Below are 72089 nucleotides of genomic sequence, written 5' to 3'. Positions count from 1 at the left end.
TAGATTTTGTTGGCACTGACTGGCTCTACTTGCCTCCTTGGAGGGACGGATTGCTGCATATCAGCATAAATATCACTTTTCAACCAGTTGGAACCGGGTATTGGTGCTGGGCTGGTGCTGGTACCACTTGAGGGTTGAATCAAACTTGAAAAACTAATTATTTTTCATGTACAGTGTCCTTACAGAGTCGGATACAACATTACTGCATGTCTTGCGGTGAGGTTTGATCGGCTCTGTATTGGACTTTAATGGAAAACAGATCACAGCGATAATCTTGTTTTCCCTTGAAACCAATGACGTAACATTGCCCGTCTGTCTTGGTAAAGGTTGTCGTAAAAACAACAGTTGGCATTTGCAGATGTTCTTTCCTATGCCAACTGGCTTTTCTCAATGCTGACTGATATTTTTTGTGTCCAATACAAGCAAGATTTATACTCACTATTCTGATTTGTAAATGCCACCAAGTGACACTGAAGCAGCCAACACTGTTTATCAATGAAGATCCAAACACTGCTTCTAAGGTTATTTTAACGACTTGGGCATCAGACAATATTCAGTCTGACTGCCAAGTTTAAAACATTAAAAGTTGCTATTCCACTTTTGCATGCATTTTATGCACCATTTTTCTTTTCTTTTAATTCAGTGGCTCTATTTTTCTCTTAAATATGGTGTTTAAATGTTCTAGTCATTCTGGTTGTTGCATCGTCAAATGTGTTTTGCATTCTGGTCAACAATCATGATGCAAAGAGACTCCCTGGATTCATGGGTCACTGCTGCTTGACTTTGGTGTCCAAAGTTATTTCTTTTTCATGAGTTTCTTGTCTGCCAGATCCACACAGACGTGATTAACAACAGTGGTCAGCGTAAATCGGTTGACCACAAGAATCCTGCTCCCTTGACCCTCACATAAACAGCTATTGCATTGAGCCTGGAGGTTTTGGGGCCGGCATATCTGTTTTCCCGGCTCTGAGATTTTGTTTTCTTTACTGTTGGTTGTCAGAAATGAAGAGCTGATTTTGAGTTGGGCACCGGTTCTTAACCAGTGCTGGAAGCAGACCGGTGGAAAACTGACTTCTTGTGATTTGAGTAATTTATTCCAGAATGTCAAAGCCTGCATGGACAGAAAAACGAAGGTTTGATGAGTCAGAACTTGATTTTAATCATATACTATGGCCGGTGAGTCACCAGACCAAGTTCAACCCCTGTAGAAAAATCTTAGATGATAATCTCCACTACCATCATAGATTTAAGCATTGTGGCTTATTAACAGCGCTATAGCTGAAATTAAAACAGCTTTTGGCTCTCAGCTTCCTGATTTTAGGGGTGGTGCTGAAAGTAGGAGTAGGGGGAGTATTGGGACAGGGCCCTGCAAGATTTCAAGTGCCCTAAAATCTGTGGCTTCTTTTTTAGGGGTAGTGTTAGTGAGGGAGGGCTAGTGGTAGAAATTAGGGGGTGTATTGGGATTGGGCCCTAGTGAGCATCCGAAATCCCTCGATCCGTAGGGACAGATTCATAGCCACTACACTCGTTTTCTTCACTACCCCATAGGTGAAAAGAGGAATTGGGACACCACTACCCTCACGGGAACCAGAGGTGTCAAGTAACGAAGTACAAATACTTCGTTACCTTACTTAAGTAGAAATTTTGGTCATCTATACTTCACTGGAGTAATTATTTTTCAGACGACTTTTTACTTCTACTCCTTACATTTTCATGCAATTATCTGTACTTTTTACTCCTTACATTTTAAAAACAGCCTCGTTACTCTTTTTCATTTCGGCCTTTAAAAAAAAAACTATCCAGTTAAATTGCTCCATCCGGATAGAGTGAATTTGGTTGTGGTTGTTTCAGATGTTCTTGTCCAGTTTTGTTCTTACATCCGTTCCCTCAGATTCCTGCAACTAAACTTGGATGTACATTCCAATAAAGGTTAGGATAAATGATAACATGCCTCTGAAGTTTGACTTTTTGCACCATTACAATACTTATAGGCAACTAGTCATCATATCTCCTGCTCTCTGAAACACATGTTAATGCTCAATAGTACACATATATGGTTCTTTAATATATTTGCATTATACTAAGATGCATTCATTTTCAATGGCTTTTGTCCTTAATGGCTTTTTCCCCCCTTACATTACTTTTACTTTTATACTTTAAGTAGTTTTGAAACCCGTACTTTTTTACTTTTACTTGAGTAAAAAACTTGAGTTGATACTTCAACTTCTACAGGAGTATTTTTAAACTCTAGTATCTATACTTCTACCTGAGTAATGAATGTGAATACTTTTGACACCTCTGACGGGAACGCGCAAAATGTAGGGGTAGGGCTGAAAACTATGTGTAGTGGTAGTATAGGGACAGGGCCTTAAAATAAAGCCGTTCCTTCCCTCAAGTAGATGTTCAGAGACTTGTAGATTCATTTCAGAGACACTGAGATTGTCTTGGTGGCTACTTTGAGGTGTGATGATGGGTTTTCCTTTAAATTCCGTTAAAAATTATCAATAATAATAACCATCTACATTTATAAGATGATTTATGATTCCAAATACATTTTCAAGAGGAAAAGCCAAGAAGTCCTTCTTATCCCAGCTCCAAATGTTTGACTGCTCTATGTTTGTTAAAGTTACAGATTCTGGTTTTGAATTGTTATCATCACTTCATTGTGAGTTATCTGAGTGCAACAACAACAGAACAGCGATATTTTTCAACTAGTGTCTGCGTGGATGACATATTTGCACATTAAAAGGCTGTCAAAGACTCAACGGTTAAATATCACATTACCCCGACATGTTTTATATCAAATTATTCCTTCGCTGTTGTTGGGGAAATTCCTTAAAACCATTTCCACTGAATGCGTGCCCATATCTGTGTGCAGAAAACAATAAGGCCTTCTGTCTGAGCGTGCATGAGGCATGACCAGGGCCTGCTATAATGAGATAGCATGTGGTATGATGATATGTGAAAACAAGATGTGGGAAGTAAAAATGTTTTGGAAAGTAAATCGCCTCCAGGACCAGCTTGTCGGTCAGCCTAAGCTCTTGTAAGGTTTTGTAAAGTTTGCTGGTTTGATTCTCAACTGGGGCATATCTGTGTGACTTTTCCTTCCGCATGGGTTTTGTGCAGCTTCCTCTCGCAGTCCAAAAAAACCCTGCAAAAACAAACATTTGGTGGATTTGTGGTTCTCTAAATGAAGTATGTTGCTGATGGACTGACAACCTGTCTGGGCCGAACCTCGGCTTTTAGTCCGATGACATCTGGGACAGAATCCAGGACCTCTGCTGAGCAAGATTAAGCAGAACATTGATGACTGAATTAAGGATTTCATGATAAAATTTCACTTAATTCATTTTATATGTAGTGCATCAGATTACAGCAAAAATCGCAGTTTATAGGGCAAGTAATCAAGTTCATACAAGTCCAGTTGAATAAGCCCATGTCCGTGCCAGGCCTAGAAAATGCTGCAGTGTTTCTGGATCTTCTTTATGAAGCAGCTTCTTTCGGCGTTTTCCCTTTGGGGGTTTCAGTGGCTCATTAGGCGCTGCATATTGATCTGGCATAAGTTTTATGACACCCTTGCCCTATTTATCCAGGCAAAATATATTTAACCCCTTTATCTCTAACCAGAAGAATTTTATCATTATCATTTTATTTATTTATTCATTCATTTTTGCCTCTAAGAGAGGCCATTTTATAGGTGTCCCCAAGGCTATTCATTGATTTTTCAACATGGAATCCTTTCTGTTTTTAATTTGGTGCTCTCTAAGTGCCAGAAGATAATGAAATTAGAGGCTGTTCAGAAATGAAAGCACCCGCTGAATAGCCGCCTCCTGAGTGGGCAGGACTACGCGTGATCCAGCTCCGGAGGACAATAGTGGCAGGTCCTGAGACACTTCACTCCAATATAATCACACACTCCAATTATCTTTTTTTTCACCCAACATTTTCTGGACGAAATATGGAAACGCACTGACATAAGACACACATCTTCTGAACATTCTGCCACTACGTGTGGATTTTAAGGGCTAATGAATCAAGAAAGGATAAATTTGTTCAAGGCCTGGTTCTGTGGAGCACATGTGAAATCTGGCAACACGTATTTCTTGACAAAGGGAAATATAATATATGATGCAAAGACAACGCCAAATCAGAAGAAGAATGAGACGTGACAAAAAAACACAAGCATTGTTCTATGTAATTTAAGGATCCATTTTTGCATTTTCAGCCTGCAACATATTCTAGGACAGAGGTCGGCAACCCGCGGCTCTAGAGCCGCATCAGTGGCTCCTGGAGCTTTTTCAAAAATGTTTGACCTTTTTTTTCTTCTTTTTCCTCTTTTTTTTTCTTTTTTTCTTTTTTCTTCTTCTTTTTTTCTTTTCCTTCTTTTTTTCCTCTTTTTTCTTCCTTTTTCCTTTCCTTTTTAATCTCGACATTTCAACTTTTTTCTCGACATTTCGACTTTTTTTCTCAACATTTCGACTTTTTTCTCAACATTTCGACTTTTTTCTCGAGATTGTACTTCAACATTAATCTTGACATTTTGACTTTTTGCTCGACATTTTGAATTTTTTCTCGAAATTTTGCCTTTTTTCTCGAAATTTTGACTTTTTTCTCGACATTTCTACTTTTTTCTCGACATTTCGCCTTTCGCCATTTGCCTTCATTCTAAGGCTTATACAAGACTTTTCATTTTTTGCGGCTCCAGACATATTTGTTTTTTGTGTTTTTGGTCCAATATGGCTCTTTCAACATTTTGGGTTGCCGACCCCTGTTCTAGGAAATTAAGACTTACACTACTTTATAATGCTACTATTACTTCTTATAACAATACAATGACACTTTTCAGTTATTTTGTCCCTTTGTTCCTGCAGTCATGTATTTAGGTGTGCAGAGTGTTTTTTTTTTTTTCTTTTAAAGATCCTTTGTATGTTTTTTATTGGGAGAAAAATCTTACATTGAGGGCAGAATACTGAATATTGCTCGGAAATCTTAATGTAACTTGTGGATTAACACCATCACAAATGTGTAAATTACCTTTGCCGAAGGGAACTGACCCAACCATCACAGACCCTGGCAGTCTGGATGTTCCTCTTTGTCTTTGGTCTGATCAATTTGCTTCCAGAAAAGATCTGGAACCCTGACTGATCTGACCACAGGAGACGACACCACTGGTCTATCCTTGCTGCCTCCGAACCCAGACACGCCAGTGCCACCGCTGGACAAAGTTAACATTCAGCCTTCTTTTTCTTGCACACTGCAGTTTTAAGGAGCACATGTGAAAGTAGCTCTGTATTCTCGTACTTGACAAAAGCTGATAAATGCCGACTCTAGATGATGTCTCAGAGATCAGATACCAGGATGTATAGTTGGACTTGCACTCTTGCACCATGTGTACTGAAACTCCTCCAGATGACTTTAATTGTGTAATGGTTTTTTGTTGATAAAGTGAAGATTCTCTGTCCATCTTTGCTCCTGGAAGACTCATGCTTTTATTGATACTACATGAGCCAAACCAGCATTTCAATCGCTTAGTTAAGCTGCTGTAGGCCTAGACTGCTGGAGAAGCTCCCATGATACACCTCTCCTCATTCGGGTGAAGTAAACATCAGAAATGCTTTGCCACAAGCTGTAACTGCAGGAACTACACTAACTCTGGTGATGCAGATCTTCCGAGATGGTATTCCTATAAAAAAATAAAATAAATAAATAAATAAAATAAACGCTTTGCAAATAAAATAAACGCTGAAAATAAAAACAAACGCCGCTGCAAATAAAAGAAACGCTGCAAATATAAAGAAATGCCGCTGCAAATTTTAAAAAAAACGACGCAAATAAAAAAGCCACAATGGAAGTGAATTACCGGGGACTATTTTTGCTGATGCACCGGTGTTTTTTACGTGAGAGGAGAAGAAGAAGACGAAGAGGACGTAAGTGAAAAGGAAGAAATAAGGAATAAGAAGAACAACGAACGAGAAAATAAGTGAAAAGGTTAGTGTTCAACGTCGCTACGTGTAATTTTTAATGTGCAACACCGGTGCATCGGCAAAAATAGTCCCCGGTAATTCACTTCCGTTGTGGCTTTTTTATTTGCGTGGTTTTTTTATTTTATTTGCAGCGTTTCTTTTATTTGCAGCGGCGTTTCTTTTTGTTTATAGCGTTTATTTTATTTGCTAAGCGTTTATTTTATTTGCAGCTGCGTTTGTTTCTGTTTGCAGCGTTACTTTTATTTTCAGCAATTGCGGGTCTCGGCCACCGTAGTTTGGGCTCCAGCCCAACCCTCTGGAGAAAGTAGCGCACCGATTTTGCTGGGAATCCACCGCAGCTGTCTTCAATCGGGAAGATGGTTGCGTGCCAACCTTTTAAAACCGCTTCGTCGATTACGTCCTGGTATTTGGCTTTTTTCAGTTGATGGGACGTAGCTATCCTCTCTTCCCAGGGCAGCGTGAGCTCAGCAACTATGATGATTTTCGTGCTCCTGGATAGCAGGACCATGTCTGGTCGGAGCGGGGACACTGCCACGTCCTGTGGGAAGACAATCTTCCTCTTCAGGTCCACACTCAGCTCCCAGTCGGAGGTGCGTTGCAAGATAAAAGATGGGTTCTTTGCCGCCATGCTGGTCTTACGAACCTTGTCCCCTTCCCTTAGTTAAGCTGCTGTAGGCCTAGACTGCTGGAGAACCTCCCATGATACACCTCTCCTCATTCTGTTCTCTTGTACTCTAACTCTTTCCTGTCCTCTCAACCTCCAATCCTTCCTTCCTAAGATTGGTTCTGCCAGAGGTTTCTTCCTGGTAAAGGGGAGGTTTTCCTGTTCACAGCCGCCTGGTGCTTGCTTAGATCGGGGAAAGAAATGTTTTGATGGAATCTCTTGGTTTCCTTAGTGAAGCAATATTATTATTGTTATTGTACTGGCGTTGAATTGTTGAAATGAGTTGAAATGTATTGTTGAATTGCCTGGAAATTACATTTGTTGTGATTTGGCCCTATAAAAATACATATTTCTTTCACCTTTTCTTCTTGCCATTTTTATTTGGAATTCTTTATAGGCCTGAAATGAAATGTAGATATGAATATATATGAACCAATGAAATGATGAAGAGGAAGTCTGCAAGTCTGCAGTCTTTATTAATGTAAGAATGCCATTTGTCTTTTATTTCCTTTCCATATCCTCCTAACTCTTTCTGATTTAGGTCTGTTAACATTTCTTGAGAACTGTTCATCTTAAGCTGTCGAAACGACACTGTTGCCCATAAAGTTGTAATAATTTAGTTTTCAGAAACATTCCTCTTTTTTATTTACAGTCGTGAGAAGATGTAAGAAATGTGTTATTCTAACTTCATGGGCAACAGTTTATTTCCCATGCAGCTCTTTCCAAATTGATGACTACATCCACACTGACTGATTAGATCAGAACCTTAAAACGTCACAGATCTGGTCCTATGGAACTTATGTATTCATGGTGCAGAGAGGACAAAAACAAAAGGTTTGTTGGACAAGAATATTTGTTTTGTAGTGTATTTCAGTGCATGTACCTCTACCAACAGGTTTTGTAGTACAAAAGAATACATATATTATGTTATTGATCTTTTTTAATGATACAATGAAGTATGGTGTGCATAAGCATTTTGAAGTATGTTATATCAAAGGTCAACAGCAGAAACAGCAAGCATCGCCGTGTAAAAACAACAAAGTTCTCATAAGGAGGAAAGCGGGGGGTTTATTGACCCGTCACAACTGAATACTGTTTCCTTGCACTCTTTCCTGTTTCCCATTGCCCCGTTTCCTGGGACAGTGTCAGCATTCAGTAGATAAACAGGCTGATTCCAGATATAGGCTCACATAGATGGTGGTTAGATCACATTTTAAACATTAACTGTACCAATGACCAGACAGGCTAGTGATGTAGTTGGAGGACAGCTCAGACACAAAGGTCTAATGTAAACACAGCCTCTCATTTGGCCAGCGCTCACTTACCACTGTTGCATGAGTGTCTGGATTTGACGGTATTAGAGACCTCGCCAGCTTCTTGGTGGTTATTTTCAATTTTCTTGCACTATAATTAGTTGTGAAGTTGTTTTTGCATTGAACATAAAACTTTCCAGTCTTCCGTTGCCACCGTACTAACCTCACCGTTCGTTGGTGGTGTCTCCGGCATCAAATTCAAAATGAAAACATATTTTACAACACACAGCCGATAGAAAAACTAAGTACTATGAACAACATCAAAGATCTCTTTTCCAAACCTTTTTTTTTTTGCTTTTTTTTAACGGTAAGCCAAAGTCTGTTTTTATGTTTTTTATTTTGATTAAAAAGAGAGATTGGAAGAGCCCCACTGAAAGGTGAAAACCTGCATGCTAATCTTAGATGTGTTTGTGATGTGCAGGATCCACAGGGTCGCATTTGTTGAGCTAATTTGCCAAGAGAAACAAAGGATCTCTGAAATAAACTGTCAAAGTCTTGAAAAGATAACTTTTCCCAAAACCAGTGATCCGTGTGAGTGCCCAGATGGGCGGGGGCTGTTTTGTTACCTCAGCATTTCTTTACACTCTCAAGTCCTCTTGAAATAGTCAAGGAGCCAAAAAAGAAAATACCCCGCAGCTGTTCTTCCAAAGTGCCAAGTCATTTCATTTCTATGACATTTCTCTCAGCTGAGGTACAAATCCTCCACCTTAACCCAGACAAAATGCTTAAAATCCATCTTCCCTGTAGTGAATCTTTTTTCCCTTTTAAACTTTAGTCAAAAGTCCTTACCCCCTTAGCCCCTGGAAACTTCAAACTGTTCCTGAGGGCCAATGAGAAAGTGATCAGGAGAAAACACAAGGAGGCTGGGGGTTGGAAGTATCACATAGGCCAGAGAGAATGTCAGTGTCACGACCTCCGAGGAGAAGGCAAAAAGATCAGTCTCTGAAACACTTATCTCGCCCTCCATCTGTGGTAGATTTTGTGACACGAGGAGCGGAGAGGGAGAAAAAAAACAATCCAAGCCCCCTCCAAAAGTGGAACAAAATCACTCGCCTTGTCTTCTGGCTGAACGACAAGCACACAGCATGAATAATTAACAGCAGACAAACAATAACTAGTAGCCAAATCTGAACGTTGTTGCTTATCTGTTGGTGAAATCTGCAGAAACAGTGAAGCAATACTCTCGCACAGATTCTGTAATACCGGACGTCAGAACGATACTGAGTCATGTGTTTTGTGTTACAGAAGTTGTTTTGTTTTTTTTTGACACACCCCTCTTATAAGATATAAGAATGTCCTCTCATATTTGCATTTATTAGAAGCTGATCTGTAAAGGCTCATTGTAAATGTCCTGCTGTGCTTAATCAACTTTAAAATTATTTTCCCCCTTCAACCATAAGCTGCAACAAAAATGCAAAGCTGCAGCGAATAATTATGGTCATATTCCATTAATTTGGCAATTACTGTCATTAGATAATTGATAGACATCAAAAAGATCAAAAAGATTTTCCATGATTCCTTTGGCAGAGGGAAATTTGTCATGTCTTTCTTTGCAAATTGTCCAAGATCCTCATTAGCTCATTATCAAAGACAGTTATTAATATGAGGACATGTGGGGCATTTCCTGCACTTTTCCATTGGAGAGGATGCAAATGTCTCCATAAATCATCCATTACTGAAAAGTGGCATTCTAAGAAACAATATATTTGGATGCATACATACCAGTACTTATGCTGTCAGCTGACTTCTTTTAAAACATTAAAGGACTGCTAGTCAAAAACAATCTTAGGTCTATTATAAGGAGTGTAAACCTTTGTTAGGGACGTAAACAAAGCAGTTTTGTACTGGAACAAAATATGTGTTTTGTAGACATTTTTAGCACTTGAAGCCATGGAGACTCATCAGAATAAACTTATATTTTAAACCTCTGACAAGACCCAAACACGTCCTTCCAACTTAAGCTAAATGAATCAAGGAAAAGGATAAAAATAAGACACTATATTCTTTGAATCAGTGAAATCAGTTTAGTTCTCACCAAAGTCTCTATAGCTATAAATACAATCAAGCAGAGTTTCAATTCAATATGCCTAAAGATCAGATCAGAGCCCTAGAACCTGATATCAGTGGAGGTTTTGTCCGGTAATTATGCAGTCTTTGAGTGGACTATCTACAGGGTAGTTTTGAACACAGCCGCTGTGTCTATCTGTTGTTGTATCTTTCCCTTTCCCCTGGTAATCTGTTTTGATCTGCCACCGGTCACGTTCCATGTGTGATTCTGTCGTTCTTCACGTTGTTTTTTGAACTTGTGGCATTTGGACTTTCTGCTTATGGCAGCGCTTTTTGTTGAATAAAGGACTTTTGGTCCCGTCCACGCCTTCATGGTAGAACTTTATGTTGATAAAAATAATCTCATCCATCCTCATTTTATATATTTGGTATATAAAAATCCTGAAGACCTAGCTGGTAAAAAGGCTTGTGCATAGACCTGGCCAGTTTCACCTCCTAAACCAAAATGATGTGAAATGAAATCAGTGATTTGACAATTAAAACAATGTTTCCTACTTAGACCTATGCGTTGCTTTTGTAATACTGTATTTGACCCGGTCTTTACGTTTTGACCGTATAGAAACGTAATTCTTGCCATTTCAAGAATGAGATGTGTACCTGCTGTACTCTATTCCCCTTACTTTTTAACAACTTGTACTTTTTATTATTTTACCTCTTTTCTTATCATTTTATTTCATTTTATAGGGCTTGGTCGTCTTGATGTCAACACCTGGCGGAGCCGCCATATTGGAAGCTACGTTAGCTGCTCTTCGGACCACTGCCCACTGTGTACAGACCTGCTCCCTCTTCGTTTTGTCTTAACCTACCGGTACTTGTAATCGTTACTGTCCGTTATTCTGTAACCATGGTAACCTTTTGCTGTGTTGTAGCTGCAGCAGCTCCACACATAACAGACGTGGGGAAAAGATCGCTAATGGTTTAACTTTTCACTGCTTTCCTGCTCGGAGGCAGAACCACGGAGACCAAGTATCTGAGATAACAGAGTAAAAGAGTGAAAGAGTCGTCGGTTCGCTTGTATCGCGGCTGTAAGACGACCAAACATAACCTTCCACAGTAAACCACAAACAAACACTCACACGGACCGGGGTCGGATCATTCACACGGGTTTTATTCCCCACTTCTTGAGCTAAACGCAGTTGCTGGCCAGCTCTCTGCGGTGCGATTAACCCCAATCTTCAGATAAAACTAGTTTGTTGAGGAAAAAATATTAACTCTATTTTTAGCTGCAGAGGAAAAAAATAATCCCACGAGGAAAACAAAAATTTTGCTCATGCCTTTGAGGCTCTTCTGCATAATATAGCGGTCAAAAAAAAGAAAAGAAAAAAGTAAAAGAGTAAAACAAAACACGTACTGTATGTTGTACTATTATAGCCTACTAATTTATTGAAACACATGGCGAGTCAAACATTTACCAAAGCAGCTGCCAAACACTCGCAAACAAGGTAGCCGAAGACGTCGGTTGTGCAGAACTGCGGTAGTAAGTCCTCGTCGGAGCTCCACTCTTTAGAAGGGATTTCATATGGATCCAAACCGTTAATAATCATTATTTTCTCAAATATACCGCTCCCTGGCTTCCGTGTTTAAGGTATCCCGGTAAATTCCAGTTGCTTTGTTACCCTTGCTTTTTAACAACTTGTACTTTTTATTATTTTACCTCTTTTCTTATCATTTTATTTCATTTTATTTGTTATTTACTGCTTAATTGTGTCTTGCCGCTTTTAATGTTGATGTAAAGCACTTTGAATTACCTTGTGTTGAATTGTGCTATACAAATAAACTTGCCTTGCCTTGCCTTGCCTTGCCTTGCCTTGCCTTGCCTTGCCTTGCCTTGCCTTGCCTTGCCTTGCCTTGCCTTGCCTTTTAAAGCAGCACAATGTAACTTTCAGCTTTTGTTGAGTTTGGCGGCTCCTTTGGACAAAATCGGTAGTGCTTTACCAGAAAGAACACTACATTTCCCATGAGCACCAGCGCGTACTGCCGGAAAGATCCTGTCCCCGTTGCGTGCATTTGTTTTGATAGTGAATGAAATAAGACGGGACGGACTTTCAAAACTACTTTTCTGTTTTTAGCGGTCGTTTGCAGGATGGATAGCGAAGAGGTAATGTATCTATTTTTGGCTAAACAATATAATATGACGATGTTGAAAATCACTAAGTTCAACTTGGTTTTATTAGTGAAGTCACCCCGCCCCCCTGTCCTGTTTCAGCGACATAATGCGCCCCAAACTACAAACGCTCTGGTTTTGTTCTACTGCACCTTTTTCCTGTCACGTTTTTTAGAGGGACTTCGTCATAAATTAGTAGTCCAACATACTTACTGACAAAATAAAAAAATACTTTATAACCTGTGAATAACTGAATGCCCATTCCTTATATTTTGCAGATCAGCCCTGCACAATTTTACAGTTTTTACAAAATACTAGAATCCAAGACGAATGTGAAAAAATATGTAAAAACATTCTAATTTTGATTCTTATTGAACATAGAACTCTACATTTACATTGGTATCATAACAATTCTGTCTCTCTTGTCGGACATCCCTCCTCGTCTTTCATCTCACGCCAGCGAGTGAACGCCCGGGCCAATGTTTATTCTTGTCCGGGCATTTTTTTTATTTTTTTTGTCCGGGCATTTAGCTTGTTACTCTCCAGCTTTCTTTTTTTCGCCTCCTCCGATAAAACTTTTATTTTCTTCATTTTTTTCGCTGCTTCGGCCATGATACCAGCTTCTGCTGAGCTCTGCGCTCCACGCCCTGCCCAGCTTTGTATCGACTACAAATCGGGAAGGAGGGGGAAGTGACGTATGCCGTAAAGCAGTCAAGCCGTAAAAATGTGTAGTTTTTTAGTGTGGAAGGGTTCCTACCATGCTCCTCCAAGTTACATAGTGCCAGTGAAGGTGATACAGACAGTGGCGTCAATTCAATCAAAGCTAAGGTATGGCAAGGTTACGAGTCACAGAACTTAACTAGAGTATCAATCAACACGCCCAGCAAATACTCATCACAGAAGTCTATGTAGCTTATCTGTGTGGTCAAGAAAATTGGAACTTTTTCAAATGCAGTCTCGCTCACATCCTGCAAAAACTCAAAATCTTACTAGGAATATTTGTCTTATTTCTAGTTAAAATGTCTCATTTTTAGTCATTTTTAGTCTCATTACACTTAAAACAAGAATCATCGCCAGAAAAATAACTTATTTGACCATTTTCACCTGTTTCAAGTAAATTTTCAATTGAAATAAGTAGAAAAATCTGCCAGTGGGACAAGATTTATCTTCTCATTACAAGCAAAAAAAATGTTCTACTTATTTTAAGTGAAAATCTACTTGAAACATGTGAAGATTGTTGTTTTTTAAGTTTTTGAGTCTTGTCTTAAATGTAATGAGATTTTTTTTGACTAAAAATGTGACATTTTAACTAGAAATAACACAAATATTCTTGTTAAGATTTTGAGTTTTTGCAGTGTAATAACTAGTGAAATCGATCCTGTTGTTCTGATTTGCATTTGTAGTTATTTTATATGTATTAAATAATAGAATAATCAATACAAATAGACAGAATAATTCCATAAATGTATTTAAAAAACAAACATTTACATTTTCCCTTGAAGCCGAGGTGTGGCGGCTGCCATACCTTGCCATACCCAATTGACGCCCCTGGATACAGACCCCTCAGACCATGACAGAGGTGTCATTAAACCTGTTGTAAGTTGATGTACCATCACAATGACTCTGGAAATATGATATTAAGGTGGAAAAGTTACATAGTGCTGCTTTAATCCTAACAGTTTAAATGTGTTTAAGGGGTGACAGTGGGCCGGAGGTGACCGGGGGTGTGGACATGAGCGGAGGCTCCGCCTCCCCCTCTCGATCAGCCGCTCCGCTTTCAGCGAGTTCACCAAACTGTTTGCATACCAGTCTCCCCCCAACACCGCATGCTTGTCTAAACTGGGATCGCAGATCTCTGAACAGTGGATTGTATTAGTCGGACGCTGCAGGGAGCGATTCCCCCCCCTTCTCAGTGGACATCTCAGCTGATTTTTTTAAATCCATCCCCGCACACAAACATCCACCAGTTAGAGGCTTCTGTAAAGAGCGTTTACTGATATTTGGAAGAGAAAACAGCTCGTCACAGACGGAGATTTCGGGACTGTGCTGCGCCTTGAGGTAAGAAAAGAGTCTCTGCTCTGTGTTAGTCTCTAACTTAAATGTTGTTGTTTTTTTCTTTGGTTTCTTTAATTGAAGATAGATCATTTCAATGTGCTTATTCTCGTGACTGCCTCGTTGAACGGGCTCGTTATTTACAACAGCGATGGTCTCTATGGGGGTACAATGTTATGCGCAGTGTTTTGTTGCTGCTACTTTGTTGGAGAAACTTACATTTTCATCTAAAATAAACTGCTGTAACAAAATTTTCAGAGAGAACTACACCAATATAAGAAAATTGCTCCTTTATAATTGTTTATTCATTCTAATATTATACCGAATAGACTTATTAAAGCCGAAGGTCAGGTCATATCCCCCCTTTTTTTTTATTCCAACCCCTGATTACTACAAAAATAAAATATTAATCATCCTTACACAAAACTGCAATCTCTTTAAAGTCAAAGTTGCCTGCTTAGGTCTCAGATTTGTAAATAGTCTATGACATTATGGGAAACTTGGCATCAGGGGCAGTCCGTGCTCGGAGCGACGTGCGTCAAGGCTGATTTATGGTTCCGCGTTAGACCAACGCAGACGTCGTACGCCTACGGCGTAGGGTACGCGTCGATTTAACGCGGAACCATAATTCATGCGTCAGTCTCCAGGCTGGCAGCCTTCCCACGGAGCTGTCTGCAGAGATGTACTGTCACCAGATGGATGTCTCTGACCGGCCTACCTTTGCTGCAGGGCAGAAATTCGCTGTCAGACTGCATTAATCAGAGGCATGCATCGTCCCAAAACCATCCCATTCTTGTCTCTTGTCTTATCAGATCTCCACTGAAGCAGGCATGATGCATTCAGGGACTCCCAAAGAGGAGAAGTCAATACCCAGAGAACGCAGTCACATGCTTTATTACAAAGCACTTGACATGTGACTTTGTAAGTGTTCGGGCAAATTCAAGTTGATTTTATTACAGTGGCGTGTTTGTAGTTTAAATTGGATGAAAACCTTAGCAGAGAGTGCAGATTCTGTGTAAAAAAGTTATTATTTATGTATTTATTTGACCAAACTGTAAAAACAGCTGGGAGTCAATGTCTTTTTTTTTTGTTTTGGTAGCTGTTTCTCCCCCTAAACCAAATACATGGATGTCGGTGGAGTAAGATGTGCAAAAACGGGAAACAGAGGCTTATTTATTCACCGTGTTGTGGGAGAACATTTGCCTTGTCAAGAAAAAAAGAGAGGAGAAACAGTAGTATTGATGCTTTTGGAGCAGCTGCCAACGCAGATGACTAAACTCTGCCTGAAGGCTTTCTCTCCTCAGCCTGATTCACATGAGCGTTGGGAAGTTTTTTAGTTCAGTGATGCTTTCTGGATGAACACGAAAGCATCCAACAGGCTTTGTAAACCTGTGAAATTTGCACATGGAGTAAAGGTTATAGCAGCGACAAGGGGATGGTAATTAAATGTTTCTCTTGAATTTAATGAGTACTCTTCACACTTGCACACAGAACTCCTGAGTCTCTCTTATTTTAATAGTGTCTCTATTAGTTGCTCTTAATCTCACAATTTACTGTGGTGGCAATAAACACTTAAAAAGGGGAGACAGTGTGGTGAGTTCAGCGCTCCTGTGTCACCCGGCCCTTGGCAGAGATAGGGAGGTGTGAATTTCTGCGTATGGCAGCTCCTGCTGAGGGAGACGGGGTGACTGACTTGATGCTGCCCGGCCTGGCAGAGCATCGCTCATTAAAGGCCCTGAAATTAATCAGCGTGCGCTTCCTCCTGGTTGGACGCCTCTGGTTTCTGTCTCTCGCCTCAGTTTTCCTCTCACACTTTCACGCTTTCTTCCTTGATATCAGCTGACATACCTTCGAATAAGGTTTCATTTGAGGACCGGTCCTCAGTTTACATCCCCGAGCCATCCTGCCCTTAACTTATCCTCTCTCCAGCCTATACTTTGTTTCCCTCCACTTTGTCTCATCTGTTAGTCCTTCTTCCTCTCATCCCCATCCTTTTCCTCCTTCCCCAAATGCTTTCCTCCACCGTCCAATCTGCAGAGCCCATCTGTATCCATATCATTGGGTTCAGAGAAGCAAAGGCATGGGGAAAGCGAGGCTGGGTCATCCCTCCACACTAGCTTTACGCCGTATCAGCCCCGCTATGGCAGCAGCGGTCCGCAGAGAGCCCGGAACTAAATGGAGTATCTATTGGCTCAATGAGAAAATTGCTTTTTTCGATTGCAAGAGGACCTTTCATTTAATGTGTGTGATGCGAGCGCCTCCGCCTGTAATGGGTTCAGCATCTTTGTTGTCAGGAGACATTAGAAAATGAAATTTGCTTTTCAGCTGGCAGAAATAATTTAGTGTCTGAAAGGTGTGTTTTTCATCAGTGGTTGAAGAGCCATGAAGGTGTGTATTTCTTTATACGCCACAGGTCTGCACAGCATTTTGGCGAGTATGCCGAGTATCTGTCCACCCAGTGTGGTTACACGTCCACCGAACACAGTTTCTTTGCTTGGAATTGGCTCACATCAAAGCTCTGCTGCTGGACTTGGTGCCTGCCTCAAATTGGATGTTTTACTCTAATTGCAGTGCGACTACAAAACGCACACACACCACAACTACGTTTCGGGGCTTGATAATGAAATATTGCAAACAAGTATTATTACTCTTTGCCGAGGTGGAAAAAGTCAGCCGGGCGCAGTGGAAACAGGTTTGTGATGTGAATGATTGGGCTGGCCAGCATCGCATTTTATGGTGTCTGCTCTGCGTGCTCTATGCCTCTACCCAGCAGCTGCACACTCATGTGACCTGCCTTGTATCTGGTGCTTATACTTATCCATTGTTCCATTCACTCTTTCTGCACCGATGGCCAGTTGACAGAGCAGGTTCTTTTCTGCATTGCCGAGTTACTTTTAGTTTTTTTCCTCCTGTAGCTTCGCAGCAAGAGACGTACGTGTATGAGTTGTAACTGCTAAATCTTGACCAACAGTTAGTTTTACCAGAGGTGTCAAAAGTATTCACATTGATTACTCAGGTAGAAGTATAGATACTAGAGTTTAAAAATACTCCTGTAGAAGTTGAAGTATCAACTCAAGTTTTTTACTCAAGTAAAAGTATAAAAGTACTGGTTTCAAAACTACTTAAAGTATAAAAGTAAAAGTAATGTAAGGGGGAAAAAGCCATTAAGGACAAAACAAAAGCCATTGAAAATGAATGCATGTTAGTATAATGCAAATATATTAAAGAACCATATATGTGTACTATTGAGCATTAACATGTGTTTCACAGAGCAGACGCGTACAAACCAATAGGGTGTCGGAATGGTATTATATTTATACTTCTCATCCAACCACAACCAAATTCACTCTATCCGGATGGCGCAATTTAACTGGATAGTTTTTTTTAAAGACCGAAATGAAATAGAGTAACAAGGCTGTTTTTAAAATGTAAGGAGTAAAAAGTAAAAAGTCGTCTGAAATATAATAATTACTCCAGTGAAGTATAGATAACCAAAATGTCTACTTAAGTAAGGTAACGAAGTATTTGTACTTCGTTACTTGACACCTCTGAGTTTTACTAACATTGCAGCAATTGTATCTTTCTATTTGGCATAAGTAAAACAAAAAAAAGTAGTAATTGGAGATATGTTGAACAAAATAAAACGTTTCTGTGCGGACCAATCCCATTTGCTGTAGATCTACAGCATCATCCATCCATTATCCGTACCAGCTTATTCCTATCCAGCATCTCCGCCCAGCACTCTTGAGGCAAAAGGCAGATGTGCCCCCCGGACCAGTCACCAGTCCACCACAGGGTCACAAACTCACTCCTGTTGGCAATTCGGTATCAGAAATGACCTGTTGGGGGGAAAGTGGAGCCCTTGGCTAAAAAACCCACGTCAGCACTGAGAATATGCAAACTCCATGACGAAAGACCCCCGCAGGGATTGGAACCAGTGAAGAGATGGTGCTGACCACCGAGCCACCAGGCTACAGCATCAGTGTGACTTTAGAGTTTAAATCACCAATTACAATAAATACCCTCAGATTGGGAAACAAACTTGCACAAATAAGAGTCACACGTGCAACATAGGAGCTCCAGCCCAATAGGAATTTATGAAAATCTTTGGTGCTTGTCGGGGTATGAGACATTACTTTAAAAGATGTGATTGGTTAATTAAAAGAGAAATAATGAAAGGAAGACTAATTGAAGAGCTTTCTTAATATCACAAACTGTTTGCAATGATCAGTGCCTTACACACAGAACATCGATGTTGCATAAATTGTAAGCTCTTTAAAGTAACATAAAAAATGTTTGGAAACACTTGCACATTCTAATTGTTGTTATATTGATTTTTCTGAAATGTATTTACCACGCCGGTCATTTAAGAATGTGATCTATTAGATATTTATAAGAGGGAAAATAGCTCAGCGTTCATTGAAATAAGTAACTGGCATCATTAAACATCATCAACTGGTGTGTAAATCTGTCGTAAACTTGCGAGCAAGCAAACCTGCTACCATTAGCGCCATTATCTGACTAGTATAAAACTGCTTTGAGAGAACAGCTGCCACTTTACTGGGCATTTATCTGTTTGTAGACTGGAACCATACGTTTGTGTGATCACAACCATCGCTGGCGTCTCCGTGTTATTTTGTTGGATGTTGAAGGTTCCAGCACATCTCCAATGGGATCAGCTGCTAGTATTATCCCTGCGTGATCTCATCAGCAGCGTCTCATTACCTCACTGTCATTCAGCTTTTGAAAAAAAAAAAGAAAAAAACCTTTCTCTTGACTCTTTTTCCTGTCAGGATATTTTTCTCCTTTGTTTGAGAAGCTTTGACCTCCTCCACCCAGCCCTAACGCAGAAACTCTGAAAAAGCTCAGACGCTGTGTGAATATCTTCTTTATTCTCATCATTTCTTTTATATCCAGGATGCTTTATAACTGACTCCAGATCTCTGTGGATTAGACGTGTCTGATGAAGCTGGACACTAATGAGAGTCAGACTATTTTACATTTTGAATAGCCTGTTTTGCTGATTCACCGCGGATATTCAGCATGCAGCCACCGTGGCTCTACGTCTGTAAAGGAAAAAGAAAAATGACACCAGCCTGAAATTCTTCACTTACGCTGATGAATACGATTAAAGCGTGATGTTACCTGACTGCATGCGATACAGCCCCATACTGGTGTAACGTTAACAACGGGCTGCACCGATGTTTAAACTGTGTCTGTAAATAACAGTTTGCGTAAGGTAACAGCATAGCTAAAAGTGGATATGTCAATTTCATGGGTTTATTATTGTGCAATCATTTAAATAAGAATGACTTATCCTGGGAGACTTGACATGAGGTGTTTTAAATCCCAATTTGTTTCTGTGCAAGCGTCTGGCTGCGGAGTATATCTGTGCGCTACAAACCTTTTAAGAGCCACTTACAGAACTATTTATAGTGTTATTATAGTGTCTTTATAGTACGTGTTACATGTTTGTGTAATGTATATACATGCTAAAATAGGGGCAGCAGTTCTGTGTGTGGACATACAGGGCAAGAGTCGTCTTGGATAAGATCATTTTTAGATTGACTTTCAGCCACTCTTATGCATGAAGACGCTTAATTCACACTTTCATGCATTCCTTTGTCCCTCGCCTGTCTCCATATGGTCCAGGAAGCAGTGAGTGACCTAAACACGGGGCAGCTGGCAGCTCCAGAGTTCACAGAGAGCAGGAAGCCGAGGGGCCGCTCTTCCTTTTTTATCAGGAGGAAGCAGGACGGCTGTTTGCGCTCAGCGCCGAGAATTCTTTGTGCTTATCTTAAATTCACCTCTTTTCCCTCAATAATGTGTGTGCTGAGCAGGTAATGAGGTAAAAGGTATGTATTTGACAAGCTGGGCCCAGGAGATAGCAGGCCCCCTCCAATAGGCGTGCGGCTTAGTTCTTAGGTGAGGGTATACTGAAGCCTGTCTCAGGATATTGGAATTTATCTCAAAATCCCCCCAGCCAGCTTTCCCCTTGCATAATGTTTTTCAGTACTAATAAACCATTTTACTCAAGTGTCCATTAAAAGCTAGTGGTGAGGTCATTACACTAAGTAAATCCCTGTGCTTTTTTGCCAGGAGGTTTCTTCATCACCTGGTGCTCTTTTCATCCCCCAGATGTATTCAAAGCTCAGAGAAGGGGCTTAGGCTGGCCAGCTGTCTAGATATGTGACACGGACCAACGTGTGGGGAGATTACCTGCCTGCCTTCAGAGAGAGCGGAGCAGAGCTCTGATACCGACTCTGAACGAGGGAGAAGTTAAGACATGTTGATGCTGGAGAGAGCACTGAAGAAAAACACACAGCTCTATGATTTTTCCATGTTTAAATAAGGAAAGAAAAGGCATTTTGTGGCCGCACAGTGGCCTGGTTGGCTCACATTAGCTTCATTGTTGGCTCGCTGGGCTGCAGGAAGCTGGGAGTTAATCAAGTAGCACCGGGGAAGAAGAGCCCCTTTCATTGATGCAAGATAGTCCTCCACACTCGTACCCTGACTCTGGGTCTTTATTATTCACGGCACCATTTAACTCGCTTCTTGTCTCATTATTTTTATTTTTTTTTTGTATGAAATAATTGGCTTCTGTTTTTATTTATCAACACAAATGGAGGATTGCGTTGTGCATACGAATCAACAAGAAGAGAGAATATGTGTGCACAATGAAAAGAAAAAAGACTGCCGTCTTTGTTAATTGGAGTAAACAGTGTAAATACTCTTTGTCTTTGGGTTTAAAAGTGTTTATATTTATTAAATGTGTACAAATCCTTCAAGCAAGGTCTCGACACTTAACAGCCTCTTGGAAATAACTCAAGTTGGTGTTTCAGTGTAACAAAAGGTCTTTATCTAAATAAAAAAACCTTAACTGATACTTTAGTGGCCACAAGGATGTAAATAATAATGAACATATAGAATAAGTGATTGAAATTTAAACATTTCTCTCAGTGTTAAGTAGGGATGGGTGATATTTTACCGTTCACGATAAACCGTCAATAAAATTCCCCACGGTAAGAATTTGCCATCTCACGGTAAAAACGATAAATTGAGGAAATAAGAAAGAAAGAAAGAAAGAAAGAAAGAAAGAAAGAAAGAAAGAAAGAAAGAAAGAAAGAAAGAAAGAAAGAAAGAAAGAAAGAAAGAAAGAAAGAAACGACTATCGTTATTGGGATAAATGCCAAAAAGAAAGAAAGAAAGAAAGAAAGAAACGACTATCATTATTGGGATAAATGCCAGAAAGAAAGAAGGAAAGAAAGAAAGAAAGAAAGAAAGAAAGAAAGAAAGAAAGAAAGAAAGAAAGAAAGAAAGAAAGAAAGAAAGAAAGAAAGAAAGAAAGAAAGAAAGAAAGAAAGAAAGAAAGAAAGAAAGATTCCCGTTGATGACACTTATTTTTTTTTATCGTTATTGGGATAAATGCCAGAAATGATCGTGATAAATTTTTTTGTCCATACCGCCCATACCTAGTGTTAAGCGTGTGCAGACTTTGATTCGCTTAGCTTTGAGATCACTAAAGTAAACAGCGTTTTAAGATGGACGTTACTAAATACTCACATTTCTTGGTAATCCTAGGAAATCCCCTGTTCTCTGTTTGTTTGAGGAAACCTCCACCTTTGTCACCTCACAGGTGAAACAAACCCTTCACTGTGTATTTGCATCTGTTCGACATAATTAACTCAGACAGTTGGCATCTGGATGTCACATTCTTCTAATGTCTCTGGCACAACTTAGTTATTTTTTGAAACTTCTTATTTTATTTTTGAATATTTCACTGTTTTGTTTGTTCCATTTCAAGTAGGATATCACCAGCTCTCTACTTCTTCATTTGCCAGTTCTGGAAAAAAGGAGATAAAGCAAGGCTGTAAACTTCAGTTTCACCACTCTCATCTGTTTTCATCACTGTTTGCTGACAATACAATTAAGCAATAATCAAGCAGCCTGAGTTTGAATCAGCAGTTTATGGTTAGTGAAGACATTTTTTCTCCCCTGAAAAAAACTCTGGAGACATTTGCATGAACATTTGCAGATGTACCGATGAGGAGACACACCACTCTGGATAAAAATGGCTCGTTCTAGGGCCACTGTCCCGCGGTTCTTTGGCTCTTTTTGAAGATGACGCTTGGAGCCACATTCAGCTCAGCTCTGTTTTTACAGCCTCTCCCTGTGACTCATTGGGTCTAATGGTTCTCTCATCTCCTGACTCAGGCATTTTTCAGATGAAATGGGACTCTCTCCCAGCTTCTGGTCTTTCTATTTTACTTTTCCCTCAGCCACAACTGTGTCCCAACTCTCTCTGCACGTCTGTGCCCAGAGTCTTCTCCCTGAGTGTGCCTGCCCTTTCCATCCACATTTTCTGAGTAAGACGATACACTATAACCTTAGATAAATATATTTTGGTCTTCATTTATAATGTGCCCTGATTTTATGACAATGCTTTTATTTCCCCTCCCTATACGTGGGATCTGAGTGCCCTTAAATGCCCTGTTTATTTCCAGTCACTGATGGTTGGCTACAACAAGCTTAATGTAATCTGATGTTTGGTACCCACAAATAGAAGCACGTTTGCTCTTGTCAAACAGATTTTTGTAGGGATGGACAGCAGTTTATCAACAGTGACCCAGATAATGAGGCTGTTATCATTGTGCACAAATTAAATGGATGTAGGAGCTTGTTGTTCACTCATTAACTCACTCTTGCAAACATTTAGATTATGATTGGAAATCATGATATGAATATATGAGAGTTAATTTACATCGCAGTTTTGAGCACAGAGAGGACGACAGCCGCTTGCTTCAGTAAATATGATGTCTGCTTTCCCTCCGGCGCTGAATTACAGAGTGCCTCTAAGAGATTTATTTTCAGCATGACTTGGGTTTGTATCCCATCCATCCATCCATCCATCCATCCATCCATCCATCCATTATCTATACCCACTTATTCCTATCCGGGGTCAGGGGGTTCTGCTGGAGCCGATCCCTGCTCTCCTCCAGGGAAAGGCAGGGGTACTCTATTTTAACATGGAAGCAAAAGTTGAAAACCTCAGCAGATGCAACTGGGTTAATTTTATTCTCATTCTCTATTTTGTGCAAACTGATTATAAGCATTTGTATTCATGCATGTTGCCAGCCAGCATGAGAGTAAGTACCTTTAAGAGCCCTGAATATTCCTGGCTCGAGGCTGGCTGTGTTATGCAGCCTCTGCAGCCCACACACCTCGTCCACAGCACGACTCCCTGCAGCTTCTGTTGGGCAACAGCAAAGTTACGGTCGCCCCTACAGGGCACAAGCCGCCACAGGTCTATTAGACGCACAAGCTGCTTGTCAGCTTCCACAGTATTACAAGGACAGATCAGAGGCTGATTAGAAAAAAATAATGTGTCCACAGCTGGTTTCAGCTGCTACACATGGAAACTTGGGGGGAAGGGGCATCTAATGATCACTCTCTCCTACCAAGATCACAAGCCTTGTGCTTGTATTTGGCTCCCGCTTGTTAAAGAACAGGAACTAAAAATGTTTAGGGCTTATAAAATTGTAGCAACGTTTGTTACGATCAGCTGTGTCTCAGTCTAGAAGCTTGTGTTGATATTTGATTTATTTTTGTCCAATTAGGTGTGTCTAGTTTGATGCAGTGATGATTTGACATGATGCATGATGGTTAAACATCTTTAACGCCAGTAGGTCAAGTTAAAACCTCATGGGAGCAAGGTGACGGCAGTCAAGAGAGATCAGGAGATGTTGTTGCTTCTCCAGCTACACTAGCTGCAAGCCGTCTCTATGACGACTCAACTCTACTCTAATTGGCTGAAAACTTCCCTGACCTGCATGACGTGAGATGTGGTTTTGTCGTGACATTTTCAGATCTCTAATCTTCTAAGGTTAGTTCTTTTAAAGGGCATGTTTTATGTCTGATTTCTCTTTCTGGCTGCTTATTTTTCTACATGTGGACTGTTCTCATTTCCACAAAGAAAGCTGGTTCAAGAATTACTGTGCTGTGTTATAATTTTAAAGGTTAGAATTTGCATCATTTTTAAATTCTAGTCTTTTCACCAACCTGGAGATGTGGTTTGGTGGTATTCCTTTAAAAAATAAACAAAAAATATATATCTGAAGGGCTTGCTCTCTTGTGAGCTCGCTCGAGTAAATATATTGTACCTGACATGACTGCAGTCTTTTCCTTTTTTTAATGCTCTACCTTTTAAGTAGCAAGCAATTCCTATTGACCATGAAGTCAGTCACTGCCAGCCAGAGACGCACTCAGACACATTTAATTTTCTTTCGCCCGGGGTTAAAGCACATCTTGGCGAGCAGTCCTGGTGTGCTCATTTTCAGGATTTTCATCTTTCTCCTGTGTTTTCTTCTTTATTAGCGACATTCCCACAGTTGAGCTCTTTTCAGATATGACATATTTAACTGCATGACTGATGTATTAAAGCATGATCATGCAATCATTCAGACACTGGACCGTTTTCCCTTATTGTTTTGCACAATTCATTCAGATTTTACTTTGATTGCGATGAAGAAAGACAGTGCTTGTGTGTCTGTGGTAAGTGTAAGATACAGTAGATGAAGTGAGGTTTAAAAAAGTCATCATACAGTCCTAGCTTTGTCACAACACACTGTCATATTTAACAGGTTTCCTTTGGTGGGGGTCTGGGGTATTTTTACAGGGACTTACTGTCATGTGTCTCTATTAACAAAAAGAGATCCATAATGAGAATTTCTGGGAACGACGACAGTGATGGAATAAATACCTGCCTTGGGTCAGGTACTGACAAACTGCTGGGTGGGGGTGTTGTCTTGATGCTGATTGGGGATGCTGTCGGCAGGTGATGGCATAGTCAGGTCCCTCGATGTCCCCTTTAACTTTGAGTGTTCTCATTCATTGCCACTATCCCTGTGTATGTTCATTATTGGCTGGCAAATAGTGAAAGTGGTGCATTACTGGCGACAGGGGGCATGGCATCTAATCTAGGTTACTGGATCCCATCTGGTCCGACACTGTCATGGCAACACAGTGGCTAAAGAACTAAGGGGGAGACTGGCCCTACTGAGGGCTTTGCATACTAGACAAAGTGAATAAAAGGCAAAAAAAATGAATGAATAATGAATGAATTGAATAACTTAGAGGCATAATATAAAGTGAATTTGTGATTAAAACGTCAGGAAAAAAAGCCATCATCAAGTGATGAATGATTTTGTGCTTGTGACAAAAAAAGAGGCAAAACTAAATACCTAAGTACGTCCCATTTTGAGGGAGGTGGGAGACGTTATGTTCCAGTGCTTGGTTCAGGAGGACAAATGTATTGCTGTTGCTGCAAAATGTATGTCTCAATGTCTGTTGCTCAATTTAAGAAGTGGCGCAACAGCTAGCTTCCAGTTTGAAGATAAAGTGGATTTTAAAGTAATTATCGAGAGCCAATTGGTCTGGAGCAGTGGCTAGCTATAAGTCGACAGATGCACGGTCCGGGTTGATTTGAACTTAAACCAAATAGCAGAAGTTCCTGGCTCCTGGGTCCGGACTTCTCCTTCAAAACTTTTCCATGCTTCACCTTTTGCATGACTCTAAAAATGACAGCAAGACAGCCTGAAAGCTAAGTTCGCTACAGTTTAAGTCAACTTTGAAAAATCAAGAAAAGCACAACATGGGACATTAAAGAAATATGTTCATCTCAACAGTTGGGGACGTCTCCGCTTTCAGTACCATTTGTCAGATAAAAGGCCACCACAGAAGACTCAAGGTCCTGGAGTGTTCTCATACTAACATGCACTTTCATCATAAATATTCAAGCAGACTGGCATCTAGTGTTGTCAGCTTGGAGGGAGCAGCTGAGAATATTGACTTATAATCACACAAATAGCAGAAGCTGCAGGTGCAGCTCAAATGTTTTTCACTAGGGTTCTCGTGTTAATTTGGCTCAAACACTAAACAAATTAGTGATGTGAGTTCCATACATGACTTATTGTGTTGGAGGTATGGGGTAACACCTATAAAACATATACAAACCCTATTTTCCTGTTACAAAAAATAGCGTTAAGGATAATTAATAGATCTGACTATTATAAACCAACAAATAATCTTTTTATTAAATATAATACTTTAAAATTCCATGATATAGTAGAGAGAAAACTGTTTTATTTGCCTTTAAAGCCCAACAGAAACTGCTTCCAAACTACATTCAGGACCTGTTCCAGATAAAAGAAACCCGCTATGACCTGAGGGGGAACCTCATGTTTGAGATGACGACAGCAAGAACTAATATTAAAAAGAGATGTACATCAGTTAAGGCTAGAGAAATTTGGAATAGTTGTAATAACAACCTAAAAATGTGTAGTTCTATTTCATGTTTAAGGAAATGAAGAAAATACTGTAAATAAATATAAAACACTATAATTATAAAGTATACTATCAAAAAACATTCTAGAATGTGAAACGTCAATTTTATATTTTGTCTTACTTATTTTTGTCTTCTTTATGTATTGTTTGTTTCCACAGAGTAATGCTAATGTCTCATATTTAGGCTGATCATAAGATAAAAAGGGTAGGCACTATAAGTTACGGCTTCTGCCTACACCTTTTCGGCAAAAGAAATGTTTTTTTTTTTCCTTTTCATCTTGTTCTGCAAAAAAGTGTTTACAAGCCGAAATAAAAATTCATAACATAACATAACATGTCGCTAATTGTTGTAGAGTTTGAAAGTTTGAACGACACCTGTATTACTAAATAACGTGATCTCTAATTTGTCTGCAGGGTTGATCAATACCCACTACTGCTACATGTACCCGTTTAATGTGACGGCTTCAGAATTTTTCTGTGTTGAAGAAAATACATTTCCAGTTGTTTGGTCTCATATAGTCACATTGTAGCCTCAAAACTATGATGCAAAAGCACCAAGGAGATCATTAACGATACAGACATGCTCAGTGGCCAGATTAATGGAAAGCAGTACATGTCTGAAAATAGACCTAGAGAGCATGTGGTTGAACACGGAGGCTGAAACGCAGCCGCGCTGAACAATTGCTTACCATGCATCGGTTGAGGCACTCAAGTCACCCAGCATCCTCCTGCCAGCCAAAATGGATTATGTGAAGATTGCGTTGATGATTTCTCGGACAACCTTCCAACGGGCTCCTAACGGTGATGAATTAACTCGTCCAGATTGTCTGGCTGAATAAGTAACATTTGCCTTTTTTAGAGCAAGATGAGCTGTACGTGTTGTAGTCGTTTATTTTACCTCCTCAAAAGTGGAAACGCTCTCACAGCCAAGCCGCAGCGCCTAACTGCCTCATGCTTTTTTGATGGTACCTTATGAAATTTTTAACCCGCCGCTGCTTTTAAAGTGCAGGACCAGGGACGGCATTTAAGGGTCACTGCACTAAAACACGGCCTCTGTCCTATGGGGCAAACAGGCGGTCAATGCCAGCTGATGTGTTACCAGCAAAACCTCACCATTAGTGTGGAAGGAATGTGCTGCGTTTTAAACATTCGGGGGATTTTGGAACGTCCTCAAGGAATTCTTAAGAAACTGTGGTTTTCTTAAGAAGAAAAGTGCAGCAACCAGTCCGTCTGGGTGAAAGAGTTACTTTCTTGAAAGTTATAGTTCTTTACTAACATTTATTAGGCTAAACACATGTGAAGCGTATCTTTTCCCCCTAATACACAATTCACTTCATCCTTCTCTCTTTATAGATTAGGAATAAAAGGACAAATCCCCTGCATAGGAAATGTAACCACTGTTTAATCATTTGATTCATGTCAAGGGTTTGATAACGTCATCAAAATGTATTGGAGTCCATTTTGAGATGAAACCAAGCAGTCACCCTCACATGTGTTTATCGGGGGTTACGCAGGCGAAGCAGGTGTTTCCAGTCTGTGAAATGAAATTGGCTGCCATGTTGATTGATTTAAGTGTTCAGAAAATAAAAATAGAATGAATGAGGGCAGACACTTGGGGAGATGCTTTTCATTTCAAACATCATGATCTTGGCGTCGTTCCCGCTGGTTTGTCACCTGCCCTACATTAGCACGGCAGGTGGGCCTCCTAAGCCAACCGATGCCATCTTGACCACCTGGTTGGGAGATTTAAAAAAATGTGAGGACAAAACAAACAGTTCAGGCAGTTTTCCAAGAGTGTGAACTCTGGAGAAATGGGCTGAGATTATGTTTCCCGATAACACTTGGCAGAAGCCCGATCCCATATGAAATCTCTCAGCACCAGTGTGCAAGCCAAAGTAATTTTGTGAATGTTTTCTAAAACCCCTGGCTCAAAGTTTTCTTTTATTTCTTGGCTTCATAGCTGTGAAGCGTTATATATTTAAAAGTCATCCAAGTCTTGCATTTTATGTGCCAAGCTGCTGTTTTAATTAGGCAGATGACAAAACCCGAACATAGATGATGATTAAATATAAAGACAGCTGGCTTTATATTTAAAAACCTTTAAAACCTAGTCTCAGATTGTAACTGAACATAATGTCATCCACAAAAAAAAAAAACGATGAAGGTGGAGAAAGCCAGCGTTGACAATTAACAAAACCACTTTTGCTTATCTCTGTAGGCAGTTTCTAAATGGACAGCTAATCTTTCTTTTATAAGGATCAGAGGTCTAACTTAGAATATCTTCAGCTGAATATCTACTTTTACCGAACCAAAACCAACCATGCAATCTATACAGCACGCTTTAAAAAGATCCCCCTTGAATATGTGTCCTGCTTAGGGCTGGGGGTCGATTCAAATGTCAAGAATCGATTTGATTACGATTCTTAAGATACAGAATCGATTATCAAGATTTGATTGGATCCGATTCCGATATTGATTTGGGTTAGTGTTATTAAAACTGTTTTTTGAGCTGTTGCATGAATTATATGACTGTAGTTATGCTACATATTAATACTAGTATTATATTGAGATTCAACAGCAAGTATTGGCAGCTGATGATGCTGTAAGGACCAATCACCTCCCAGAATGCTGATAGAACTGCTTTCAGAAACATTGTGGGGCAGAATTATCAAACAGATCCAGGGCAGCAAACAGAGGCCGTATGAAATCGGTTTTATTTTTTCCCCACATTCCGTTTTTATTTTTTCCATTTTCGTTCTTTTTCGTTTTTTTATTTTTGAGAATTTGGTTTTGAGCATTTTATGCAAATATAACCCCAAAACAGTATATAAAGTAATGAAATATAGACAATGTATGCAATTATAACTGAAAACTTTAATGTTTTCATACCGTTAAACATATTTAAAGGCAAAAACATGGCACTAATTATTCTTGTGTGCAACAAGAAATTCCTTTTTAGGGCAAAAAACAAAAAATACCAAAAGTTTTAATGATCGAAAAAAAATAAAAATAAATAATAAAAAAAAACAAAATTAAAAAAAAATAAAAAATAAAAAAAAATCGATCTTTAGACACACAAATCGATTTTTAGAAATGTATATGAAAATTGAAGAATTGGAAAATCGATTTTTTCAACACAGGCCTAGTCCTGCTCCTTATTTCTGTGTACTTATTCTGTTGATTTTGACTTGAACCGTGGCGCTGTTGTTCTTCCAAGAGGCTTGAAACTTCACAGACAGCTGGACATTTAGAAACTTAAAAAAAAATAAAGCATTTAATATCGTCAACTGCTTATAGAGAATACCATTTATAATCTCCATCTGCCTTATTTATATTCCCACCATTTGGCCTGAGTCTCATGGTGTAAGAATTAATGAGTAAAAATTCTCTTTCTTGTCGATCCTCCTTTTCAAATTCGGACAGTTTAGTCTTTCACACAGAGAGCTCTAATGTCATAGTTAATCCAGTTGTTGCACATTTCATTTACCGGTAGCTTCTTGATATGGGATTGGACAAAGCACATTTTTTTTTTAAAAATTGGTCCATTTTCTAAAAGGCAACCAAAACATAAAGGTATCATTTTGTTCATTTGTTTGAACTTTTGTCTAAGAAACACAAGCATAGAATTGACTAAATTCATAGTAAATTGCAAATATAATAACCCATTTAGGCTGTAATCCCAGCAAGACACTAAAAAAAAAAAGTTTTAACTTAGCAAAGAAAGACTGAGATGTTTGTGGACAGAATCTTGGAGCCAACAGTTCAACATCTGGGGTGCAGAAGTGCTCTTAAGTGCTCCCTGCGCTCTTCAGGCACTATTGTGTGTTATCGCCTGGTAAAGGCTTGGTGAATCAGGATAGGATACATATTGACCCAGGCGAGTAAATCGTGACAAAAATCGGCAATTGTTTCAATAATCCAGATAAACTGCAACAGCTGCATTTATTGACTGAAATGGGTATCGGAAGTGGAGCAACTTTTTTTTTTCCAGGTCAAACTTGCTGGTCTAATGTAGATGACAGGCTTAACAGTAACCTACCCATAAATATTACATTTAAAAATGAAAATATACTAAAGCAGAAGTGGTCTGAATCTGCCTGAGCATGATGCGTCATGGCTCACTACATTTGGCAAATTTGATCAGACATCCATTGGTCAGTTAAAAATAACTACCGTATATCCGCTAAAGTGAAACTGCAAAAAACTAGGCCTTTCAAAGAGTTCAGTGTATACAGGTCAAGGCCATAAATAAACAGCTTAATCCACATGTCCTTTGAACCCTCAGGCTGCACTATATGAAAACTGCTCCATCACCAAGATCATCGTAACCTCTTGGACTTGGGAACGCCTTGGAAAACTGTCTCACAACACAGGTCATATTAGGACACAACTCTGCACAGAAACACTTCCATGTTTTCTGGAGAAGAATTAATCTCAGAGGGACCGAAAGATACAGTGAACCCGGGTCAGATGAGTCCACAGTTAAATTTGATTTTGGGGGAAAAAGGAAGTTGGACTATAGATGAGACAGACCATCCAGGCTGTTATCACCAAAACAAGCTCTTGCCTAATGGTTTGGGCTTGCATGTCATTGATCACGGCATGGGTTCAACGAAACCCTCCCCATCGTACATCCTCACTGATTTTTTTGCTTCTTTTTTGTCATGGGTGTGCAACACAACTTTCTGGTTTCATGTACAGTAATGCCAGCAATGCATGTTGCATTTTGCAGAGGAAAATGCAGGCATGCAGTGTTTTAATAACCTTGAAAATGTGGCTGTTTTACAATTTTTGAGCATCCGTGACAGTTTTGCAGAATGCCAAACACACACTTTCTGGAGTGAGACTGCATTGAATTTAAATGTAGGCATCTTACATTGTACTATAAGACAGTGGTTCCCAACCTTTTTTCCATGGAGCCCCCCCTACTTGTGTCTAAGACCAGCCGGGCCCCCCGACCCGTACGTACTAGCAGCAAAAGAGTAAAGTTATTTGTTACAAACCTTTAATTGTAAAAATGTTAATTTTTTTATGTTTTTTTGATACATTTCTCTTTGGTTTACCCTGTACTTTGTTTTTCTCACCTTCCTTTTGTGTCACCAATGTATAAAATACGCACAAAAAATAATTGCAAGGACAAAAATATTTGTGAAAAATGTCTCTTTTAATATGAGAGCAAAAATTTTTAACATTTTTCCTTTAACAACCTGTCGGAGTAGTAGTATGATTAAATGTTGAATAATGATATAATAATATGTTTTTAAGTTTTTATCCTGATAAATAACTTAGTATTTTAAAATGACCAAAATATATTTCTTTTTTTTTTTTTTTTTTTTTTTTTTTTAAAGATTTTTTTCGGCACAGACACCTTTATCAAAATATATTTCTAAGTGGGTTTATACAGACTTGGATTACAGTACTCCATTAGGTGTGTTATTATGATTTTTTTATTTATTTAACATGTGCAAATATAATTTTTACAACTGCATATCCTCAAAGTTTCGGGCCCAGACCCCAGGTTGGGAGACACTGCTATAAGAGACCATGAAAACTAAACTAAAATAATCAGAGAGTTGATAGATCCTGCTGGATGTGATTGTGAAACACGTGTTCAAGGCTCCTCTTTTGCATTTTAAAGTAAAGTTACAGTCACGTCTTTAAAATGTTTGCCCATAAATATCCAAGCTGTGGTCACCTTGTGGTCCTGCTATGGAGTCGCAGAGCACTAAATGGATCGTTTATTTATAACTTCAACTTCTGTTGTGGGCTGATGGAGATTTGCTCTCCTGCCTGAGCTGCTGCGTAAGCTTTTTGCACATTGCTCACGATTTCATAACTGCTCCAATTAATACACAAAGCGGCATCTGCTCAAGCACGACAACTGTCATCAGTTCCCTCAGCCGACATGATTCAAAGTAAATCAACAGAGGTGTTGCTTCCCTGAGGTTGATATCTCCATGTGATTAGGTTCACAGAGAAGCCTCTGCCTTTTTGGCTATTTTCACAGTTTTGAATCTTACATTGAAACCTAATTTTATGTAAGTCTGGGCTTACTTTTTTTGCCTATGTTTTTTCTGACCACACAATTGTCTGACATCCATCATGCCTTGCGGTGTAAATCTATTGACTTGTGTTTCTTCAGGGACTTAATTTTGGACCTTCTCCAAGCAGCTCGGTTTCCATCCTCTCCCCATCTTTCCTCTTGTTCCCATAAATCAATGTGATGTAATTGCATAAACTCCCTTTCCCACAGCTAAGGACTAGAGGCACAATGTTCTCAGAGAGAAAGTGTTTCATTGTGGCCACCTACCCTTAACCCCCAGGTTCCCACAATTGTGTCGTCCCTGGCTCGTGAAAATCTCACTTTGGATTTTTTTTTTTTAAATCTGCGTTTGCATCGTTTCTTTCACTGGTGATTTTTTTATGTTTTATGTATTGTTCTTCCGAGCAGCAGGGCTGTGTAAATGAACTTTCTCACAGCTGGCACGACCTGTTTAGATCCAGCTAATACGCTCAAAGCTCAGCAGATTAAATCTCATTTCTCTGAGTGCTTTTTGTGTTGATCCAAGCATGATTTCTTTTGACATCTCCTCGCTTGCAGCTCCCTCGCCGTTTTGAACTAATGTTTCTTAAAGCACTCCTGCCTTTTCACAAGATTGGATACCCTCCCTTTTCCTTTTTTTTCCCCTCCTTCACACATCAGTTTCTTGCTTCTTTCCTCTCGGGAGTCACTTGAGGAAGGATATTTCTTTAAAGGGAATCTGCCAACTTTTTGCCAGTTGTGGACTTCTGTTCCTAATATGTTGGAATGGACAGAGTTCATATTTATGTGGTTTAGATTTCTATTTTACTCAGCTTTCACCTCACGAGTGATCCTGTCTCATTCTGCACAAGTCACAACACCATAGTATTTGCTCCTCCTGCTAAAACCCATTTTTGGGCTGCCTGCCCGTCAGTACCAGCAACTTTGACCGTATTAAATTTTATATTCACTGCTTATTTCTATGATGTTGTGTCACAGCTTGTGACTTGCTGCTTTTGTGCCACAGCTCCTGCATACCAGCTGGCACAGATGGTGGATTCTGAGTGATTTTGAGTCCTTTAGTATGTGTGCAGCTTTATGAGGAGGTCCCAGTGAGGAGTCTGCAGTGAGGAAATGATCCAGATGCGATGCTTGTGGCTCTGGTGGCCCTGTGGGACACCCACCCTGCTGCTCCTGTGCAGCTCCCTGCAAATCCTCAAAGACAGAGACCTCAGTGCAGAGAAATGTTCCAATCAGCTATTAACATACTCATGCTTCATGCAGCCTACTTAGTTGAGGGATGTTTTTTTTTTTCTTATAGTGAAACTTTGATTTAACCATTTCAGTGGAACAGAATTATTACTTAGCTTAAAAGTATTCACATTCATTACTCAGGTAGAAGTATAGATACTAGAGTTTAAAAATACTCCTGTAGAAGTTGAAGTATCAACTCAAGTTTTTTACTCAAGTAAAAGTATAAAAGTACTGGTTTCAAAACTACTTAAAGTATAAAAGTAAAAGTAATGTAAGGGGGGAAAAAGCCATTAAGGACAAAAGCCATTGAAATGAATGCATCTTAGTATAATGCAAATATATTAAAGAAGCATATATGTGTACTATTGAGCATTAACATGTGTTTCAGAGAGCAGAAGATATGATGACTAGTTGCCTATAAGTATTGTAATGGTGCAAAAAGTCAAACTTCAGAGGCATGTTATCATTTATCCTAACCTTTATTGGAATGTACATCCAAGTTTAGTTGCAGGAATCTGAGGGAACGGATGTAAGAACAAAACTGGACAAGAACATCTGAAACAACCACAACCAAATTCACTCTATCCGGATGGAGCAATTTAACTGCATAGTTTTTTTTTTAAAAGGCCGAAATAAAATAGAGTAACAAGGCTGTTTTTAAAATGTAAGGAGTAAAATGTACAGAGAATTGCGTGAAAATGTAAGGAGTAAAAGTAAAAAGTCGTCTGAAAAATAATGACTCCAGTGAAGTATAGATAACCAAAATTTCTACTTAAGTAAGGTAACAAAGTATTTGTACTTCCTTACTTGACACCTCTGTAAATCCCATTATATTTTCCTCAGTTTGTTGTCATGTTGTCACTTGCAGATATGGCCTTAATTGCAGATGAACATCTCTGATAGTTTTGCCAGTTCAGACTACACAAGTTGGTGTCTTGTAATCGCGATCCTCGATGTCATTCTGGTGTTCACACTACATGACAGATATGGCTGAGTCACACACTACAAAATCTGACAGTAATTTGGCCACCCAACTGGTCTCTAAACGATCTTTTGGCAACAAAAAACACATGAGAAATGAGCTGTAACCACACACACAAAACAGGATGCAACTGGAGATGTTTATTTTGAATTGGGCCGAGGGAGAAATGAGCACTATAAGCTGTTTGTGAGATGATTTGCTCAGAACACAAACGAAAAAGAAAACAAAGAGTTTGGGTAAAGACTTGGATTAGTACACCTGTTTGAAAAAAGGTTTGGAGTGACATCTCATTTGTTTCGTGGTGATGTGATGTCAGCCCATGTCTCTCTCCCCATCGAGTGCAAACAGGCAACTGCCGACCGCTCACCAAGTCTGACCAGTTGGCAGGCTCACCGACTGGAAAATCTGGATGAAAATGTTGTAGCGCAAACGTGTCTTCAGGAGAAATGGGAGTTAATGAGGCTTGGCTGTTTCTACAACTGAAACCAACACATACCTACCAGCATCTGGGAAGATAATTACTCAAACTATTGTGTTTTGGTCACAGATGGGCGGTTTGAAGAACTTTGGAGAACTGTGATTGTGATCTTGCAAATCTCGCAATCCAGCTTCCTCATTAGGCGAATGCTTTATGCTTCTGTGAAATGTGTTTCCACCCGTAAACACTGTGAAATTTATAAGATGTAGAAATAGAATTTAGACATTTTCGAAAAAAAAAAAAAAAGCTTTTAAAGTTGCAACCAGCTGGATGACCCAAACCCAACCTTGTGTGTTGTTTGAAACATTACATTTCTGAACCAGGCAGCAGGGTTTTAACTCCGAAGTGATGCTGGTCAGAGCTCCGTCTTTATTTAACAGCCATGTTGGAGGTTTTATTGTGGGCCATGGTGGAAAAGATACTCTGTTGTAGGAGGGTCGAATCGTTACTCAAACTACTAAGCCTGGGTTAAAAACTGCCCAATGCAGCATTAAACCCTGTAAGTGTCAAGGTTTGACATTCCCCCCCAGCTTTCAGTTTCTGTTTTGCCCCGCCTGTGTCCCATCTGCCCTGATTGTGTCTGCACCTGTGTCTCGTCATGTCTCGTTATCCCCTGTGTATATCTGGTCTTGTCATTCCCTTGTTCCCTGTCGGACCGTACTGTTTGTTCCCCATGTTTCCTGCCACGGTTTTCCTCCAAGTTTTGATCCCTGTTTCTTTGGGTTTGTCTTGATCCTGCTCTGCAGCGCTTTAGTTTGTTTTTTTTGTTAATAAATCCTATTTTTGCCGACTCCTGCCTCCCGCGTCCTGCTCTCTTGCGTTTGGGTCCACACCTTACCCCAAGACGTGACAGTAAGGATAGTGAATGAGGGTATAACTCAACAGCAGGCCTCATAGTAATGTTGGGTTTTTTTTAAAGATTTTTTGGCACTAGTGGTCTTTATTCAAAGTAGGCAGGAAGTGGGTCAACAGGCTTGGATTGAACCTGCACCTGGCCTATGCAAATGGTGCCCATTCAACCTGCTGAGCTATCAGGGGCCATAGTGATGTTTAACAGCTAAATTAAGAGCATTTCCCCACACACAATGTGAAGAGTTGAGTGAACTTAGCCTAAAACTGATTTGTGAACTTAAAGGCGCTGTATGTAAGAGCAATAATAAAACGAATCATAAAATGACCCCGATATGTCAACAGACATTTAAAAATCATGTTCATTTCAAATACTTATGTCACTGACAACAGCACTCAAGCCAGGATATTCCAGTTTAAAAAGAGGAGTTGCAGCCCTCAACTGATGTTTATGTTGTCATTTTTTGTTTTGGCCTGAAGCTCCACCCTCCACCTATCTCCCAATCACCAAGTCAGTATTGTTTCGGCATCCGGGTTGCCAGCTCGGCTCTAATTATCGCAGCCATGGCAGCCTACGTTCCTGCTGCATTCTGCAGCCTACCTGGCAACCTCTGGTCGGGGGGAGGAGGGGGAGGGTACACGCCGCTCAACAATATTTTGAAAGTGACTGCAGTACCAGTTTTGGACATTTCTTACAGACGGCTCCTTTAAGAAAACAGCTAATCAATAAGACTAATCCGAAAAACAAAAAAGATTTTAAGCAAAGAAAAAGGTCACGTTATCTGAAAAGTCCAGATTTAACCTGATCCAGAATGATAAGAGCATCTGGTGAAAAGCGTAGTTGATGCGATGATGCCTCGTCGATCAGGTCAAGGTTTAGCAACGTATATGACCAGAAAATCAGATCAGATGGCTTCTTCACAGTGTCAGGATTCATCATCAGTATGGACATTAATACTTCAGTATTACTGAAATAAGACAGTACTCTGAAAAAGAGACTACCGTGTAAAGAGCAACCTTAACCAGATTAAGACACTGCTAAAGTAAATTCAGTAAATTCCTTTATTTATATAATGTCCCGTTGGAGTTCTTGGCATGATATAGTTTACATATAGGGCAGTTGGAAATGTGCAAGATTGACAAGTGATTCAAAAAACAAAACAAAAACAAGAAAAAAATAGTTTTATTTTACGCTTTTTCAAAATCCTGAAGAAAACTGACAGCAGTTTTTATGATGCCAATAAACTCATGTTTGGTTTTGTTGGATCGCATTCTGGAGAGACATTGGATGTAAGACATACCTTCATAAGAGATGCCCGACTAATCAAATTATGCCCTTTGGTATATCAAATCTTAATGGGAAATTAATATTTTAAAAGCAACTCGTGGAAATACCTTAATCAAACTTTCATCTTCTTTGAAAAAAAGGACAAAAAAATGGATCATTGCTGTGTGTTGGAGAAGTCCAAGTCTCCCATATTAATGCTTTCTCAATGTTAACTTCAGTACTGCACTGTAACCCCAGCTTATGTCTGACTTTTCTTTATGCCACTGCACTGAAACTCAATCTTTTTTTGTTTTCCTTTCCTTTTCATGTTTTCATTATCTAAACCACCTTGAAGTGCTTTGTTGTTGAAATGTGCTCTACAAATAAACTTGCCTTGCCGTCGATGGATGGAAATTGGTCTGCATAAATCGTATCATCTTTTAATACTCTGTTGTTACAAAAAACGATGTGTTCTCTTTTACCTTGTGTTTACTGGGGAACAAGGAAATAAATAAGTTTATGTAATATATGTTTTATATGAGATGGATATCTTATGTTTTTGTTAAATTTTGGGGACGATACTATAGTTAAACATTTTGGGAGATTTTGGGAGATTTTTTAATTTTGTCCAAATGAATCAGCAGGTTGTTTTCGGGTTCTGTTGAATTATTACTTTTTCACCCGGCATTACCATGGTGTGATCGCCAATTCCACCAGTCCTTACATATAAACTCGTTTCATATTGTGCTGTCTGTCTCCATGTTATTATTTTTTTTCCATTTTAGTAATAATGCACACACATTCCAGTGTTAACAAGCACAAACGTGCCCTGGCGCAGCATTTATGATGCTGTTTTATCTTGTTTAGGCACAGCTGAAAACAATTCTGGCCTTCAGATCTGCCACCTAAATGCATCAGCCAGTCGTGGAAACTCACTACCATCATCTAATTTCAGAATTAGCTTTAAACGTAGGAGCAGTCGTTACTCGGTGAGCTCAGCAAGCGATGAGAGCAAGAGAAAATTAGCAATTGGAGCAATTCCTCAGGTTTTGGCTGGACTGCTGCTGAAACCACGAGGCAGTGATCCAATTGTCGTCCAGCTCCTTTTGTACAATTCTTTGTGTCAGGACTTATATTTTATAGAAATTATGTCATGCCAAAGTTTTTGTTTTCATCTGCAGTGCTATGTGATATGCAATCACAAAGGGCCAGAGGAGCATTTACAGATTAACAGAAGTAAAAGCTTTCTGCTTTGGCACAGCTTGTTGAACACAGGAGTGTTTCAGACGAGGAATGTGGCTTGTGGAGTACAAACCTGAGGCCTTTCACTTGTTTTAATTACAAAAATAAGCTGCATCTGGTTGCATTGCTCATATTATCTGTTTCCACTTCTGCTGTGTTCTGCATTGTGATCATGACTGCACTGTTTGTCAGCACACTGAACAGCTTCTTGATTTCTATGCTCCAGGGAAGGGTTTTAAAAAGGGGGTGAGTTAAGGACGTGCCCCAATTACAACTAACGTTACAGGTAAAAGGACTTTTTTTCTGCTTAGCACTTCGTAGTAATAGCCGTTGCTACAGTGCATACAGGAAAACCTACCACTCTTTGGTATTTAAGCAAACTTTAAGTGAGGTCTAGAAATGGTTACCAGATGTGTTCTTAACAGATTTTGAAATGGCTGGTTTGACTTGGAGGATAGCAGGGCCCCATATCTCCGCAGCTGATGGTGTGTTGACAATGTCCCACATTTTCACGTTTTTTTGAGTCACAAGACTTTTCACTTTTTCATTTATAGCATTGCACAAAAATATGTTTTGCAGTCATCATTTGTGTAACCACAAGGATACTTAGACTCTCAACACAAGTAGAAGTTCTACATGTAGTGGACAATGTAACTGACATTAATTTTGCCATTCCTGGAGCTGTATTCGACCAAAATAAACTGGAGAGACTGGAAAACTAATATTTTGATAAATATTCATTAAAGCATTCATGCATAAATTGAAAAAAAACAAAACTTTTTTATAAGCAGTCTTTATGTAAACATTGCAAAACTTGAAAGTTTGAATTCAATCAGTGACATAATTATTGCGTGTTTGTTACAGCTCAAGAACATTTTTCATATTATTTCACTCTCCCGGGAAGCGGCTAGTTTTAAGTGATCTCATATCTGCTGTGTTGTTTTCTGTGCACCCTATGTTTGGCTGAGTAAAACATCCTTAGGGGAGGACTTTGCAAACTTCCTCCTTGTGTAGACATGCTGGATCCTCATCCCAGTCCCACTCCCACTCCAGACTGAGGCCCCCTGAGCTCTAGGCTGTACAGCTCTCAAGCTTCACTGGCTTCAGGATTTAACTCGGATGGAAATGGTTATCGTGTGGCTGTTTGACAGCTTGCAGGCCCTGTGGGTGGAGGAGCAAGTGAACAAAGTGGATTTACCCCCACCACTCCTCTGTGTGTGTAGTAATGAACCCTTACCTTGGCTTGGAAGGTTGCGTCTCTGATATCCTTGCTGTGTTTTTGTAACCCTCACTAAAGAAGCCTTCCTCTTAATTGTGTCTCATGGGTCCAGAGTGCTCAGCATTCACAGCCTTCCCTGTCCCTTTGCGCCGAACCGCCTCCTCTCCCAACCTTATCCCCATCATCCCAATTCGACAAGAGTTCCCTCTTTAATCGCTTGACTTCAAAGGAGCGTTGCGATGCCCCCTAGGCTCCTCGCTCTTCAGAGACACAGGGCGAGCCTCGCAGGCCTAAAAGGAAAGGTGAAAGTGTGGTGGTGCATGAAGCAATTGGTTCAGTTAGGCAGACTTGTTAAAGAAAACAACAACAAGTAGCTGTTCTTCATCATGGTTTCGCAACAGAGAAGTTGATGTTATGCAATTATAGCAGCAGGTGGCACGTGCTCGAAAGGCCGCGAGTAAGACTTTTCTGCTTTGATGTGGGTGTGTTTGCAGAGGGCAGAGATACAAGCTGCACCGTATAGAGGCCTGACTAATGTCTACCACAAAGATGTCAAAGCAGTCATTTTTCATTGCCATCACAATGGCACCATCAGAACCAGAGGTTCATAGGTTTCATGCCCCACTGTTTCCATTTAACCCAACGTGATTAAGACTTAGAAAATAAGTAACTACTTAATGAGTTGATCTTGCATCTTATAAATGGAAATAATGCTAAACACACTTTTCCTGTTGTTGACTGAAAAGCTTTGTGTTGCCCTCTGATCAGATGCTTTTTCATTGTGGTGATTTACTTTCATCTCTTATAGTTGACTCACCGTTACATCAATAAATAAAGGTGTAGTAAAGAAATCATTTTGAATTGCCCTCATTAAAGTGGTCGTTCAGGGAATATATAGCTGCTGGCATCTGTATTCTTCGTCATTTCTCCCATGATGTAAATGGAGATGAAGGTTTGAGATCACCGGAAAGATTTGGCACTTAAAAGTCCAGATTGTTTCCTTTGATTAGATGTAGTTACAATGCTTGATATCCAATTAACTAAAACTATTTTAAGGTTTCACTAGTGAGTAGCTGGATATGCAGGCCTTGCTGTGACGTGTGGATGGAAGATCTGTCACTTCCTGCTTTGTTTCCTCTGCAATTCCTGTCCACAGAGGAAGTGTTGACCAGACTACCTCCTGCTCTCTGACCTATGACCTTTCAGTCAATGTCTTCCATCTCATCAGCAGGATGAGGGGAATTGTTAAGGGAAAACGCAAACAACCGCTGTCAATAGCGCACATAGACTTGGTTATGCTCCAAAAAACCTTGTTCATAAAGAAAGAGATGAGCTGTACTGTTGTCTAAATAGGTTGTGTCTTGGTAGGTGGTCCATTGTTAACTTCGTGCGCCAGATGGCTCATTACATAGACCCATCTCAGAATGGCAGGCACTTTGAAAAATCTTGGAAGATAATTGAGTAAACCATCTGTCAGTCAATAGCAAACTATCTGATCCCATAAGCATCTACGCTAACCTATTTTATAGATGTAGTTGCTGATGGTCATGATGTCTAAAACTTGAAACTGCCATTATAAAATGCTGATGGGTCAGAAACAATATGAATTTGCCCCAAAGCAAAACTTTGAAACTATTGAAACTATTAACTCTCAATTTTCCAGTCGGTGGTCAAAGGTAATTTTCATTATTGGAGTTGCAGAAAAACCACATTGGACGGGTGAATTTGGTTTGTAGCAAGCATTTCTAGTGGAGTGTCCTCTTATTGCGTTAACACCGTTTCCTGTGCCATCTCTGCTGTTAATTGAATAGTAGGGAATAACCGTAGTAGAAATCGCATTTATAACATGCTGCTGTCTAAAGATACGATAGATGCTGATGATGTAATAATGCTGTCAGGGCCTGAAATATCAGCAGTGGATAATCAATTAGCAGCCACCTTGATGTTTAAATTGCATACAGTATGCATGAGCCTAAATGCCAGTGCCAAATTTGTGACAGACATTGCTTTAGAAGGAAATCCATTGAGCAGATGTAGATGAAACCTTTTTTCTTTCCTCTTGAGTCGTCCCCGCTTTGCTGAACCCTCAGTGGCCTGGCCTTTCTCGTCCTCCTTTGAGGGTTCATCCCATTGTTGTGCTTTTCTCAGCCGTCTGCGCTGATCTCTATTTGCACCCCCATAACCGATTCAGTGAGGCTCCCGCATCCCATTGGTGCTCCACTTTCCTATGAAAAAGGTTTCCATGGAAACCAGAAAATAATGCAGACCCTCAACACTGTTGCTCTCCACCAGCTAATAGCTCTCTAAACAGAGTCTACCTCTGCAACAGGCTTCAGGGTAAAATCTGACCACTCAGTTGCTCAGTCCAACCTTGCAAATGATAATGACTGCTGGATGCTCATTTGCTGCTGCTGTTGTAACATCCTGAAACAAAATGGAAAGAGATTACTGTGTTGCATTGCCTGGGGATATGTTAGCAAGGCCATATGGTGAATATTTTGTAAAGTGACTCTTTCAACAAGCAGCCATTCTTTGGTTTCCCGGGCATGTATAGTTACTGTTGTTGGTGCTAGGAACGTGCGGTTTACTATGTCTGACTTCAGTCCTGCATGATGAGGGAATGTGTCATTCCAGTGCATCTCCCCATTTCTCAAGATTTGTCCCTTTTTTCCTCATTCGAGCTTTGATTGCCTTTTCCAGATGCAATCGCAGTCCCATATTGTGTATGGGGGAGGATGTGCTGATGCCACTGATGTCACTTTGGTTTTGTGTCCCGGTGAATGTGATGTCTGCTGGCAATATGGTGTGCCGACAGGATTATGTAGCTGGCTCCATCAACCGGAATACTCCAGGGATATTCTCCATCCTTGGTCCTAGTCGAAGTGAGAATACAGCGATATATAATGTGGCAAAAGCTGCTCATGTCTCCATCTGCAGATCTCTCCATTTTTTTTGGTACTAACTGTCACCGTTTTAAAACTGGCTTCAATTTGTTGTCAGTCAAAATCCTGCTCCTGACTATTTTTGCAGATATAGTCCGAAGTATCTGCAGTTTAATTGGCGCTCAATGCTATATCGTTATTTTCAGCTTGGAGACAGTTGTGCCCAGGCAATTTAGAGAGAGGAAAAAGTTTAAAAACGTTTATGCTCATTAGGCACACTTGGTTGGAGATGTATCTTACATTGACAGTTAAAGCTAGCTATGTGTGGAAAGAAAGCAAGGTGTTCTACTTTCAGTGAATAATGCATGAGTTCAGATGCTCTTCAAGGTCAAGTCAGAAGCTGGATGAGGAGTGTGTGGTATGTTGGGTATTTTAATAACAGGCAATTAACCGATGAGAAGGTACACAGATTTGAATACCTCGAAGCAGACATTAAAATTTCAGCCCACTCGCTACACTGGTCTGTTGCTATTAAAGACGGGGCATTTTTTTGTTCTGTCCTTGTTCATTTTGCCCTTATAGTTGAGAAGTGAACTATTCACACAGATAAAAGACTTTTGCAGTCTTAGATTAGCGCACTGCTGGGAGCCAGGGCTTCATACATAATGAATGCAAACTGTCATTTTAAGTGTCCTAGAATTTCATTTACAGTGTTTTTCCAGCTCCCAGTCTTATTCTGCTCAAATGAATTGCACATACTAAGACAAATGTGCCACTTTTCTTTCTCCTTGGCTGTGCTCCTCTGTTTATTCATCTCATTAGCTCTGACTTGAACTGAGTTTTCTTCTCCTGTGCTTCTGTCCAACAGCCCATGAAAACAGGAGAGGAGAGACAGGCGAGAGGAGTCATCAGCTTCACCTGAACAAAGACGAGCACCAAGCAGACACCCATGGTATGGCACTGTTTCAGTCTCAAATGTAGCACGTATGTATGAGCAAGTGAAAAAACAAAACAACTTTTAACTTATATGAATCATATTTCTGTCTTATGAATTTCTGCTTCACCTGTAATTTCCATCTAAGCTCATGCAGTGTAAATCAGTGATAAGTCACAGCAGAAAGTGTTTGTTGACACACTCTTTTCAGCGAGTTGCTGACAGCATGGACACAGAGCCATTGTTGCCGTCTATTGGAGGCAGGGTGCCGGAGAGAGAAAAGATGCGTCGAGCTGGTCCTGCAAAACGCCAGACGGCCTTTTGTCCTTAACCATCAAACCAGGCGTGCACGGGGCTTTGTTAGGCTCTGATTTGCAGTTCACAACATTAGTATTCTAGGCATCGCTGTGCAGTAGACATGTATAGATTGAGAGGTTAAATAGAAGCCAGATCAGTTCTAATCAGTCATAACACAGAACCATAAATTAGCCAACCAAAAAAAGACTAAAATATGTCACATGTGCAAATGACATGAAAGATTGTGGTCACTTTTAGTTACTTTTAAAGCAGAAGTGCTGAGATTAAGCATAATCTTGTTTTTAAATACCATTATACACATAAAAAGTACTTGCATGAATTCATTTAAAGAATAGTCTCATGACAGTTGGTCCGTTATCTCTGGATTTGACTCTGATTTTAAGGGTTCGGTACCAACGGATGCAAATTGTACTGCGTGTGAATACCACTGGATAGACCAATTAGAGAAACAAAATGTCACGGTGCGGTTGAGTAGGACCCAGATGCAGGAGAGCGAGGAGGCAGGAGTTTCAAAAAATGTGATTTATCTTCTCCAAAAACCAAAAGCGCTGCTGAGCAGGAATTAAAAAAGAAAACCGTGAGAGCTTAAACACGAAAAAAACAAAACAAAAGCATGACATATGACACATGGCAGAAGAAACAGTACAGACCAGCTGGGAGCAAGGGAAAGACAAGACAAGATATACACAGAAGGCTTGATGAGACACAGGTTCAAACGTTCAGGGCAGATGGGAACAAGGGAAGTAATCTTAACTTAAACACAAGGACACAGGATTTCAAAATAAAACAGAAACTAAATACCAAAACTGTGACACAAAACATGTGATAAAGGCAGAGCAACAGCCAGTCTGCTCTAAACAAGACATCCAAACTGGCGTGCAGTGGAGTAGAAAAACCAGTGAATGGCGGCTTTCCAGTAAAAACGTGTTAATCCAAGGTGTAATTAACAAATCTGCAGCTATCTAGGCTGTTTTGCATAGCGGTACGTGGGCGCTGCTGTATGAGTAAATCTTGCTCCCACCCTGTTGCGATTGGTGTGGTACTTTTTTTCATCAGTGTAAATGGTTGTGAATGGGAAGAGGGACCAGAATTTCCATAAAGTTAATGAGTGCTGCTGGAGTTTTTCATCATTCAGTCATTTTCAACGGATCAAATGGATTAATTTCTTTCCCATTTTAGCCTCGACATATATGGACTGACCAATATGAATTTTTCAGGACCTATGCAATACTGATAATGCGTAATGAGTGAGATTGATAATCAATATTTGAAAGTTTTGATGTCAAAAAGTAGAGGAACACAAACTTCTGTGCGAGTACTATTTGTGCATTTTTCAATTGAAAAAGGAGCATGGATGCCATCAGAGAAAAAAATTAGAGGCTGATGTTTTGCAACATTGGAGGAGACGTTAGAGTTTTGTATTAATGATTCTTCTATAGCCGCTGTAGGAGCAGTTCTGCCTTCCTCTCTTTCTAAAATATCAGCCCTGACAATCAGCATTGCCAATGATCAGTAAAGTCCTACTTTAAAGTGAAAGTTAATTTCATTCTCTACGAGAGAACCTCAGATCCAGCCTTCTACGAGGACGTTCCCATTTGCCTCCTTTCAACCTGAATGTTTCCATCAAAGCTTGGATCTAATATAAAGCAATGGAAACGATGTGGGCCTTTATCTGCTTGTCCATCACAGTGTAACGCTGCTCTAATGAACCTAAATCCACAGAAATCAATATCAGACTGTAGCTATAAGATAAGTTTGAGAAACTTTACAAAATAAGAATATGAAACTTCTGAGCACTTTGTTCACAAATCAAAGAAAAAATAAGTAATTTTCCCATCACCTTATATGGGAGATAAATACCGTATTTTCTGGACTATAAGCCGCTACTTTTTTCATAGATTTTGAACCATGCGGCTTATACAAAGGTGCGGCTATTCTGTGCATTTTTCTTCCACCGCTCGGGGCGCTCTAACCAGTATTACAATCAAAACTAAGACAAAATAAATGCAAAGAAGAATACGCTACTTCTTCTTTAGCAGATAGAAGTAGGTAGAAGCAGATTTCAAACAGATAAATAGATAAATAAATACCGGTTATTTTCTCTTGGTTCTGTCCTGTTTTAATCAGCAAAGTTGCTGCAGTGTTAAAAGACACTGTTAGGAAAGGATCTATTTAGGTACAAACATGTACATCATTTACAGTTCAAAATCCTTCTGTACATGTAGTAAATATCTAATCTAACAACATAAATATCTGCGGCTTGCATATCTTTTTTTTTTTTAAATAGAGCGGATGCGGCTTGTACATCTTTTTTTAATTATTTTTTTTAAAATAGAGCGGGTGCGGCTTATATACAGGTGCGGCTTATAGTCCAGAAAATACGGGTAGACTGTTTTCAACCGCAGGATTTTCAACCCTGATTGACTGAATCCTTGTTTAAAAGCACTCAACCACTGGCGCTATTTCCTTCTTTCTATCTACGCGTCGAACCAGTAGTTCATATAAAAATATATTAATTCTGCCATCTCTAGGAAATGCAAATGATTAAGCCCACAACTGCAAGCATAGACTCTACATAGAAGATGACCAAAGCCAGTGGCTTTGAGTAAATCAGCAAATGACAGTCTTTCCCCAAAGTCGTTATGTGATTAGCTAAATTCACATTTTCAGATTTGTGATGAAGTGGTGTTTTTGAAAGTAACTCCAATATTATGTTTTGTTCAGTTTTTTTGTGAAGTTGTATTGCAGTTCTCTATTTCCAGCGCCATCTAAAATGTGATAACTTCTGTCTCAATAAGTAAATAAAAAGTGCAGACATCAGGCTTTTAGAACGATGATCTTTCAACTAATGGATGACATCACAGCAGCTGCATCCACATCTTTTAAGTGATCTGGTTCAAAAAACAAAAGTTATCCATGCTTATGGTTGCGGATCAGGGCGTGGAGTAGTCATGCAACATTGGACAGTTGGTTTATTGGCCTTGCAGTTGACGTGTTGGAGTGTCCATGGGTCAGACCCTGAACCCCACATTGTCTCTGAGGCGTTCATTGATGTGTGAATGTGTGTGTGATACAAAAAGCACTGCACACACTCAATAGAAATAATCTGGATAGATTTCTGTACACTAAGTGCTTTCTCAAAGAAAAAGCACTTCGAGTGGTCAGCAAGAATAAAACAAAAGCCCGATATACAATACAGCATAGGGCTGGGTGCAACAGAGTAGACCTACATTCATAGCGTGGTGCTGAGAGAGGTGAGCAATACTCATTCAGATCAGGTAGGTTGTATTTTATGTTGACCTTTTTTTTCTTTTTCTTTTTTTGCCAGATTTTAGGAAACTATGAAAATATCATTCAGGCAGTATTAAAATAAAATTAACCTTGGAATCCTTTGCTACATGACAAAATTACGTTCCAACCACTTGCTGGAGTCTCATAATCACAAGCATAAATTCATAACGCCGCACAGTAGCAGCTGCTTCCATAGCAGCAAATTAAGTCACAATAGAAGAATTCTGTTTTTTCTTTCTCTCTTTCTCTTTTTTTTGCTGCACTGTTCACTCCAAGGCATTGACACATTTTTTTCTTTTCCTCTCTGAGCCTGAAATATATGTGTTTACCTCCTGACACCCACCAAAACATATACAAATGCTTCATCCTGAAGGCTTTGTTTTCCCTTGTTAGATTGCGCTGGTTTCCCCTCAGCTAGGATAACAAAGCAGTTTACGACTCTTTCGTCACTTTGGTTGGGGGGTGCCGCCTAGCTGTTTGTAAGCATGCACTGATTCAGCTTCCTGTGTTTGGTCTTTGGTCCTGGTTTTGGTCTGTATGAACTACCAAAAGAAAACCGCGGCGGCTTGATGAGCATGTCTGTTTTGCACCGACATGCGCCCGTGACCGCTGTGTGAAAAGGGCCTGTAAGTGATGAAACAGCTTTCAGGCTTTCTGCACAGGGGACCTAGCTATAGTCAGATTAACATATGGCCTTTTTAACAGAGGGTGCGAGAGTGCTCATTCAACAAATGGTTGGCCAAACTGTCCCCCGTCCATGTTGTAAAGTACTCGCCTGTGCTCCCCTTTGTTTTCCAACAGGAACAGAGCTGGTGGAGATGCCAAACACTCCCTCTGTAGACAAAGGCCACTCTCGCACCATATCCGGCTTTTTTTCTGGGAGGGGGGCTGGAAAGATTCCAGTATATGATAAAGTTAAGCTCATCAGGTTTGGCCAAACCACGAGAAATTCAGAGCAGCTTCGTCATCTTTGCTGCATCTATTCCTTTAGTTTGGTGACATCTGTAATTATTATCGCTGTAAAGCGACATTCTCTGTTCAGTCCCCGGAGGCGGACTTGCCTTAAATCTTTTTTATAAAGTTAAGGCCATCTGTAGCATAATTCTCAACTTTATATGTGGATAAGACAAGATAGGAATGTCAGAAAAGTTCAAATGATAATATTATTAACATTTAAATTGCCTTTAGCGCTAAAAGTTAACATAGATTGATGAGATCGGTTTGCATGTTCAAACCTTTACTGAATGAAGAGAAGAGACTCGCATTAAGATGTGACTCCTATCACAAGAATAATGGCTCACCAGAGACTGGAGAAGTGGAAGTGCAGGGAAATAATTCCCCCTCTTGTTGGCAGTTATAATGAAGCATTTCATTTTAAATTGAATTATAACTTATTTATGTGGAAAGCCCCAAAGGTGATGTGTCATCCTCGAAAACACAACGTGGGAAAAGCCCTAGCTGGGTCCAAGCAAGCATGTGGTGCAGAAGTGTTTATGTGTTCATTGTGTGCTGCTACCGCATGCCCTCGCTGCTAGACAATGAAGGGACTCAGAGTTGGAGCTCTGGGGGATCGATGCATTAATGACCAGGCGCTTGGGCCCGGTATTGATCCATTCCCATGTTGTCAGTTTGTATCGTCACTCGGCCATATAGAGGTGCTGAAACAATGGAGTAAAAGTCCCTGGTGGGAGAGAGCTGGATTCATGTACAGGGGTTTAAATAGTGGGACATTTTTCTCTAATCTCCATTAGGAATGGGCGATATTTTACCGTTCACGATATACCGTCAAAAAAATTCCTCACGATAAGAATTTGTCATGTCGCGGTAAAAACGATAAATTCCCGTTGATGATGTTTTTGTGTAAAGCTGATTTTTGGAAGGAAGGAAGGAAGGAAGGAAGGAAGGAAGGAAGGAAGGAAGGAAGGAAGGAAGGAAGGAAGGAAGGAAGGAAGGAAGGAAGGAAGGAAGGAAGGAAGGAAGGAAAGAGGAAGGGAAGAAGGAAGGAGAGAGCAGGAGGAAAGAAGGAAGGAAGGGAAAAAGGAAAGAAAGAAAGAAAGAAAGAAAGAAAGAAAGAAAGAAAGAAAGAAAGAAAGAAAGAAAGAAAGAAAGAAAGAAAGAAAGAAAGAAAAATTCCCGTTGATGACAAACATGGCGGATCTGAGAGCGAGATAGATTTATAGTTACAAAGGTGGAGTTGAATTGGTATTTTTTTTATCGTCATTTTTATCGTTATCGGGATAAATGCCAGAAATTATCGTGATACATTTTTTAGTCCATACCGCCCATCCCTAATCTCCATCACACACCCTTCACTTAAGTATCAACAAGTTATCAGACATTCTTTTTATCCAATCTTTTTAATCTAAGAAGCTGCAGAATTGATTTCGGTCTCGGAGTCTGAACAACTGTTAGCACTGAACTAACAGCTGGATGTTTGCCCAGTTGGGATGTGAGGAATGTGGCCTGCAGTGATGTTGAAAACACATGGTCGGTCTGTTTCTGACTGTACATTTGTTCATTCTAGGAGTTTTCTCTAGTTAATGAGCCTGTTGTTCAGGAGTGTGTCAGCTGCCTGGTCAGAGGACTTCTGCCCTCTGGGATTCACACGGTATAGTCTCAAAGTGACTGTGTTGGGAGATTGCCACTCACAGGCTCAGAGAAGAACTGCTTTAGATTCACAGCACGTTTTGGAGCAACAGGATTAAATGATAAATTGCTTTGCAAGACAGAGCTTTTTCATTAAAGACTGTCCTCTTTTTGTGAACTAGCGTGGCTGCTAATGTCCAGGAGCTGATAAGCCTCACCGCTCATGCTATGCTTACTGTGAAAACTCATTTGACTAAGCTTGCTTGAGGATAAACTATTTATGTGTATCCATCTTTGCCGAATCTTGGTGTTTTCTCGAAAGTCCTAACCTGTCAATGCTTCTGCTCTAAGCCACAAACACTGCGCTGGGTTGCCTTTGAGCTGCTTTTGTACATTTTTTATCTGCGGTTGTTCCTTGTTACCCGCAGGCCGAATGCCCTCTGCAAATATACAGTACTTTACATTCAATACACTTCAAAGCTCCTTCGTGTGACGGAGCAGCCAAAGGCTCATTCTCCCTTAATTGGAAGTTCATTAAGGGACCTCAAGGGTACCATGTTCATTGCAGACGGATTTTGAGTGTTTACTTGCTGTGTCTGATTCTGAAAGTCAAAGAGAAATATGAAAATGGGTTTTTAATTGAGATAAAGGGTGATGTTGCATGTCTGTGGTCCCTAAGTGTCGTCTTCCGAGGGTATTGCAGAGAGCTTTAGAGTGGCATACACCTGCTATTGTCACGCCAGGGAGGTTGGGAGTGCTATCCCAAGGGTTCAATTACAGGTGATCATTTAGAGGGTCAATGGCATTTTAAAGGGTCAAGATCCAACTCTTACATGGATCCAGTATTAATGATTATTTGTAATGCAGCCTCATGCTGAAGATTAAGTGAAGTGTCAGGTCATGTGGGAGGTGGAGGGTGGCGACAGTTTGGCGAGAAGCAGACAAAGAGTGTCCTTGTCGGCGTTGATCCATTTGTTCGGGACGGGGGCTAGTGGAGCACGGGAATACGGACTGACTTCATTAATCGTGCCGCAAGTGACATCTCTGAGGGGAACCACGAAAGGGGAGTGCTATTTATACGTGGAGGACTCTCAGAGTGGCTCTATGTCTTTCTTATCTTTTAATTAGAGTAGGCCGTAATGGTTGATCGTGTAGACCGAAGCCAAACAGAGCTCAGGGTTTCCGAAATCAAGGGTGAAAAGGGCCTGGAGAAAAATGTCTGAATTCCTCATTTTCACACCGAGAAGAATGTTGGCTGGATGTGGATGGGTTTCGTGAAGTTGATCTCATTAACTGAGTAATAAACTAAACCACGCTGAGTTACACAGCCGCTGCTGGCTGGACATCACCAAAAGCAAATAAAGAAATTATAATGACGTCACTAACAGGAAACATTGCAGACGTTCTTGAAGTTAGCATCGACTGGATTCCTGAGCGCAAATAGTCACGTTAGTAGGCTACCGTATTTCCTTCTAAGAAAACATCAGTGCAATAGTCGTTCCTGCACTCCAACACAATGAAACACAACTTGCTATCTTATGACACTGCTAGTTTAGCAAACTAACACATTTGTACCAGAAATTTTATTTCAACTAAGATTGCGTGCGCAATTGATAACAGGTGCAAACCTCAGTATTTAAATGAGGTGTTGCGCGTCTTACGGTTTGCGGCGCAAACTTTGCGCCATGGTCTGGATGGAAAGCAGGATATAGTCGCAAGCGCAAAATGAAATTTGACGAGTTGGGTTAGAGATATTAGTGGAAGAGGCAAATTGTTGTGCCGTATTCAGCACCCCTGCCGTGAAAAGCACCCCCTCGTATATTCAATGATAAGTAGACCAAGAAAAAAAACAACACACTGACACTTCAATATATTTATATATACACACTCACACAAACACATACTTAGGAGTTTATATTATATATATTTACAAATATTATGGAAGACAACACAGTAAGCAGGCTATTAATTAATGACATCAATAACCATTTACCCGATTTTTTTTTTTTTACCCGAATCCATGAGCGCATTTAAACATGAATCATTAACACAAAACTGGACGCTAAACAGAACATGGAAATCAGAACATGAACAGAACACGGAATGAGAATATCATTTTTGTCAGACGAGGGGGTGCTTTTCACGGCAGGGGTGCTGAATACGGCACAACACCGGGGTATGACTGCAGAACAAGTATAGGCGCACAATGAGAAACACTTTTTTCTCCATGAAAACACGTGATTTATTTATTATCACAAATAAAAAAATGAATGTGCCTCCTGTGGCAACCTTTTGCTGAATAATACTCGATTTCACATTCAAATAAAATATTTCTCCTTTTGCATGTGGAGATTAGCACCTTCCTTTCGAACGTATTAACAGACGCAATCACAATCCACGCAAAAACTTTCAGGCTTGGTAAATCTCATTGCGCGTGGTAAATGGACCAATTTGCATCTTCCCCTCCCAGTATTTAGCAATTTCTGGCGTGTACGCCCCATATTGATTATTCATCAGGGCAAAAGTACTAAATGGATTGCGTGTGCTATTTTGCACATTTGAGAGGCGCAGTCCTCTTTGCACGCTGTTAGTAGATCAGCTGGCACTTTGGTTTGCGGGTGCTGTCAAATTTGCACACGTTTTTACACACGCAAACCTTTAGTAAATCAGGGCCTTAGTTTGGAGATTCAGGGATGGGTCCTGATGGGGAGCTAGGCTAGCAGCTAGGCTAACAGCTAGGCTAACTAAGAATGAAGAGAACAACTCTAACCTAATAAAACTTTTGGCAATTCAAGTTAACACTGGATACATGGACACTGTGTTACTTTCATGCTGGACGAATATTTGATTACACGCTACATTTTTTCTGACTGCAAGACATCTGCGTGGTGTGATACTGGTGTAAAACTGCTTTGAAATTAATGGGATATGACGTGTGAATGAAGGCAGTGGAAATGTCTCCTCTACGGTCCTCAGTCTGAGTAGACTGAGTAGACATCAGAATAAATATAAGTCGTATTGCTCTTTGTCAGAATTGTTACAAAGCTGCAGCTCTACGTGTTTACATTAGTACATTTTCATTTGAACCTGTTTAGGTTATGCCTGGTATTCACTCTACTTCAATCATTTCAAACATCAAAAAGGAAAAAAAATGTCATCCTATGCAGACACCATTTAATTTATTAAATGCAATATGTTAATGGCCAAAACTGTAAAAACTTTGCATTTACTTTGTGATTTGTTCTCATGGTTACAACGTATCGCTCCCCGATTCAGTTAACCTACATCGTGTGACCCTCATCAGAAAATAACACACATACATGTCCTGATAACAGTACAGAATAAGCTGTTATGCAGCGAAAGTTGGAATTTAATGATTTTGCAACTTTGAGTTTTAACTTGTATACCCAGCGAGGATAGATAACAGTTTGATTTAGGTTTTGGGTTGTGTAATGTAGATGGAGAGCTTTTTCGAGATTGAACTGAAATGCTAGTTTTGAAATGACATTTTGGTACAAATAGCGGATGTAGGGTGTGAACCATGTTTCTTTCATCCACATAACCTGATCTGCAGAATATTCGCAGAGACATTGCAGCTTGATCTCTGCTGCTGGGCTGTGATCGATGAAGACCTGTGATCCTGTGGGAGTCATGGGAAAGGCCGGTCTGTTTACTCTGCACTTTCTCTGGGGTTTCGTTGGCAGTTTGATTTATACGGTGCAGCTTCGCGCCCTAGCCTTGTTATTTGGAGCTAGGCGATGCAAGTACAGTACAACCCATTTCATTCTTAAGCAATGAATTTTAATGCACAAAAGAAAATTGGCTCCACATCTGACAGTTGCTCTGACCTTGGGATACGAAGCACGGAGCAAATGGGTCGGGCTGGAACAAAGATCAGACATTTTGTTTGGGAGTTATAAGAAGTGAGTTGCGCCCTGAGAGTTTTTCCATGTGACCCTTTCTTCCTGCTTCACCTCATTCCTTCTTTTCATCCTCTGCTCCAGTAAATACAGTTTGTACTCTTTGGATTTGTAGTGGAAAGCAGAAAGGATGGGAACTGGCCATTTCTAATGCTTTTCTGTGAGACTGTAATGTATGCAAATCTCATTAAAAAAAGAAAAGAAAAACCTGCTGTGACCTCATTAGGCCTTTCAGTGGGGTTTAGGAAAGGCTGAGGTTAATTAAAACCCATCTCAGGCAAAGAGGCTGTTGGTAGCTCTCAAAGTAGGAGGGTAATCAATACCAAAGCATATCATTATAATTTACTGATATTGTTTTAACCATAGCTCTAAATCAATTTCCTGGGTCTGGGGAGGAAAGGAAAAAAAATACACCTTTGACGGGTGAAGAAAAGAATCGTTCTCATTAAATCTTTACCTACTCCCACAGCAGACAAAGAGGTCCTCCGAATTGTGAGTGTTGCTCAATTTTATTGTCACGCCAACTTATTCAAGCCTACAGTGAGACAAAAAAGCTTTTTCTGTTGCTCAAAAGACATTAATAGTAGAGGCAGAGCAAAAGCAAAGCAGTACAAGCACGCAATGATTTTTTTTTTTAAAAGAAGAAACACAGATAAGGCTTCTGCTCTGAATTAATTATTCAAACAATTTCTATACTTCTTTGTAAAATAATTGCAGCGGCATTTCAACGGTGCTCGTGTAAGGCACGGATTTGAGGGAGGTTATTGTTTGACTTCATGTGGAGAAGCTACATTTCTGAGTCGGCTGTGTGGAAGATAAAGGTCAAAGGGTCAAGGTAGAATCACGTTTGAGCGACAGCAGAGCCCCTTCCTTGATAGACAGGAATCAAACCTGGCATTAATCATAGCCCAGCTTTCATTGCGGCCCCAGAGAAGCAGAGAGATTACCCAGAGGAGTCCATTGACAGCCTATTAAGCACTGGAAAGACTGCCGAGAGATCATGAGATTAGATCTGATGGACGGGCTGCAAAGTACAGACAAAAGAAGTTAAAGGAAGGATTTTTTTAAACTTGTTTTTTTTTCCCTCCTTTTTTTTTAATTTAGAGAAGACCAATGTGTAGCGGTGAAATCCAATTTGCAATTCCTCTGAGAAAGTCGCTCTTTTATCAGCTTGTCACCCAGCCTCAATCCTGGCTATCACTATGGGAGACAAAATTAATAATCGGTTGTACAAAGCAGAGCCTTGGCTCATCTCTGACGAATCATTCGTTTTCTTTCTTCACTGAGACCGCAATTATAACAGCTCCACAATTGTTTCCACTTCACTTTTTGCAGCACGTGCAGATAATGCCTCAGACCATTTTGTACTTCCTCTGAGGAAAATCTTGGATAATTTTCTGCTCCAAAGGTTAGGAATTTGCTTCATTGGTGGCTTTGTAGCTTTAAAAAAAGAAAGAAAAACAATGTATTGATTTTTAAATATTTAAAAAAAAACAATAAAAAAAAAAGATCTGACATTGAGTTGCTCATAAAAGATTTAGAAGCAGAAAAATAAATAAGGAAAAAATGTTTTATTTACTTTGAGACTAGGGAAGATTAGTAATGCTGTGAGAGGAAAGAATTCTGGGTAAATCTGACAATGAATTCATTTAAGTGGCAATTGATCAACACAAGTTTTGGAGCAGCATATTGTGCCAGACAAGCTTTTTTTGCAGGGAAGGTTTTGCTTATTTCAGCAAGCCAATCTCAAAGTTTATTCTGTTCATATTATGACAAGCCAGGCTGGTTGTCTGGAGGTGTTAAACCGACATGTCCATGATAGAGTGAAGACATTAAATGCACCATGATATAAAAATAAAACAGGGGATCTGAGTCTGAAATCAAGCAAAATAGGTAAAAATTGTATTTTCCAAACCACTCCTGTTCTTCACTTACACACTGTTGTGTAAGTCGAGGAGATACAAACTTATCAATAATTTACTACTAATGATAAAAAATAATTTCAATAATACATCATTTATCTTCTGGGATAAATAACATATCATTGAACCAAATGAAATTAAATTAAATTCGACTAGTCTCAGCTTGCTTGCTTTAAATTCCAAATAAGTACTTAAAGGAGCTTGAGGCCGGATTGTGGCAAGATTTATGAATAAAATCCGTATACATTTTAAGTTTTCTAGTAATAATGTCAGATGAAGCGTTCCAAACCCAAAAGAATGAGCCCTCTAGTGTATCTCTCCTTTGCCTTGAACAGGCTGTGTGCTGCAAAATGTGCTGCAATTCGGTCCCGAATTTCCCGCGCTGTCCTGCGGATGTGACGTCACATGACGCTGCATGCACGTTCTCCCCGTTCTCCCGTGCCGGCTTCACTGTTGGCTGCAGTACCCCCAACGGCCGTCGTGGTGAAGGGTGGCGCTAGAGAGTCTCATTTCTTAAAAGGAGCCTCAAGCTCCTTTAAGTACTTTTTTTTTCAATAAATGAAATGTATCAGTTTTAACATATAATATGATATGCTTAAGTTTAGGTTCCCATTTAAACACTGAATGATTTGCAAGCCATTGAATTCTTATTTTGCTGTGTCCCAACTTTTTTGGACGCTGCTGTTGCTTTACAGGGTCACGGAGATGCCCGTGTTATTTTTTTTTTCTTTTTTCTAATGCATTAAAGGTGTTCTTCACTAACTACAAGTCCTTCGAGGATGGGCCTTCATCAAGTAAAGTGTGTTTATGTCAGATAGAGGGTGAGCTGACGGAAGCAGAGGTCTCCCGTGTCTCATTACATTAAGAAGAAGAAGGGGCTGCGTAGTAGAGGCCATCCCCTATCGGTTATTGCACAATGAACCCCAGTCAGGGCTCATATCCTTAAAAAGCTCTGATAGAAAACCTTTTGAGTCACGCTGAAGCCAAGGACACCATTTGTCTACATCAAAGGAATGCTGATAGGGAGTCTGGCCATCTGACTCAAGAGCACATGTTCAAATTGAATTAGTTTTCATGTTTTGGGGTAAAATGAGTTGCATCAAATCGGCACTGAACTGCTAACAGACTATAGAGGGCAAGATACGTGACAAATTTAAAAATCTTTATCTGATTCTGAATCAAACCAGCCGTGTGTGTGGGTGTGTAAGTGCATGTGTGTGTGTGTGTGTGTGTCATATGTTTAATTGGCAGAACTTGCAGGTTCTTGCACATTATTATTTTGTTGGCTCTTCTAACTTGACGCCCGTCCAAGATGCTCGAATGGGAATATTGAGAGTATTTTGCAGGATTTATGAAGTGGCACACTTTATGGATTTGTTGGGGTTTTTTTTTCTTTCAGGGGCAGGGAGAAGCTTCAGCGCGCGGGACGACCATGGAGGGGGACTGTCTCAGCTGCATCAAGTACCTCATGTTTGTCTTCAATTTCCTCATTTTTGTAAGTACTTTTCATCTCTTTCTCAAAGACACTTTTAATCTGGCTACGTCTGAAGTTAGTGTCAGTCTAATGATTTAAGATGGGCTTCTGTCTGCTCCCTGCCCGGCCGACTAATGAAGCCACATTTGCATTTCATTAGATGAGCCAATCTTGATTCTATCAAATTCTCTTTTGATTATATTTTGGCGTGCTGACACACATCTGAGGCACAGTGAGCCATGTGGAGTTTGTGACTGGCACCTCAGTTTATCAGTCTTGATCAGACAATCAACGGTAATCCTGTTAGTCTAAACCCACCAAAGGGGGGAGGGTCTGTGTAAGAAGGTTTGTCTCTTTTCCTACTTTGTTACACGCAACCAAACCGTTTAGAGACTCCGCTCAGACGCTGTTATTCAAGGCTGGGGCTATAATGCAACCGGCAGAGCAAAGAATGAACTTGGCTCTAAGCATCAGTCAGTCACAATTGTTGTTCTGTAGCTTTTACTTTTATTTGTTGCTTTTGCAACTCTTTAGCCATTTCCCTTTTTAAAATGTCTGTCTCCACTCTTTATACTTTAGCCTCTTTCACCCAAGGTAGCATTCAGGTTTCCCCCCCGGGATTGAGATAGAAGCGTCTTCCCACCTCCTCAATATCTTCTTTTCTTAATCACATGAGTCGCTCCTTGGCGGCAGCAGATAGGGTTAAAGTGAAAGAGGGGATGGAAGCTGCAGCATTTCTTTAGCAGGTGGGGGAGTTATTTTAAGGCAGATATCTCCACACACAGACACACACACACACAAACAAAGGCATTGTGTCTCTATAACTGAGTCTTTTATTTCAGCATCCGCTTTGAGTCCAACCTGTCAGACGATTGCATATTAATTGAGAATATTATAAAATATTGTCAAGGGGAAACATATCTGTTGAAGGTTTTGTGTCGCTGGATTTATCCAGCTCTCTTCTGGGTTCCCATCAAGACTTGCTGTTTTATAGGGGGGTAACAATATATCGTGCCACGAAATTTCACGATACAAAAACGTCACAATACATGTCGTGGAGGTGACAAAGTGTATCGCGATATTGGGTTATTAATATTAATCTATTGTGTTGACTAGTAACGCGCATCTGACCACGCGTGACGACCGCGCCTCGACCCGCGGACCAAAATCTTCCTCCGCTCAGAAGAAACTAGTACCGTTTTTCGTTCCTGATCACGGGACTCTTGCTGGGTTTTGAGCTCTGAACTTTATGTAAGGCTGGTGTAGAGTTAAGCCTTACCTTATTAAATTAAACCTTTTTCGGGTCGTGAGTATGATAAACACGGGAACAACTTCTGCTGAGTTCCAGTGTACTTTAATGTCCCTCAACAGTGTAGGATTTTAGAACATCAACACAGCACCTAGTGCCGTACTGTGGCGTATCACTCCGCCCAATCTAAAACAGACTAATCACTACAGATAAACTCACTAGTGTCATTATAGTCCCTGATTTACATCAGAATATAAAGAATATATTTATAAAAATAGGGCAGCACGGTGGCTTAGTGGTTAGCACTGTTGCCTCACAGCAAGAAGGTCCCCGGTTCGACTCCCAGGCCCGGCAGGGGCCTTTCTGTGTGGAGTTTGCATGTTCTCCCCGTGCTTGCGTGGGTTCTCTCCGGGTACTCCGGCTTCCTCCCACAGTCCAAAAACATGCATGCTAGGTTAATTGATGATTCTAAAATTGCCCGTAGGTGTGAGCGTGAGCGTGAGTGTGATTGTGAGCATGGTTTGTGTGTATATCTATGTGGCCCTGTGATGGACTGGTGACCTGTCCAGGGTGTAACCCCTGCCTCTCACCTAAAATGAGCTGGGATAGGCTCCAGCAGACCCCCGTGACCCCACAAGGGATAAAGCGGGTAAGATAATGAATGAATGAATGAATGAATGAATGAATATTTATAAAAATAATGAACCCTGAATTACCAAAATAACCTTCTTAACAAAAATAAATCTACTTTTACACTTATAAGGTGAGCATGAATCAATCTTTTTTATGATGTAAAATTGTATGTATTTATTTACTTTTATTTATTTATTTAATTTTAGTTGTTACATTTCTGGAAAAGAAAAAAGTCAAATCATACATGAGAGAAACTATTCAGTTTGTGGCAAAATATTTTTACTTGTATGAAACTGAAGATCATAATGCAAACCTGACATTTACTTTTAGTTCAGTTTGTGGAAAATGGTTGGCCTGGCTTTCTCTTTAAAACTTAAACAGTTATAAAGCATTACAAACTGGAACAATAGGGCAAACGTACAGCATTGGTTTGTATTTTGTGTCTTTCAAATAAAAGAACATTTTTTTCTAGTCATATGTTCCTCATTCAAGGTTGTTAAAAAAAATACTGTTATAATATCGTATCGTATTGTTATCGTGACCTCAATATCGTGTATCGTACCGTATCGTGAGATTAGTGTATCGTTACACCCCTAATGTTTTATCTAACAATTGTCCTCTTTTTGTTCTTTCCTCCGTCAGCTGGGCGGCTCCTTCCTCCTGGGAGTGGGAGTGTGGGTGCTGGTGGACCCCACGGGGTTCAGGGAAATCGTTGCAGCCAACCCCCTACTTTTCACCGGCGTCTACATCATCCTGGGGATGGGAGGCATGCTCTTTCTCCTGGGCTTCCTGGGCTGCTGTGGAGCCATCCGTGAAAACAAGTGTCTACTCCTCTTCGTGAGTCTGCTGACAAATTTGGAAATGGATTTCGTTTGCTGATCTGTTTTTGTGCGTGTGTGTGAATGCGCGTGTGTTGATTATTCTCTCTGCCAGTTTTTTTGGACCACTGTCTATTCGCCCTGGTGCCTTGAGCTTCATGCATAGTTAATGCTGAGGGAAGAGGCCACAGCCAGAGTGTGATTGTCGGAGCCTGACATGCACTTTTTCTGACTCACTCACCGTGCTTTTCTCAAGCTTGACTTTTTTTTGTTGTTGTTCTTTTTTGCAGTTTTTCATGCTCATCCTACTCATCTTTCTGGCAGAGCTGGCTGCTGCCATCCTTGCCTTCGTATTCCGGGAGCATGTGAGTTGCCTCAACGTTCACACTCTTTACAGTTTCTGAACAACGCAGGGTCAAAAAGTCAAACTCAAGCTATTTCTTTGTTGTTAGGGTTAGGGTTAGGACTGTGTTTATTTGACTTCTACTGACCTTGTTGTGTCTTTTGAGGTGAATTGCCACTAAACAAATGATCTAATGTGAATTGAATTAAACAGTCCATAAAAAAGGGATTAAATTCGGGGAAACAGCCGGAGACTTCATCTCTGTCGTTCCCTGCATGAGTCTAATCTCATCTTCTCCAGCTCCAACAACACTTTTTTATTTTTTTGGCACTTTATAAGTCTTCTTGAAACTCTTTTAGGGATATTTTTTTATTATTATTATTGTTGCACCACATAGTTCTCGTAAGCAGACTTCAATTTGATTATGTGAGAGTCCACAAGGAGCCAAGTAAATTTTATCAGAGGAGGGAGTGCTCTGTTATTCTTTTTTTCCATGTACTCTCGAATTAGTTGAGACCAAACAACTTGTTTGTGTGCCACTACTAAAAGGGCACTTACTGTGCACTGAGTTGATGTGAAAACATTCTTATGTGTTCTATTCGTCTTGAGAGAAATATACAGTAATATTCCTCGAGCACCATCCACAGAAGAAACAGTAGTACCTGTAAATATCTGCTCATAAATATCCACGGCTGTGGGCCGCCCATAGTCAAGCAATGTTATCTGCAAAGGTGAGTAGAGTAGCCAAACATTGTACTCAAGTAAAAGTACTGTTACTTGAGAATAATATGACTCAAGTAGAAGTAAAAAGTATTCATCCAAATAATTACTTGAGTTAAAGTAAAAAAGTACTTGGTAAAAAAACTACTCAAGTACTGAGTAACTGTTGAGTAACGTCTGATTTATTTTTTTAACACAACCATTCAAACAGACAAAAGTACAAAATAATCATCTTCAGGCAAATTAAATCAATAAAATAATACAATAAATTAAAATTAATAAAAAATAAAAGATAGCTTAAATTAAAATAATCTTAAAGTAAATTCAAGTACTTTAATAAATAATAAAATAGATAAAATAACACAATAAAAAAATAAATTAAGCACAGGTAGCGCAAACTTTCAAGCCTTTTCGTTTTTAATCAGGCAGAACTAGAACAAGCCCATGAACTCATAGAAACTGTGTGTGTGTTTGAGTCTGTGTAAATGTGACAAAACATGCAAAAACAAACATTTTTCCCAAAGAATCACCCAGAGATATCATGAGATTGACACGTACGCGGAGGAGTAAAAGAAAAGTAACAGCTCAACGTGGCCTAATGTAGCGGAGTAAGAGTAACAGTTTCTTCTTCACAAATCTACTCAAGTAAAAGTAAAAAGTATAGTGATTCAAAACTACTCCTAAAAGTACAAAATTTCCCAAAACTTACTCAAGTAAATGTAACGGAGTAAATGTAACTCGTTACTACCCACCTCTGGTTATCTGAAGTTCCAGATATCATCTCTGCAGTGACACTAACCTCTGCTCTCTCCTGCCGTTGCCTTAGCTGACCAGAGAGTACTTCACCAAGGAGCTGAGGAGGCATTATCAGGGCTACAACAACAGCGATGTCTTCACCTCCACATGGAATGCCATCATGACTACAGTAAGCACCCAGCAAACAGCTCCCAGCCTGGAGCTTTTACCTGGAGAGCTAGGTGTCAGGGGATATATATTTTATAGATAAATCCTAGATATTTAGGTCAGTGTTCATGCAGGGTTTGGTGTACTCACACACTTGGACTACAGGTCATTGCACAAGCAGGCACTCAGCAATAAGTACTTCTTCTATTTTCTCCTCTCCTCCTTCCAGTTTGACTGCTGCGGAGTGAACAGCCCAGAGGATTTTAAGGACAGCCTGTTCAGGCTGATCAACCAGGATCATGCGGTGCCAGAAGCCTGCTGCCAGCGCGCCAGTCAGAGCGGAGAGCTGGTCTTCACCAGCCGGGAGCAGTGCTTATCAGGCAATATAATGTTCCGCAATAACAAGGTAAAATCTGACGCCTACTATGTCATCCGCTCTCCTCCTCCCTTTCTCGCTCGTTCTAAACCACCTCCAGGCTTAATTAGAGCAGAAGATAGTTGTGAGGGGGGAAATATCTAGTGACTGGCTGAGTCCTCCATGGCTGATTAGTGCTTTTTTTTGTGTGTGTGTTTTAGCTGTCATGGCATATCATATTGCTATCTGGCAAAAGCACAGAGACACCAGCATATGTATGTACGTCTGCATATATGGTTGAATTGGAATTTTTGTGGAACGCTTGCGCTCAAAAATAGAGCGTAGTAAGTATAGGAATATGCGAAAATTAGATGTGCTTCACTGTGAGACACATCCCCAACCCTTCTTGCATGAAAGCCTCGAGTGTAATTACAGTGAAAGCAGATAGGAAGAGGCTTTAACAGCACTTTCCACCTGTTGTTTTTCATGCTATTAGAACAATGAAGAGACATCCAGAGTGTGCCTTGCTCTGTCCAAACACACAAAAGAAACGCTCATTAAAAGACAGTGAGGCTGCGAGCTCTGCTTCCCACTCATTTAGCCGAGCGTTTTGGTTTGTTTTTCTTTCCCAGGATTCAATCAATTGAAGATGTGATCTTATTCTAACTACCGCTGCAATTGTGAAAATTTACAGCCAATTGATTCTTTGCTGACCATGTCATGTTTCTCTCCATAGGGCTGTTACTCTGCAGTAGTTGACTACTTTGAACTGTACATCTATGTGGCTGGAGCTCTGGCTATTGTGGTGCTAACCATTGAGGTATGAGGTTTTGGTTTTTTTTTAAGTGCTGCTTTCACATTGCCTGCCAGTGATCTGAATATTCATTAAAAAAAAGGTGCAATTCTGCATAAACCTGAGGCTATTTACGTTGATGTGCAAGCGCTACCTGTGCGTGTGTTGCAAGAGCTCCATCTTGTGGTGAAAGCTTGGTCCAACAAGAACACGGTTTATACTCAAAATACATAGATAGGCCAGAAGGATGTGGACAATGATTTTTCATGTTTTTTTCCCTTTATAAACCACCACAATATATTTAAAATAAAACAGTTGAGATGTTATCAACAGTGTCACAATAATACTTGATTTACAAATTAGGAATTACAGCCATTTCAGGGAAAGTATCTGCATTTTCAGTGGCTCCAAAGAATCAGATTCTTTGGAAAGATGAAACTTGCATCATAAATATGGCAAGATAAAGGTATAAACAAAGAAATAATGGCTCACTTTGATGATATCCTGATAAATCCTCATTTTAAATCCATTGTGGTGGTGCCCTGGACCTGCCTGTACACGAGGCTTCCCTTTTCTCTTTTGCATGTAGCCGCTAGGATTACCCTTCACATACATGTGAAGTAATGTGATGTATGTACAGTATGTCATGTCTGTATATCCTATTTTACCATTTTCCTTTCTTAAACAAGTCTTTTTTTAACAGGTTTTAGAGTTGTTCAACTTTAATCCATTGACTATGATACTTAAGTGTTAATTTGTCTTAATTAAAGTGTGAAAAAATTAATTTTCCACGTTTTGTCTTTCTTCTTTCCCTCAGCTCTTCGCCATGGTCTTTGCAATGTGTCTCTTCAGGGGAATCCAGTAGAAGCGCTCCATCAGTGAGCCTCTTCTTTTTACAGAAAAAAAAAAGAAAAAAGGGATTTCAGGAGAAAAGAATGAAAAGGACATTTGTAAATTTGTGGATCTCTTTTTCTATTGTCTAATTGGTTAAAAAACAGAAAAAAAAATAAAAACAAACTCTTGTACTTCACAGCTGGACTTTTGAGGTACAACAAAAAAAAGAAAGAAAAAAAAAGACACACAAAAACCACTGAGAAAGTCTGAGATAAAAGACAATGCTGATGTAAAAATATTTGTGTCCAAAGTGGAAACAGTAATTTGTGGACCAGGTCTTGCTCAGACTGGGTGTAATGAGGACAGAAGATGAGGACTAGATGACGCCTGAGCAGAAGGCACTGCACTGACTTTTGGATGAAGAATATTTATATTATGAAAAGTTGGCTTAAATGTAAAAAGATGTGTGTACACCCTGGTTGATAACCAGTTCCCCTTTCATATCATACTGTAACTAACTCCTTCCACATACATATTAGTTTTTTTACAGTCACTTCTCAAATGCTGTATCATAAGCTCTGTGATTAGTGTGTGTGTGTCTGTGTGCTGTGTGTGTGTGTGTGTGTGTGTGCGTGCGTGCGTGCGTGCGTGCGTGCGTGCGTGCGTGCGTGCGTGCGTGCGTGCGTGCGTGCGTGCGTGCGTGCGTGCGTGCGTGCGTGTGTGTGTATGTGTGTGTCTGTGTGTGTGTGTGTGTGTGTATCTGTGCATGCGAGTGTGCCTGTGCGAGTTCATCTCTCTCTGTGACCCCTTTCAAGCTTGAAAGCCAACAACTGTATTTCTTTTTCTGTTTGTAAGGTGATTGTATATTGCATTAGTGGTTAAATGTGGTTGTAGGTGGTGACATGCATGTGTATGCATTTGTATTAGATTACTGAAAAATAAGTGACATAAATGGCATTTTAAATGACTGTTCTTGAGTGGTTTTTTATATATACATATGCACAATATCAAAAGTAATTCAACCTTAGAAATAATATTTTTGTCACTGACCTTTCTGATCTAAACTCTGTGTCATCATGTTTTGTTTTTTTTTAAATACCATGTGGTAAAATACATTTTCCAGTGAAACAAAGACATTTATTAGACACAGCATTTATACATTTCTTGTATGGGTGATTGGTTTATTTTGTTATTAAATCAGTTCTGTCTGGCACACCTTATTGACATTTTTAGTCATGAAACACAGAGGATGGATGGTGGCATTTACTGTTGAGCCAAAGATTAATAAATGGCGTGAGGCTCTTGCTGTCATCGTAATGAAACTGATCTCATCTTGAATGCCTTGGGGATTGTTTTTCTTATTGCAAGAAATTGTAAAGCGTGTGAACATAATGAGAATAAAACATAAATGTATGGTTTCAGTAAGCCAGTGTAAATTATTCCATCACAACTCGATCAGCAAACAACGCTAGTGCACATCATAAAAAAACTAACATAAATGATACAACACAACAGTTCTTGTAGGAAAACATAATTAAGACTGAAAAGTAATACTTGAGAATAGTTTTTCAACATTAGTACATTCATTTTTTTAAATTTGTAACTGGTATTAAGTGGTAATATTTTGAATCCCCTGAAATTTAAGTAATATTCAACATGTATGCCAGTCTCATTTGTTAAAAACTGTTAGAAGATGTCTAGAAGGCACGGTAGCCTACATTTCCAGTGTAACCTATACTGCATTTAACATAAAAGTGCCAAAGTTTGAGTTCCCCTGAGATTCAAAGAAACCTTTATTTACCTTTACCTTATACATCATCAAAAGAAAAACTCTTGTTCACAGTGCAAATAAAGTAGTTTTGATAGGCTTCAATGCACTGCTCACTTGCCTAAATATAAGGCTATAAATAAAGGTTTAATGTAATTCAATTCCATTGGATTTTATTAAAGTGTCTATTACAACAGAAGTAATCTCCAGGCACTTTCCAGAGAGCCAGAACATGACACCTGATCAATTATTACATTTATAACATAAACACTAGACGACTAGATGGGGGTACCACTTTTTATTGAATTTATTCAGAGTTGACAAGATGCAGCAGGCGGAAATAATGTTTACATGTTGGACAACACGGAGTCATTTTGGGGCTGCACAAAACAAGCCGCGTTTCCATGGTGATTCGACAGCGTGGGATCGACGTATCTCCAAGGCAGGAAGCGAGTTCTCTGCCGACGAAATGTGAGTATTTCTCTTCTCTAGCTCTGTAAGGTCGGTCTTTCTGCTTTCCCCTCTCTAAAAACAAAGTACAGACACATCGGTAACTATTAAAACTATGATTGTGAAGCAAAATAAAGCTTTAGCTATTCTTTTTGAAGGGGCTATGTATTATTTAGAACCCGTGACTGGAATATAGTTCCCCCTGCAGAAGGAGAGGGACTAAATAACTGTTGTAGCCTATATTTACAGGCATCCATTACTGTAAATGCAATCTCTCTTCAATACACTTTGCACACATGCAGTCCCATATCATTGCACACTAGGGGTGGGTATTGGGAAGGACCTCACGATACGATACGCATCATACTTGAGCCACGATACGATACAAATTGCGATATCCCAATTATGCGATATATCGCGATATTCTACATAGTTCACCGAAAAATTTAAAAATGCATTACACATCTTAAAATCCAAGTTGTATATATGTACATCAGATGATAGTGATAATGCATTGGACAGACTGAGTCAAAACAATGTAATTCAAACTTTCCATTTTAATTATGCAACATATTTGCATGAAAAAAACACACTGAAACACAATGAAAAGTGCAGTGTGTGCATTATTATTCTTAGATACAAAATACTCAAAATAAAATGCAGTGTCTCACCCACTCTGAAATTGAAATCACAAAAATACAGTACAGCTACTTGCCCCTGACTTAGAATGACAAAAATAAAATGCAGTGTCTCACCCACACTGAAATCACAAAATAAAGTGCAGCTAGGGGTGGGCAAAAATATTGATACGGCAATATATAGCGATACATACATTGAATATCGCTATCGTATCGCGATATATTGCCGTATCAATATTTTTGCCCACCCCTATTGCACACCCATGTCTTTGCTTCTTGGTGGTTCACTTTAAACAGAACCAATGCAGGAAAAACATGATTTAGACAAGCAGAATTTCTATAGATATTTACAGCCTAGGCATCACTTTGATTGAAATGTTAAAACCTCAGGAGAATATGACATGGACCTCATTAGCACTCTCACTGAAGCCTATAAAGGTCAAATTAATAAGAAAGTGGTTTCTAGACTATATTCATGTCTGCAAGCTTCCAAAAAAAAGTCATCATCCTATGTGAAATTAATGTGGGAGACGGAAGGAAATATAACATTGTCAAAAGACGATTGGCTGAACATATGTCAAATTAACTCCTCCACTACCAGCTCAGGGCAGTGGAGGGAATTTGCATGGAAAAACATTATAAGATATTTCATAATCCCGAGAAGGACATATTTAAAAAGTGGCAGAACTGAATCTTGATATTGTTGGAAATAATGTAACAATACGATGGGCGGCCACTGTCATATCTTTTGGTGTTGCCCAGTGATCCAACCTTACTGGCTAGATGTAGTTAAATAAATAAAATCAATTCTTGGCTTTGAAATTGAGTATAGCTTGAAATCTGTATATTTGTGTAACCTACCAACCAAACTCAATCCCCAGGATATATACCTCCTGAAAATATTGCTTATAGCCAGAAAGAAATCAATAACAAGGAAGTGGCTTACGAAGGAACCACCAACGGTGAGAGAGTGGTCGGCCACTGTGAAAGAAATATGCAAAATGGAAATGCTGACGTTCTCCCTAAGACTCTATGGTGAAAAGGCCCAGAAGTATTGGTGGAAATGGCTAGTGTATGCAAGTGAAAGAATGATATAGAACGATGTATGTGTCTTTGGTTTTTCTCCTTTTTCTTCCTGTATTTATTTTCCATACCATGACTGATATTTATGGTCAACTATTATTTTACTATTGACAGTAAGTCACAATGGCACTGGAAACGTCCTTGTTGACAACAGTACCCACACGTCTTAACAACTTCCATCCGCTGACTTGATTGTACCATATGGAACTGTCTGTCAAAACACTTCCCCACTCTCTGTGTAGACTGGACAGAATTACACAGGAGAAACTCACACCCAGGACTGACCGGCCTATTTCTCTTCCTCTCACCCGTGGACTACTGGAACCCTATGCTACATAGAGCAATATTTGCTTATATTTTTTCTTTCCTTTTTGATACACCATACTACATCTCCTTCAGTGACCTGAATGTTCTGTATTGTTTTGTTATATGTTATGTTTTCTATAAAATTTTGTATTCTAAAAATTAAAATAAAAAAAAATAAAAAAACATAAGAACCAGGCACAACATTGAAGAGAAGCAATAAAGATGTGATAATACATTACTCTCGTGGAAGTTCACAAAGTTGTTTTCCTTATTAAACAACTGGTGAAATGGCTGTAACTGTAAACAACCAAGAAGAAAGTGACAGGCCTGTGTCCTTCTGTCAGTCACCTAATCACAGGTCCAGTCAGGCAGGGGTGGGCTGGTGATTGGTGGAGCAGAGTGGGCGTGGGCCGACCTGTGGCATGTTGGAGATCAAGTGGTTATAAAATTGACTGGGCTGACTTTAAAAATAAAATAAAAAGACATATACATGTTAGTGTTCTGTGGTTGTTTAAACCTAAAGTGTGTGCTTTCTTATTAAATTGCAATAACTTGTATGTTTGAATTCGTCCCTTACCTCATCTCTCAGTTATCAGATTTCACAAGAATAATTACGGGCTTATTATTATTCTCAATGGAACAGGTTATTTGTTGCTGATAAGTAACAAAGCATTTGATGGAATTATTTTTACAGGTAATTCCCTAATTTAAAAAAATAAAAATAAACATACAATCAGTTTCTATGCCATTTGTGAACATTATTTGACTGTTAACTACATTTATTGTGGCTGAATTCTGACATCATGACATTCTACAGTTATTACTATAATCATCATCATCATCATCTCTTTCTTTACCTGCCGGTTCATTCTCATTGTTCCTCTTGAATAATATTTAGTTTCCTTAATGCAACTGTGTCGTTCTCCACAGGAGATTGTATCTTTACTCCAACATAAAAGGCACACGTTTTGCTATATGCAGACCAAGCAGGTGTATGTCACCCTCTTAGCCACTAGGGGGCCCCCATGCAACAAAAATGTCAGTGTAAATATACTGTATTTTTAAAGGAATAAAATACTGTCTGTTGCCATTTGTAGCCATTTAAATTCAGATTCAGACGACTTTATTGATCCCTTTGGGCGGTTACCTTGGGGAAATTGACATTTCCATCTCACACATTCAGCCATAGTCATACAAATAAAAACAGCCCAAAAACCAAACACCCATAAAAAGATAAAAATAGAAATAAAAATAAAAAAGTGCAGTGCCATGAATAGAAAAGAAATAAGTGTTCTTCTTGACCTTCCTTCCCCCCAGTGAGGAGTTGAACAGTTTGATGGCACGGGGGACAAAGATATTTAGCACTGATAACCATGGAGAAGTTAACATTAACTTCCCCATGGCGCATTTCAATTTTACCACAGATATGGACCATCTGTAATGTAATCTGATGGGGTTTTCTAACAAATTGGTGAATTTTTAAAGTCACAATTTGACAGTTTTCTTACAAGTAAGCAAGACCAAGGAGTCATATATTGGGTGGTTTCTTTTATTTTAATTTCTCATGACATTTGATCCTTGTGATGTACTGGGGACCTGTCCAGGACAAACCCCTGCTTTCTGCCCAGATAGAGCTGGGATTGGCTCCAACTGATCTCCGTGACCCTGATTAGGAATAAGTGGGTATAGATGATGGATGGGAAATTTAACATTTTTGAAGCTGAACTGTGCAGTCTCAACCGCCTTTGACAGTTTATGAGGAGCTAATTACTTCAAGTGGTATTTATGTGTTGTATTGCTGTCCTGATGCTGAATATGGAGTTAATTCAGAAAAGAAAACATTCACATATTGAGCAGATTAAGTAGATTATAGTGTGATGAGATAATCAGTACTGAAACACCAGCCCAACTCTTAAGCAGCTCACTGGGAATGCCCCCCAAAGCTCCTGGCTGACCATGGTAGTTATGTTTGCAGCTAACTGATTAGCAGCTGCCAGCAGCGTAACCACACATTTCAATATTGGCCATATTTATGTTCCTGCCATGAGGTAACTCACTTGGCAGGGTCTCACAATTATTCAGGAGAGTTATTAGCACAAGTCTTCCACCCATCAAGGTGTATGGTTCTTATTAGATTTCTGACAGTCAGAATTGTAGCACTGATAAAATGATTTCCTTTGGAGCTAAAACGAGTGGCAGTAAATCCATCCTCACAAGTACAATAGTGAAGTATTTATGTATGTTCTCTATTATTATATTTTTATGATTTAACTTTCTACTTGGACTGTTTAAATTAGTTGATTTAAATAATACATTTTTCCTCCATTATGTTTATTTGACAACTGTGTATTTATCATATAATAAAAATATAAAAAGCAATGGAGCATTAAACAGCAAATAAAAGCTCCTAACAGTATAAACTGAAACACATCTACATTATTTTCCCCCCGTCAGAAGCTGAACACTTTATTCCCAACATGAACTACAAAAGTGGGCAAAATTGGAAGAAATGCATCAGTGAATTGGAAGGGGAAAAGTTTCTAAAGTCACGTACTACAAGTGTTACTCAACCCTAAAATTCCTCAATTTCTTCTTTCCCTCCACTATTTTCTGAAGTGCTCACAGGGAATTACATTTTCCATCCATCTCCTTCATTCTTTCTTGTTGAAGCATTTCCACTCATCTTTTTGGATTTTTTCCTACATTTTTTCATCCGTCTGGCTGGTTTCTGAAGGACCCACACTAAATCTTATTTGCTGAATAAATTGTTAGTTACAACAATTAACTCCTAAACGAAGCAGTCAATTTCTTTTTTTGTTGTTTTTTTTCGCCCAAGAGGAAAAGCCTTACTTAAAAAAAAAAACCAAGCAGATAACAAGCTTTGCATAACCAGATTTGATAAGATAGAACTTTGATGTAGCTGTCATGTAAATGTAATGACTTACAGTAGCTGTCAGTTATTTTAGATCAAAAGAAGGAAATCACATAAACAGCATACACACACTGATCAGAATAAAATGGCTTTTCTGTTCGAGCAGGTTTGTTTTTACATCCTCTTTTTTTAATCAGTTCCGTACAGTTAACAAAGGTGCTGAAACGGTCTGTACAGTAGAACATGTGATCACAATTTTCCTAACAAGCTTTTTAAAAACACATTTCTAGACTTGTATCAATCCTTATTAAGCTCAAAGTAAAGTAATAAATGACCATCTGACTTCTCTTAGTCTCCCTGCCTCATTGCCATATACTGGAGCTCATTACAGTCAACCGGAATAAAAGAACTAAGGAGCTTTGTTTCTTGTCCCAGACACTGAAGGCTATCAAGAATGGTCCTGAAACAATAACCAGAGGTGTTAGGCAAGAAGTTGCTAAACCGAGTTATATAAAGGTAATATAAGTTTTATGTACTGTTAGGGCACATAAAGATATTATTTTGGACAATTTAGAAATTAACAATACAATTAAGGGCTCTCTCTACAGCTTTTATGTAGGATATTAAGATGTTTATTTAAACATTTGGGATTAAAAATATACATCATGTTCCTACAATTTATATCAAGTCACTTAATGTGTTAAGGTTAAAATAAAGTGTAAAATTGTCCATCAAAGGATTGAAACCTAAACGAGTGACAATTTGAGCACAGGTTGCAGTGATTTAATCTGCCACATGGGGGCAGTAGCGTTCCTGACGCTCTTCCGGCTGCTCCTGGTAACTGAGTTTTTGGAGCAGATCTAAGAGTTTCATCATGCATGTAAATCTATGGAGCACCGTTTCATCATTACTGCCATGTAAGTATTCGTAATATATTTATTTTATTTACTCTTATTTTATTCTGTTTTATAATTCTAGCATAACTATTAGTTGATGCCTTCAAATGAAAATTGTATTCGATTTTGGACACATTTTGCACTTGACCTGCTTATCAGTAAGAAAAATCACAATTACAGTGTATAAAACACACTTATTCTTTCTCTCTTTTCTTTTTTTTTCTCTTTCCAAATTAATTAAGCAGCTTGGATTGTATGTTTG

The 72089-nt window shown here is 39.6% G+C and overlaps 1 protein-coding gene across 1 annotated transcript; it reads left to right on the top strand.

The window, feature by feature from the left end:
* The first annotated feature begins 13917 nt into the window (after window positions 1-13917).
* tspan18b (tetraspanin 18b) lies at window positions 13918-65239 on the top strand. The gene is made up of 9 exons (XM_061720953.1): window positions 13918-14190; window positions 43590-43673; window positions 57092-57187; window positions 59691-59885; window positions 60157-60231; window positions 61756-61854; window positions 62062-62238; window positions 62924-63007; window positions 63798-65239. The coding sequence occupies exons 2-9, from the start codon at window positions 43671-43673 to the stop codon at window positions 63843-63845; spliced, it is 777 nt and encodes a 258-aa protein (XP_061576937.1). The 5' UTR covers window positions 13918-14190; window positions 43590-43670; the 3' UTR covers window positions 63846-65239.
* Window positions 65240-72089: the final 6850 nt, after the last annotated feature.

The sequence above is a fragment of the Cololabis saira genome, chromosome 5 (genome assembly GCF_033807715.1).
Source record: "Cololabis saira isolate AMF1-May2022 chromosome 5, fColSai1.1, whole genome shotgun sequence".
Classification (NCBI taxonomy): Eukaryota; Metazoa; Chordata; class Actinopteri; order Beloniformes; family Belonidae; genus Cololabis; species Cololabis saira.
Note: the sequence above shows the minus strand (reverse complement) of the source record. Positions and strands in the feature narration are given on the sequence as shown.

What these genes read in the sequence shown, in the direction of transcription:
- tspan18b (XM_061720953.1), top strand. An exon ending in TCTTCAATTTCCTCATTTTT is followed by an intron (nt 57,188 to 59,690) that starts GTAAGTACTTTT and finishes TTCCTCCGTCAG; the next exon opens with CTGGGCGGCTCCTTCCTCCT. An exon ending in GGAATGCCATCATGACTACA is followed by an intron (nt 61,855 to 62,061) that starts GTAAGCACCCAG and finishes TCCTCCTTCCAG; the next exon opens with TTTGACTGCTGCGGAGTGAA.